The sequence below is a fragment of the Scomber japonicus genome, chromosome 10, assembly GCF_027409825.1.
Source record: "Scomber japonicus isolate fScoJap1 chromosome 10, fScoJap1.pri, whole genome shotgun sequence".
Taxonomy (NCBI): Eukaryota; Metazoa; Chordata; class Actinopteri; order Scombriformes; family Scombridae; genus Scomber; species Scomber japonicus.
The window spans coordinates 7,879,875-7,942,861 of record NC_070587.1 but is presented as its reverse complement, the minus strand read 5'-3'; the positions used below and the strand labels follow the sequence as shown (position 1 = coordinate 7,942,861).

At 43.5% G+C, this 62,987-nt stretch overlaps 1 protein-coding gene across 1 annotated transcript; it reads left to right on the top strand.

The window, feature by feature from the left end:
- The first annotated feature begins 23,627 nt into the window (after positions 1 to 23,627).
- Positions 23,628 to 60,926, top strand: pou2f2a (POU class 2 homeobox 2a). The gene is made up of 16 exons (XM_053326427.1): positions 23,628 to 23,727; positions 52,869 to 52,934; positions 53,093 to 53,127; positions 53,829 to 53,879; positions 54,594 to 54,713; positions 54,932 to 55,078; positions 55,196 to 55,285; positions 55,654 to 55,783; positions 55,870 to 55,963; positions 56,077 to 56,257; positions 56,346 to 56,487; positions 56,613 to 56,761; positions 56,914 to 57,111; positions 57,253 to 57,449; positions 58,714 to 58,787; positions 60,453 to 60,926. The coding sequence occupies exons 1-16, from the start codon at positions 23,628 to 23,630 to the stop codon at positions 60,776 to 60,778; spliced, it is 2,100 nt and encodes a 699-aa protein (XP_053182402.1). The 3' UTR covers positions 60,779 to 60,926.
- The last annotated feature ends 2,061 nt before the right edge of the window (positions 60,927 to 62,987 follow it).

Genomic DNA, 62,987 nt, shown 5'->3' with positions numbered 1-62,987 from the left:
CCCCCACCATACAGGCCTGATCAAGGTCCACAAACCACAGCTGAAGGGTCGTTTTCAGTCACTCAGTCACTGCGGACCCCAGAAGCCAACATTTTCTCCCTGGCCTGAGCTGTTACTGACCCTCAGAGCCCACACCCAATCACCCCCCCCCCCCCCAATCACCCCCCACATCCCCATCCCCTCCTCTGCAGCCTCAGCACAGCAGCAGCATTCAGCCAATAGGCTCCCCTGATGCCTCGCTGATCTACATCCAGGTCAAGGATTCCACAGACGGGGTCAAAGATCCCGTTGCTATGGTGATGGTGATGGAGCTGGGGCAGGACAGTGGCAGTCATGAGCTGGTGGTGAAGCAGTGTGGGCTGGGGACCAAACAAGAGAACCGATGATGGAGCCAGTATTGCATGTAAAAAAACTATATTGTTTTTTATTTTTAATGAATCGATCAATTTCAACATGTGTTTTCACTTTCCATTATCTGCCGCGGGGAATAACTTCGAGTAAAATATATGAAGCCTTATTTATTTTTTAACACCGTAGCACACTGTGAACATTTGGTGGAGTGAATGTTCATAGAGACATCATCAGAGGTGGTTTTTGTGTTTCGCGGTGCAAATTGTATAGGGGTGCAGAAGCTAATGAAATATTGGGTTGTGTGGAAGAATACTGGTCATCATCCTCCTGTCGACTTTATTCCACTGTCCTCAGGTGTTCCTCGCACCTCGTTGATTGGATGGAGACTCAAGTCATCTCGTTGTATCTCAGGCCTAAATCAGTCTCCTATCGAAACGTGTCATCTAAAGCTGATAGACACTATAAGCGTCAGCCGGCCCACTGGGGCTGCCATTATTGTATGTACAGTATATCACCTGCAGCATATGGTAGATCCCCCAGATGGAGGAAATTCAACAGCTGTTATTGAGATGAGAAAATTAAATTAGACGATCTTCCAAAGGGGGTTTGGGGAGGACGGGAGGGGGCGGGGGGGCAGCCATTTTTATTTTTTTACTGGCAACACATGAGCACATTTTTCCACATCATTTGATTTGAGGTGGCCTGTTTGTTCAATGTAATTCGTTTTTTATGGGAATATACATATAGGCTATGTATTTCTATTTTAGTTTCTGTACAACTTGCTTCATTAAGTTAAGTCAGACCTACTTTAAATACAAAGTAAGTTTACAAAGGAGTCAATGTGTCAACTAGTGTGTGATCAGGAGCTGCTTTCTCCTCTCATGTAAAGCAGGGAGGACTGTGTTTCCCGTGGCCTGCAGATGGCAGCATCTAGATGAATCACCAATTTGAGGAGGCCTCATATTCATAACAGTGGACCCCCTGCTGAATATCCACTCCATCCATCCGCTGTGTCATGTCAGGTTAAAGAGCTTCAAGCAAAACCTCCACAGAACACGTAATGGTCTTAAATCTAAACTTTAAAATGCGTTACTGGTTGTCTATACATACTTAATGTTATTATTAAGTAGGCCTAAGCCTCTCAGCTGCTTGTGCACACTGGGCCCTGTCTCGCACCTGCAAAGTAAATCAGCACCGTGAACATCACACCGGTATCCTGAAGAGGACATGTCCCGAGGTTTGTACAGCGTGTATTTAATCCTCTAAATGCTTTTGATTGCTAATTACTTAAGGTCTGTCATCATCCCCTCCATCCTGACCGTCGCGCCTCGCCCGTTGCTCCCTCCTTCCTTCTCTCATGCACGCGCTTTTTTCTCCTCCTCCTCCTCCTCAGCAGCAGCACCACAGCCACCGGGTCGCCATGGAAACCGCTGAGAGACACATGAGGGTGAGAGATGGAGAGAGAAAGAGGGACAACGATGGACACGGAGAGAGAGAGAGAGAGAGAGAGAGAGAGAGAGAGAGAGAGAGAGAGAGAGAGAGAGAAGGGGGACATGAAAGGTTAGGGTGTTACCATATGCCCCCTCCCCAACCCTACTCACCTCTAACCCCCCCACCACCCCACCCCCCACCCCTCAGTTTAATTCTGAACCCCCCACACCCCAACACACACACACACACACACACACACACACACACACACACACACACACTGGCCCCCCTTACACGCACCTCTGCCTCCCCCGTACCCTCTCCCCCCATCTTTTGCTCTCCATCCCTCTCTTGTCCAGACAGGCTGCTCGCATGGCGGGGATGGAGACGTTCACCGATGGAAGCACTGGTAAATTTTCACATCCACAAACAAAACAACAAAACAAGAAAATGATTCTAGGGGCGGAGGGGAGGGGGGTGACTCAGAGGTGGCTCAGATATGCATCATGCAGTCTTAACTTCTTTTACTCCATGTGTGTCTTTCCACCTTTCCTCTTCTCAGCTGTACTACTATACCTACACTCCCCTTTTTTCCCTTTTCAAATCACAATCTTTCAAAAGACGAACGATTGTAGTCCACTCGCAAGGGAGCCCGACTTTCCCCGTGGCAGAGTCCAGGGGAGAGGCGGCGGAGAGAGGAGATAGGGGTTGAGAAATATTGGCCCTAATGATTTTTTTTTGTGCGGGGCTGGGCTTTTTCTTTTTTATTGATTAGAAAGAAATTAATTCACGGGGGCAACCCTCGTTTTTGGACTCTCTCTCTCTCTCTCCCTCTCTCACTTTCTCTCTCGGCCACTCTCTCTCTCTCTCTCTCTCCTACCCTCCCTTGCTCCTTTGCTCCTTGGACGAATAGCGTTGTGTCTCCTTGCCTGCTCTGCATGTTGTATTATCGCGGGAATATTTGATTCGGAAATCTGCTCTGTGTTATGCATATACGGAAGTCACGCTGCAGCTCTGCACCTGTAATGCTTTCTCTCATCATCTGTGAATACCATGCACATTACTTGCCTCATATAGCTAAACGACGTGAGTGAATGTCTGGTTGTTGTGGTCCCCTTGCTGGATGGAGTGTTTTTATTGTGCGCGTAATGCCGCTCAAATTTGAATTCATGCACATCTGGCGCCATGGAGGTTTAGCTTGGAAGGGAGATATGGTGTTTAATTGAGACAGCTGTAGCGATTTACAGTATTTAGGGTGTATTGTCGCGATGCATCCTCTTCAGTCGCTATCTTCTTTGTTGTTTGATTTGTAATTGTGAAAGGCCACGGACGATTTGAGAGCTCTTTATGCACAGGTGGGCGGGCAGGCCGGTGTCTTAATAGGCAACCTGCGTCTTAATGTGTGCATAATGTAACCTGTAACCTGGCACTTCACGGCCAAATTCATTCGCCCAGTGAGGGTTTTAATCAATGTGGTCGATATTTTCTCGTCGGTTTCCTGATGCCCGCAGATAGCACCTCAGCACGGTGAGAGCTGATACGCCGCCGAAGGGAAATCGATGGACAGACTGAGTTAATTATGAGAAAATCAATTAAAAGGAGGGGATCTGCGGGCTTTATAAGGCCGAGCCGGGAGCTCGATTCGGCAGAGGAGAGGAGAGGAGGAGAGCGGGCAGTAGACACCTCCCTGTCGGTGCTTAGCCTACTTCTCTGGCCGGCCGCTGCGCTCCCACAGTCCGCTGCCTGCACACTGCCGGATGATCATTAACAGCTCAGCAGCTACATTCACTAAACCTCGTGGCATCCTAACATTTGCCACCAAAAGGCTGCTTAAACACGTCTGTCGCTATGATGTCTGAGATATCAATCTGATGGTTTGATTTGCACACTTGCACTGATACACACGTATACACACACATACACACAGAGACACACATCAGGGGGTGCATTGGTCCCGAATTATCTTTACCGTGGTTTGGGTCAAATTTGGCATCCAAAATAATTTCTGTCTACGTCTGTTTTACATTATCTCTTCATTAAAGCTTGACACACTGCAAAGTCATGTTTACACTCACTCAATGTAATGCCACCTTAAAACTGAATGTGTTTGAGGTTTGTTCTGACAACATGATCAACATGACAAGGCCCATGAGTGCATCTGTGCTTTTGGGGGGTACATTTTAAATCTGGGGGGGGGGGGGGATTATATGCAGGATTGTTTTGTACCACCAAATGAGCTCGTCAAAGTTAGTATAGAAACAGTAAATGTTGGCTGTTGCGTGTGTGTTACAACTCGTTGTTATATTATCTTGATGAATAAATTGAGTGCCTTGTATGAATATGTTTTAGGCAATAAATGCATGGAGTCATAAGCATCAAAAGTTGAAAGTCGTCATATCTGGTGGCCTACAGCTTTCAAACATGTGAAGTATGAACCAGTACACACACACGACTTTAAACCCCCACGAGACTGAAACTCGTTTGTTCAGCACGAAGTCAAGAAAGAAACTAGATGAGTTTAGTTTTTAATGGAAATGTATCGCTCTTGCATTTAGTTAAATTATTATTTTCCGCCGACTTTGTACTTTGAACTGGATTGAGATTGTATGACTTTTATTTAAAGTACGAACTTGGTTGCATATTCACAGCGGCTGCTCTGAGAAACACATTTATCAAGTTGGCGGCAGTGTCCTGAAGTTTCCATCATGAAATAAACGATAATACAATCTAAGCACATTTTTATGAGATCAAATATGTTGTTAATGTGGACACGATGAAAAGATTTGATTACATTTCAGTGGCTACTCTTTGACATGCAGCTTGCGCCCAGTAATAATATGAGTACACTTGATACTGTCAATAATTGATGAGCTAGCTTCTTCACTTCTTCATACTCTTCATTTTACAATCATTCACATCACCTAATTCGAAGTGTGTGTGTGTGTGTGTGTGTGTGTGTGTGTGTGTGTGTGTGTGTGTGTGTGTGTGTGTGTGTGTGTGTGTGTGTGTGTGCGCGTGTGCGTGTGTGTGTGTGCGTGAATTTTATGGAAAATAATCTTTAATCTAATATGTGAATCTGGTTCAAAATTAGATAAACACGCCGAATTAAACGCGTATTGAATTTAAACAGTGTATAGCTGTGCTGTGATCTTTGAACACTGTTGCTTTAGCATATTTAAAGAAAAAAAAAAGGTAATGAAAATATTCCCATATCGGTCCGTTATTAGATGTTTGATAGGAGCATACACAGCTGGACGCAAGATTATTGATCACAAGACTTCTAACCTTTCATTTAGTTTTTTAAATCGACAGCCTAATGTTAGGCTACATGTTGTTAGAGAATATGTAAATAATAATGCATATTTTTGCATAGGCTAAACATTTCAAGAACACGTTTCCGCATGTGTGTTACTGTTTATTACTTATTCTGCAGGCCTTTTTATGCTTAAACGCCTATTTACGAATATGCATATTATTTAAATAAGAACCCATCGTAGGATCTGTTATTTTTCTAGAGTTTCCAGTGTCGTGTGAAGGTAAATTGAGAGAATAATCCACAGCCTATATTTAAAGATTGTTTAAAAATTCGAGATACATTTAGATTTGGTTGGAAATGATTTGCAAAAAAGTTCAGGAATATTAAAACTCCAGTTCCCAAATTTTAAACTGCAGGCCCGTTTTCAACTGCACTGCATTGCATAATTCACGTCTGGTTCTTCTTTGTACTACAAATTAAAATGCTTCTATTTGATTTTGTTAATTTTGTCTGCATGCAAAATCTGTAAAACCCTAAACTGGAAAAGCAGACAGAGTTACAGTTTATTTCCTAAAAAGAATTTAAAAATGAACCAACGTGCACATTATAAAAAATGTGAAGCGTTGGGCAATCTTTACAATATAGAATACACTATTTGAAAAATATTTAGGTGTGTGGAAAACGTTTTATTTTAGTTTCTATTTCGAAAGAAAAATTGTAGAAAGTGAAGATGTGAAAAAATGTCAATTGCAAATTGAATTGATTATAAATTGATTCGAATGACGAGAATTATACTTGTAATACAGCTTCATGAAGATTTAATAATAACGATGCAGCCAAATAAAATACATAGGATGTTGATAAGTTATTAATAACCTGCACATTTAAAAAAGTTTTATAAGCTGGTATTCCGATGTCCTTATAAAATTGTCGTCTCATAATTCTGAAAGGATTTTAAAGCTAGTGTTTTCCGGGAAAATGATTATTAATATTTTATAGATTATCCAAACAGGATTGAGATGGATGTTTACAGTGGAAGCCCACATATGGGCTGGGACTGTCTTTTTTTTTTTGCAGAACTGGCACCCAGACACCCTGTGCTGCACCTTATCAACTTGAAACAGACCACACAGCCGATACATTCAATTTTATGGTTTATGTTAAAATCTATGCACCCTGTCCGAAAGCTCACTTCATAAACGGTTTACTGGCTCAGTTTTGGCAGTTATAAAACGAGGTCGGTCCTGTAGGCTTTGATGTAGGTTTTTCTATACATTTTTGCGACTGGCTACTTCCAGACAGTATCAAGCACTGCAGGCCATCCAAAATTAATCCATTTTCTGCGCACGACTCCCTTCCCAAATGGTGCGGCAGCTCTCCGCGGCCCGGTGCACAATGCGGTAATGACCTGCAGGTCAAAGGTCGCTTGGCCAGTTCCTCAATTAAGGCGGAAAAATTGCAGTTCCACGATACATCTTTTTTGTGACAAGAAGGGGTCAGCAGTGACCGGTAGGCCTGTATGTACGGAATATATTAATATGGGATTTGCCTGAATGGAAAACTTTTACCACAAAATGACCAGCAAAGTGTACTCCACATGGATTTAATTAATTTCTGAAAGTGTGTTAAGTTGTATTTTAGATATATCATGTTTCTTTATGTAGGTTAGTGCAGATGTCAAGAATTGTTTTAATTTATTTTAATGGATATATTTTACAAAGAACACATCACTTAAGACATATTGCTACAAAGAAAACATCAAGTCAGATATATGATCACTGTGGTGTTTGTAATCAATACACTTTCCCATTTGAACCAGTTTGCGGTAGAACAAGATGAAAAGAAATAGTCAAAAATCATTACTTTTATGTGGTGTTAATTTTTAGTTTTTGTGTACGTGTGGGCAGGATCTCTTGTCTGTCCGTCCCATGTAAGAGGTGTTTTTTTCCCCCCAACGTAGTCATGTCTCAGTTGTGGTTATTGAATATAATCATTGGTCAATTCACGATCATCGCTGCATCGATTAGCTGATAAATGGTGGTTGGATTAATCATCCGCAAAGATTCTGTTGTCGATGGTGTTGTCTTTCCTAACCTGACCACTCAGCCAGTGCAGCAGAAGCACAATCGGCGGCTTCACCAACACAGACAGGACTTCAATAAGTGACAAGAGAGAAGTGATAAATTGATCAAAAATGACCACAATGAAACGGGCCTCTTGTGAGGTCACACATGTCCATTATGTGAGTGTGTCTGCGGGTTTGTGGTTGGAATACATCAAGTGTTCAGGGTTCAAAGTTCAGCTTCATCCCAGACTGATGACCCCACAGACTGGCCGACCTTTAGGGAGGTCTAACAGCTGGGGGAGGAGGCTGCGTATACTGGACCGACCAGGGAGAGGTTGGGAAAAGGGGAGAAGATGGAATTAAAGGAAGTGATAATTTAGGACAGAAGGTTGGAAAGAAAGAGCTAAAGGGGAATCTAAAGAGGAAATGGGCAGGGAGAGAGACAGAGGTGTTTACCACGGTGGACCTTGAATACATCCTTGTGGTTTTTGAACAATCTGTTCTGCTGTGGTCTCCCCTGGTTTTGGTGCTTGGCTCTGGTTTGAAGCAGTGAATTAACACCTGACCCCGGCTTCTGACCCTACCCCCTTCATCCAGCTACCCCCTCCAGATTAGCAAATATGTGCTATCTAGCCTGGACACACACACACACACACACACACACACACATACACACACACACACACACACACATACACACACACACACATATACCTCAACACAGTATCACAATCACACATATACACACGTAGCTACTTAATGTATAAAGAGTAAAAAATGAACAATGCAGCGCGTGTACAATGTACACACAACCTTTGCACATCCCATCGTCTGTCCACCATCTAATTCCCCTGAGTGAAGCCTCAATGTGTCACTGCTTGTCACCGTAACGGTCAGTCTGTAATGACTACCTCCCCCCACACAATGACCAGGGAGGCAGACTCTCCCCCACACACTGACCCTCATCCATTTTACCTGCAGGATGTAGCCCAGCATCGGCCCCACCGCCACAGCTTTGGACCCGGGACTCGCTCCCACAGCGCTACACAACTTATGATCTAGCTTTTAACTATACAGCTCAACCTGTTTTGGTTTGTCACTGTTAAAATTAAATGTACCAGTGTGCTTACATGCAGAGCGGTGAGCAGTGGGGCAATTAAAGAATGAGTTGTCCTTTCAGGTTTGATTTGAAGTGTCAGAGGTGGCCGAGAGTCTGGATAGTATTTCTAATTTTACAAGAGAAGCAAACATGTAACAGATTGTAGAAATCCTGGTTGACGGTCACATTGCTGCTAGGGGCGATGGTGCGAGCTTTCATAATCATATCATAGTCGTTAAAAACAACAAAAATAGAAATGTACTGGTACATTCACTGAAACTAATTCACAAATATTAGGCCATAAAAAATGCATTTGTGTCAAAGTAATAACATGAGTAAGTATTTGATATTTAGGACACCAATATACCGCTTTACACTAGTCAGGACTAGTTTCACAGCAACAGCATAAGTCTTCTTTTCAAAGTGTACCAACACCAATTAATTTATTTGAAATGTCATCATTACAAATTGGCAGGTAATGTTTATTTTCATTATTTAGTAATTATTAAACATAATCAATTATTTTATATTGTGTACAAAATATCAAACATAACAACTATGTCCATCACAAGTTGGCAGACTGTAATGTGACGTTACAATTGGTTACTTATTCTGATAATGAAGATTTTACTAAATATAAAAACTTAGATAATTTTTTAAGCTGAAACCAGCAAATATTTGTTGTTTTTATTGTTAAATTATTTAAATGACCACAGATGATTTTGTTCTTTTTTATTTTGTTAAACCAATTTCCTTTATGATCCACAAAGTGTCTCAGCGTGTGTTTATTGTGCAGGTGAAGGTTGTCAGAGTGAATCGACAATGGGAAATACATGACCATTCATATGTGTATTTATCATTTAAGACCTTTATAACTAATATTACGAGATTCCAGATGATTCTTTGAATTGTTTGTTTCTGATGTCAGGCACACATTAATTTTCCTCTCATGACGAGCAGCAAAGTCCTAATTCTTGACAGTGTTAGTAGAATGCGTAAGCTGATAGCATTGCGGGACCACATCCCCTTCCCTCTCATCCCATCTCCCCCGGCTTCCTCCAGATTATTGTGCCGGACTGATAGCCGCTCCGGTCAGATAGGTAAGGGGGATCTGGACTGAGCTGGTCAGCAGAATTTGTAGTGCCCACCCTCCACCTGTGAGTGTCAGCAGAGAGCAGGCGGTGTGTCTGGCTCGATTAGGTTTCCTACCTATCTTCCCACTGTGTCAGACAGAGGAGGAAGGCAGCAGAGAGGGGGAGAGCAGCGGGAAGTTGCCCAGAGGAGAGGGAGGACAACAGAGGAAGCAGGAAAAATACATCTTTTTATCCCTGCTCTCTCCGTCAAAAGCCCTGTACAGTTCCTCTTTCTGTGTCTTTTGCTCTGCTGTTTCCCGCCCGCCTCTCATTTTGTCCTTCTCTCACCCAAACCCCTAATCCTCCTCCTTTTACCCCACACTCATTCCTTAATCCTAAATCTCTTCTTCCCTCTCTACTAGCCCTTTTCAATTGTTCTCCCTGTACCTCTCTGTTACCCACCTCCTCCCTCTTCTCCTTTCTGTCTATCGCATCTGAACATGCCACCTCTCAGCATAACCCTTTTACACACTCCAGATGACTGCAGTACACCTTATTTTCTCTCCTTCATCCCTTGAACCTTTGTTCTGTTTTTCCCCCTGTTGTTTTCTTTGTTATCATCCACACATCCTTTTTTTTTTTTTGCCACTAAACCCCTGACCCAGCATCTCATTTTATTATGAAGTTGTCCACTCATTCAGAACAGTTTAATAAATTCATTAAAATTCCCCAACCTTTTTTTTCTTTCTTTTAGGTGAAGAAGCAATTACCAATCAGCTGTCACAATGCACTTGCCGGTGATTTTTTTTCTTTTTCTGTCCCAAGCCAGCTCGAGCTCACACCAATTTTAGTCACTGCGGCCATTTTGTTGGATGTGATCAATTTTCTGTGATTTGGCCTCAGTGATTTCCAGCCGGTCAGTTTCTCTCCTGCGTGCGGTTTCAGCGCTGTTGCTGTGTAGCTCAACATTTTCAACCTTTCCTAAGGGCTGAACGAGAAATGAAGTTCTGCTTGTTGATATTGGAGCATAATCATGGCTTATATAACACAATTACCTTTTTCCTTTGCAAGAAGATAAATGAAAAACAAAAAAAACAAAACTTAATTGATGTTACAACCGCAGTGACAAATTACTTTTACTTCCATGGGTCAGCTATAATTTCATCCTTGAGTTTAACCACACAATGTTTAACGAATACTGTTTCCATGCCACCTCAGCACCGCTCATATTATTCAGATAACAAGAGAGCCTCTGTCGTGTCCTACAAAATAGGATATGTTTTCTTAATCTGTCAATGGCTCCGGCCCTGAAAGACTTCATTTTGGCTGAGCAATGAAAGGCTCAAAAACATCAATATGGCTCAGCAGGATAAGAAGAAAGAGCCATATTCCAAGCCTGTATCACATTCCCTCCATATCCTTCTATTTGTATGGTGCAGATATTGGGTCTCAAGCGAGAAATCAGGATTGCGTTCTCTCAGAATGGCAGCATCCGTCTGTTGAAGTGGAATAGGAATGTTATACGGAACCAATGCATCCGGGCTTGCCTGGACATCTCAACAATACCACTTCACACTTTCTCTCTCTCTCCCCCTCTATTCCTCGAAGTCTCTCTCTCTCTCTCTCTCAATAAGTTTTTTTCGCTCTCCATCTCCATCACAACCACAACAGTATGGAGGGAAGGGGTGCGGATTAGGCCTAAATGTAGAATCATGTTGGCCAAGCCATGACTGCCTGCCTCTCATGCTGGGTCCACCGCGGAAATAAAGTGTGCGAAGCGAAGGGAAGAAAAAACAACAAAACAAAATCCACTCCACTTCATACGCCTCTCACTTCCATTCTCTTTGTGCGTTCAACGTGTGAAAAAGGATTGCTGAAAGGATGTCAAGAAGCAAGAGGAAACAGATAGGAAAGGACAGACAGTTATCCTTGCTTTGCCTCGCCTGTCACACTACAATGTGCATGGTTGATAACTAATTCAAAAAACATGCATGGGGCTGGGTTTAGCTTTTCAAATAGCTTGTACGTCTGAATGCGATTTAAAGGGTGTTTTTTTATGTAGCTGCCTGTGGCTGATGGCAATGCTGTTCTTCTTGTCATGCTGTGAGAATATCACATTGGTATACAGTAATTCAGCATTGGGCAAAGGGAGTATTTTACATTGTCTGTGGATAAGGTTTGGTTTGCAGAGTGTGATGTATATGGATGGGGTTTGTGGGCTGTATTGTAGTCCGTAACTGTCAGTGCAGAGAAGAGAACAGTCTCAGCACTGCAGACAGTGATTTCACTGATGTACAGTCGCTGCTTTTGCCTCCTGCCTTTTTTCCCCCTCACTCATCCTATTTTCAGCCTTTCATTTTTTACACAAGGGGAAAATGAGGAAGAACAAAACCAACATATGAAAACTAAAACATGACAGAGAAGGGAGGGGAGGGAGGAGGGGGGAAGGAGGAACAGAGGAAGGAGAGGCAATCTCAGAAAACAAGAGGGCTTTCAAAAGTAAGGGATGAAAGCTAGTCAGGCTGTTATTTTTGAAAAATGATCCTTGTGTAGTGCTCCTCTTAAGAGCCAGGTACATATTATTTTATCTTCCTGAGGAGACTCAGCGAGGTGTTTTGGCACCCCCCCCCCCCCCCCCCCCAAAAAAAAAAAAAAACATGCAGCAATGGTTTCTTTTAAGTTGTGCAATTTATTGTCTTTAATGTGATTTTTGACAGTTGTATTTTAAATCACTTCTAAGCTTCTCTGTGAAATATTTTTTTAAGCAGCCAGGTGCGTTATATTAAAACATAACATATGAAATCCTGAGATTTCAGCTTGAAAATGCTTTTAATTAGCACAGTATCTTGCCATTATCCAGGAATGCTCTTTTATTTGTCAAATGTATTCATCAGTCTGGACTGGCACAGTGCCACAATGTTACAAGCAAACACACACTCCGTCCCGCTAACACGTACTCCCTCTTTCCTTAATGGAGGCTGTTGCTGGCTGGCCAGTGGCTGAAACCTGAATTAGAGGGAAGCTGGCGTCCACACAGACTCATTTTGAGTCCCCCCTTTGACCCTTAAAGCCAGGGTCCCACAGAAAAGATGAGGCACGTGATGTGATGCTGGACTGGATGAGAGAGAAAGGCTGAAAAATTCTTAATAGCTCCTTTCTGTGACTGAATGAGAGGACACTGGCGAAGTTGTTGGTCAGTGTATTTGTTAAACATCTTATTACTTTCTTAAGCACACCACCATGAAAGACATTTATAGAAAGAGCACAAAAGAAGACTGTATAGTTTTTAAATAATTAGAATTTGATATGAGATCATTCGTTGGATTAGCGATGAACATTTCTACAATTTAAACAAACATGACAAAATCTTCTAAAAAGCCTTTGAGTGTGTGTTATACATCCAGATCTTGATTTGTCATTACCACAGCACAGACGCTTGTATAGGAATGTGTGTGTGTGTGTGTGTGTGTGTGTGTGTGTGTGTGTGTGTGTGTGTGTGTGTGTGTGTGTGTGTGTGTGTGTCTGCGTGTTTGTGTGTGTGTGTGTCTGTGTGTTCAACATGTGTCTTCCATATCAATAGGTTAATAGCTGAGATGTCAGTTTCAGTGACTGGCTGATTAGTTGTGTGTTCACTAATCCACACTGGGGCGGGGAACTATTGGCTTTCCCATTGATTTTAGCGTGGTGAGCAGGCAGAAGATAGAGAGAGGGGAGATCTATTGATTGACCCCAAATTAGCCCCCCCACCATCCACCAACCCGTTCCCTCGTTCCCGCACTCAACCACAGCATCCTCATTGGGTGCCCAGGCTGACAAACATTCAGTATGATTGGATGCTTTCAACTGGGAGCAAAATGTCTCCTTTTTGATGTCGTTGATTTGAAAGTGTTGGTTCTTTGTGACTTGTTTGTGCGTTGATTGGCTGTCTGGTGAGGATGAGCGCTACACTGTACCGTGTCTGACCATAGGGAGCTGCTGGTTTTGGATGCCTTTGATAAACCAAATAGTGTCGTTTCCAGAGGGAGAGTATTACTCGTCTGTTTTTGATCACAAACCGTAACTGTATTTGTAACCCCCGGCTTTGTTACATGCTTCTTTTTTTTACTGGAGCAAACAACCGATCCAGCATATTCATACAAAAAACTGAAATCTATCCTTAACTTTTCCATTTCTCCTCTGTTGTCCTTCATGACTGTCACTGCATCATATTCTTCATTTTTACTGTTCTTTATCTCCATTCGTGTCCCTCACTCCCTGCCTCTGTCTGCCCCTCCCTCCGATCCCTCTTTCCTTCGGTCTAAGCTTTGAGCTTTCTCTCCTGAGCCTTTCCTTCCCATATATCACTCCATCTCATCCCTCTCTGTCTGCCTCTGATATTCCTCTTTAGGCCTCCGTCACTCTCTCCCTCTCTCCCCTGTGTCTATGTAAGCAAGAGAGAGGAGGTTGTTAAACATTTTTCTTCCCTCTTAATTGTTTTGACTGGGCCGATTGGCATCCCGATTAGGCCCATTGATTTCCTGGCGCTAAGTGCATTGATTTTTAAATTTCTTATTGATCCCCGCTCTAAATCTCCTGCACACTCACTCACACAGTCTTACCGTTCGCAGGGGCAGGAGAAAAGGATTGAGAGGAAGAGAGGAAGCGGGAAAAGGAGTGAGATTGGTGTTAGGTAAATACACTGACCGGTGACAGTGTAGTGAATTAACAGAGTGAGAAAAGAAGAAGAAGAGCAGGAGGTGAGGAAGGAAAACAGAGTTATGAGCTGCGAGGGGAGGTTGGCTGAAAAAGCCTGCCAGCACAGCGCAGGTAGATACATGTTGAGGAGAAGAAACAAAAGAGCAAATAACACTTATACAACAGTTATTTTTACAACACTAAATGCAACATATAAATAATGATTATTAATAATGAATGTTAATATTATGTTGATTTACAGCTTATAATATCTCTGTCTCAGCCAAAAAGCTGTGAAATGTGAAAAGAGTCTTGTAATTATAACAAGCACCAGGAGGTACTGGCAACGAGTTGCCAGCCTGGTAGCCACCCGGATGGAACATGTTCATCTGTGGAGAATAAGTCACTTTATGGGTGAACAGAGGTTTATGAGGGATAGACAGATATTGGAAATGTCAGAGATGGAATGTAGTGTTTTGTCTTGCTATTTCATAGGGTCTGCAGAGCCTACTGTAGTAGACGTGTGTGTGTTATTTCTGGCTTATGACTGTGTTAGACTTTAGAGGTCCGCTGGACTCCAAATCTTACATGCCCACTGGTGTTTCTCTGAAGGTGGTGGACCTAATTGGCTGTATCCGAGTCTGTGCGTGTGTGTGCTTGCATGTCTCTGTGCACGCACGCACACTAGAGAGTGTGCGTGCATGCATGTGAGCTAAACTGTATAGAACTACTGTACGTCTCCTTTTGTGTGTGTGCGCAAGAACATGTATGTGTTTTAACATATGTGTGTATATTTGTGTGTGTGCGTGTGTGTGTGTTTGACCTTTTCTTAGCTTAAGTGTCGAGGTTCAAATTCAGACATTCAGTAGATTTCTTTTCATAGCCTCTGTACTTGACCAAATTGTGCTAACCTTTTCTAAAGTCATTTGCTGCTTTTCTGTCTCAGTGTGAAGTTGAGTGCCTTGCACAACACACAATATATGGACCATATGTAGCATTACTGTGTTGCAATTACAATTTACTCTCCATGGATCCACTTAAGATAAGTGCTTTGAAATGGCAAGCAAGAAGAAGCAACTATTGTCAGCAACATGGGAAGAAAAAATCATCTCTACCCTTGTCAGAAATGATGTAATGTGCTGCAGTGACATCAAATACATTATGTTTTAAAGAGTGCTCTTTAATAGCTGCACTATTATGGTGATGGTAAAGCTGGCAATGACAGTGATTATGATGACACTGACAGAGGAGACTGTTTTGCTTAAGCTTTCAATGTTTACATTGTCTGCTGACAGTTTGCATCGGCAAAATATGTAAAATAACATATTATTTCATAGCAGGCTGTGTGTTGGCTAGACAATGAGAGATAAAGTGTTTAAAATGCATACGCTGGGCCGAGCTGCTGTTTGCTTTGTAGTGATGGGGCCTGTGTTTGCTCTGGTGATAGGGATGGCCTTACAGCATGCACTTTCACACATGCACACACATACACACACACTGGTTTGACAATACTTGGCCAAATGAAGACTGTTTCTTTACTCATGTGAGATTACACGTGTACAAACACACACACACACACACACACACACATGCACAAATGCAGGCACTTGCAGACAATGAGGCTCAAACTGCCTGATGGTCACTCTTACTGCTTTTTTTGATGAGAAGTAGGAACCTGCGGACTCAGCACACACACACACACAACCACATCAGACACAGGCACCCTCTTAGCTTATGCACCCATACACATGATCTAGACACACAAACACACACACACACACACCTATGACAGCAATGCAACAGCGATGCACTCACACCCACACACTGTCCTTGGGCTCACAGACACCTCCCACACACCCACAGAGAGAGACGCACACTTTGTCCAATACACACTCAAAACATGACCTTGACCTGTACTCCCAGGCTGCAGTCTCATACATACTTCATCCGTTCAGTCATCGATGTCACACACATACACACACACACACACAGATACACTTTTGAGCTCATATACGTTACGTGCACACTGAAAAATACAAAGCATATCAATATAGAGATAGATTAGTTAAAGAATGTAGATTTAAAAAAGATCACAACTACACCTCTAAAATACTTGATAGTATAAATTTGATTTATACTATCAAGTAGAGTAGCGGTGGAGTCAGTGGTGTCTTGAATAATATAAATTAAAAACAGGATTTTGGTTATAACTATTGAGCAGACTGGATCTACTTAATTAGGATTCATTAACATCAGGTTTTTTTTCCTTACAAAATGGAACCATGGCTCCTCATACTCATCCAAATGTGTCTATAAAATTAGAGCAGATATAGGCCTACTCAATGATAAATTTCTCTGTCAAAGACAAATTCAAAATAAATCTCTCGCCATGGACTTCCAGCGTGTGTCGCACTCTGATAATTTCCACAATATCCTCTTCAACCCCCAGGGGCAGATTTTTTTCCCTCTTATTTCTCTCCCCACCCTCTCCCGTTTGTTTCTATCCCTGTAAAATGCTGGTTGCTTTGCTGAAATACTGCAGTGCTTTATCTGCCCGCTTTTTCCTCCCTTTAGTCCCCCTCACACTCTTTTTTTTCGCTCTCTGTCTGTCTCCCTTTAGTTGTTGTTGTTGAGGATGGTGGTTGTGGTGGTGGGGTGGGGGGTGGGGGGTAAGGGTGGGTGGACGGGTGAGGCAGAGCGTGGAGGGGGTGGTAGCAGAAGCAGCCGGGACCCAATGACGTGGGTGCGACATGTAACCGTGGCGCAGGAGAGGAAATCAATACATGAAAGGATGAGGAGCACTGGGGTGGATTACCGTCTGGGGCCCTGGCTACTGGAGGGATGGAGGGGGTGTAGATGAGGCCTGGGGGGGTTGGAGAGTGTGTGTGTGTTTATGTGTGTTTGTGTGTGTGTGTGTGTAGGAGGAGGGGTGTGGAGGGCGAGAGGCCAGATTGTCCAGTCCCCTCTCTCCTGCATCCCCTCCCCTGACCAAGCGCTGTTTGAATCTTGACCCCTCCCATCAACCCTCCCTTGGCTTCTAAACACTGCTCAGTGCTGGTAGGCTGCCATAGGTGAACCTTCAGCTCTACACCCACACTCACATACACACACAGGTGCAGTGGACTCTATAATGTTGAGTGAATACAGGTATGGCCACTGTGTGCTAACACTGCTGATAACCCTATCTGTATGGGGAATAATCGCCTTATATTACCAGTGTAAATTAAAGAGCCCCAGAGAGACTGTGTGTATGTGTGTGTTCTCATGTGTATGTCTATGCATTTATGTGTCTGTGCAGTAAGTTTGCTGGCATGTAAGTCTTCAGCAGGGCGCGTCCACAGCACTGCCACAAACCAAGATAATAAATATCTATAATAAATATCATTATTATTGGGCCAATCTCCCCCAATAACAGAGCCTCGGTGAAAGATGGCACGAGGGACTGAGCTGGATATTGGCAATATATCAGCATTGATTATTGAGAGTGCTGACAGAGAGAGGGAGGCAAAGTTAATAAAAACTAATAAAAAAAGACAAGGAATACAGAAAGAACAAGGGCTTTAGCTGGATCAGCTGCTTGTACTCTAAAGAAAAGAGGGAAGGGAATGTGGAGGGATGCAGGGAGTAAAAGGATGGAGTTAGTGTTGTACAGTCATGGTGTGTGTTTGTGAGTGTGTACATCTGTCTGTCTGTCTTGGTTATATTTTGTGTCTCAACATGAGCATCTTTGTGTGTGTGTGTGTGTGCTAGGGTGTGTATCTGAATTTTAGTTTTATCACAGTGTGTGTGCATGAGGGACTTTTTTGTGTGATTGTGAATTGGCACTGACATCTACGCTTACAAAGTGTGAACACACACATGAACACACTGCTCACCGTTTCTTGCCCCCTGCATGTGTGTCTTCTTGGATTGATTGAATCTTGGATGTATCTGAACTCTGCAGTTTGGATCCAAAGCCAGCACAACCTTGTACCTTCCCACACAATGGCACTAACCAAGATGCACAAACAATATTTACCCACTCACCCACTCACCCACAGGCACACAGAGAGACACACACACACACACACAAACACACACACACAAACATATATATATACACACACCAACAAAGACACCAACAAATAAAACTCATAAAAGCCCATGCATCATATCCATATTATCTTGACAAATCTATACATCATGTCAGAGCATGGCTTTATGTGAATATTGCATTTTGCTGTGTGTTATTGGTGTGTGTGTGTAGAGAGGATATGAGAACAGTGCGTTGGCACTTTGCGCTGGTGGTTTTTAGACGGGACGGGGCGACAGTGGAGGGAGCATTGTCCATTCTAAGAGGGCCTTGTTAGGCCGTTGACAGAACCAGTAACGCTACTGTTGGCTGCTATTGATTCCCGACCGAAGCCGTTATTGATGAGTGAGAATTTAATTCAACTAGCTCGTTTGTCAACATGACATCCCCATTTAACTACAACCATGACATGGATGCGAGCAACCATGGATGAGCAGGGTCTCACGCAAACACACACACACACACACACAGAAACACACACACACAAAGTTGTACAAGAAACAACTGCATGAGCGCGCACATGTGTACAGACAGTTTTCACAGAGACAGTCTGATAGGAACACGCCATTCTATGGAGGCAAAATGTATCCATTAGAAATTGCTGTTGCGTTTGTTTCTTCTGCATCATTTACAATAAAAAAATGTTTTCAATATTCAAATCCTTTTTTTTTCAACCAGGCATATCAATCATTCAAAACAAATATCAAGAAAATTACCAAGAGTGCAATAAACTATATGTCTAATGCATGGCCCACATTATGACTAATGTATAGCCTGAAGATGCTTCTGGCTCTTTCTGATTGGATAAATATTTCATGCCACATCCTAACCTACAGCACATGACATGGAAAACGTGCTGAGAAATTGAGCAAATTGCTTTCTATGAATATATTTGTTTGTTACAGCGTATGAGAGGAAAAGCATGTAACTGAACCACCATTCACAATTAGTACTTTTTAACAACAGGGCAACAAACACGTAATCAGAATTATACGAACATTTTACGAATCTCACAGGAAATTTAAACCACAATAAAAATACATAATTTTTTAAAGGGCTAACTTAAAACATTAGGATTGATATTTTGTCTAATTGCATTTTATCATTGCTGAATAACAACCTAAAATAAATAGTTTATAAATGTTTCCATATGCATAGAAAAGCATAGCAAGATTACATCATTTTATTTACATTTCTTATTATAAATTGGTAGAGGAATTGTAATAAATGGCCTGGTAACGAATAAGATTAATTTATATTAAGAAAAGGAAAACTGATTTAAAAAAAGTTTTCCATGATGAACAAAATCATAAAAAATATATTTAAATATAATCTAACTCTAAAGTTTTAAATTTTGCATAAGATGCAAGATTTATGATTTGTGCCAAAGGCAGCCTTAAATTGTAAAAGTGCAAGGTAAATATAATGTAGAAAGAACTAGAAATACAATATGATGACTTTATTAATTTCAATAATCCATATAGTGTGACTATTTAGAGAGAAAATACAGATTTAGAAAGGGCAATCCCATAGAAATGTCATTTCTGTGATTACAAATAGTATATATGGTTCACATGATGTACAATAATCATCCTTAATCCCCGAACTTTGCAGCGAGTATCCAACATCCAATATTACATCCATTACAGTATTTCTCTATCTGAAAAAATAGAAGCAAAGAAAGAGAGAGAGAGACAATTTTGGAAGAGCATTTTTCAATACAGCAGGGGCAAGATACAGCCTAGAAAACAATGGAACCAGCTATATATTTCTGTATGGATTGTGAGGCTTGATAGGGAGGGAGGTGGACAATCAGGACCGTGTGGGCCCCCGAGGAGAACAGTCCAGCAGGGGTTATTGGCTGGAGCGGCCCCCCAGGGGAGCTCTCTCTCTCTCTCTCTCTCTCTCTCTCTGTCTTTCCTTCTTTTTCTGTATCTCTCTCTGTCTCTCTCTCTCTAGGCTGTGGGTCTCACAGGTTCCCTGGGGACTGAAACTGTAGAGACCGACTCGCTGCAGGGGCCCTATAGGCACCAAGCAAAAAGCACACTAAGGGGGGCAGTCCGCTGAATTTAGGTGGTCGCACCCAGACTGAATCAGAGACAGACAGATGGACAGAATCAAAGATAAACAAGATAGATGTCATTGCCGGGAATCATAGCCTTTGTATTTTGTGTGTGTGTGTGTGTGTGTGTGTGTGTATATTTGTGCGTCTGTGTGTGTGCGTGTGTTTTACTTGTCAAACAGTGGAGCACAGTGGTGGAAAATCTGCTTTAATTGGGTTGCAGATCAAAATTCAGTGCATGGCTTTATTTGTGAGAAATAGACAGTGAGAGAAAGAACAAGAGAGTTTGTTTCTACCTTAGAACTTTTTTTAAATGTCTGCTATAGGATAATGTCATCCATGCATCACCTGCCTGGTTCTGAATTCATCAGAAAGTAATCCACAATTGTGTGTTTTTGGTGGTAGTGTGTTTTTACACGTGTGAATACCTAGCTGATGGTTTTCTGTTATGTTGTCTTTTGCGGTCCTGTAAGATAGAGGGAAAAAAGAAGAGTTTGGTGAGAAGAGTGCGTGGAGGACGAAGGGGTGGATGCTGTAGGTGTTAGCATCCCTCCTCCTCACCCCCCCACCCACACACACACACACACACACCCCATCCTCCTCTTCCCCTCCAACACCATCTTATTTTCCCCTCCTTCAATCTCACACACCCTCCCTCCATCCCTCTCTTCCACACACGCACAACCACACTACATTCTACAAGAAATAATTGCTTTTGTCTGGAAGGAGTGTAGGGAGGAGGGAAAGGGGGCGCGCATGGCTCCCTCTATGGAGAGAAGGGGGTCTTTGAAGGACAACTAGTCACTTCTCACTTCCCTCCTTCTTTCTCCTCTCTCCTCTTTTTGCCTCTCCTTCCTTCCTCCCCATCTTTCTCAGTGCTTTCCCACCTTACTCCTCTCCTTAGTCTTCCTCCTTCTGCTTTCCTTCTTTCCTTCTTTCCTCTTCTTCCTCCCTTCCCTTCATCTCTGTTTCTCTTCCTTCCTTCCTTCTCCTCTTCCTCACTTCTCTCTCCTCCTCTTGCTCCCTTCCCCTCCTCTTCCTCATTGGACCTGCGGATGTCATCTGTCATACGTGAAGCGGAGGGAGAAGGACAATAAAACCTGGTTGTCTACTACAGGGGAAGAGACATTTTTCATAATTAAGAATATGCCAGTTTAGTGTGCAGCACACATTGTCTGACAATATGGCTGTCTGTTGGTGACTGAGAAAATGACAAATCTGGTGATGATAGGAAAATCGTTTATTTTATTTTCAGTTTCCATTAAAACGAGCCTAATCACCCGCAGCATTAAGTGAGCAGGTATAAACAGTCCTGCGGGATGGGGCTCTCAGGCCCTATAGTTGCAAGAGCTCGCTCATTCCTATTGATTTGCCCGTATTGACTGCGATGTTTAAGGTATAGATTTTTCTATTTAAAAATCTATATCGACAATAATCTGGTGTGTAAGCGCCCGGCGTTGACTGATGCTGGCCTGTAATTGACAGCGTGTAACATGTCGGTGCTGAGGAGGGAGAGGGCAGGAGACGAGGGGAGAGATGCTAGGGGAGGCCGGCATGCGTTGCCGGGACGGAAGGAATAAGATCCGGGAGCAAGAGGGAGAAGAGGAGGGTGGTGATCATCTCCATCATGAAGGAGCTCATCCCTTGACACCTTTACTCTCTCCCGTATTTTCTATTTAAGCACGTTTTGTGCATTTTAATCAGTTATTTAAATGTCCAATCTAAAAAATGTTCATGCACAAGGCACATGTGTCCTGGAGATACATGAGCCAGGAGTTTAAATATACAACTAAATGTGTTTCCAGGCTGTAAACTACCCTCATTATTTCTCATGCTTAGAACAGCAGTGGTCGCTCTTGTCTTCCTAGATGTGAATAACCTAATGATACAGCCTCGTCCGCTCAGGAGGGCTTATTAAAAGCACTAACTTAATTGCGTGCATGCCCGGTATCCTGGTAAGTATTGGCGTTAAGCACCTATAGGTATCCATGGATTCTCTTATCGGGTCTTCATCCCTTCCCAAGCAGGCCGGCAGTAATGCACTGATCACCATTGGCATCATTATAGCCAGTATTATTAAGAGGGGGGAAAAAATCCAGAAATCAATACAGGATACCTTTTGCAGCGGTAGTGAAAATGAGGGAGATGGGGGGTGGGTGGGAGGAAGGAGGGAGGGAGAGAGGGAGGGGAGGGAGGGAGGGAGAGAGGGATGGAGGGAGGGGAGGTGCGGGGGTGGGGTGGTGATGTGTGAGTAGTAGCGGGTCCTCTCTCGCCTCAATGTTGCGGCCAGCCTAGTGGCAGATCGCTACAATCCTGGAGGGAGCCGGGTCGAATGAGCTATTGGGGTTCCCAAATAATAACGGGGACAAACAGACAGACAAAAAAGACACACAGGCGGATGGACGGAGATAGGCAAGTGTTCCGATAAAACGCGAGACCATAACCGGAGTGTATACGCTTTCTTATTTTCGTTGTTGTGGTTTTTTTATTTTTTATTTATTCGCTTATTTATTTATTTATTTATTTATCTATCGATTGATTGCGTTTTAATTACTGCCTTGTGACAGAGAGCGAGGGAGGAGGAGCGTCAGGGCCAATAAGCGCGCGCGTTGTTTGTGTGTGTGTCCGTGAAGCCTTTTCCACCACTTGTTTATTTATTTGTTGACGATCCCCTTTAATGAGGCTCTTTTAAATGTGCTCGAGACGCGATCCGCTGCTTCGCGCGAGCGTGCGAATGTCTTCTATGTAGCCTTCATGCAAAGGAGAGGGGATATGAGGGAGCGCGTGCAGCTAGAGACCAAATACAATAGATCAAACCAAATACTACCACAGAAATCCAAATAAGACTTTCTAACTCCGCTGGCCTTTTACACGCTGTCTTATGTGTTTCTATGTATCATCATTATTTATCGTGGTGTTAAAAAGCGAATACCAAAGCTAACCCCGACCGGTGATGCTACAGGAGTATAGGCTAACGACTGTTCTCATGCCTTTTCACACCTATAGGAAACATTACTGGTGAAGAGTGAGAGGATAAAATAAGCTCCGGGGGCCTCTATGTTTACTCAAGGAGAACGCTTTAGCAGTGCAAAGGTAACAGATAGACGCAGGTGCATCCACGAAAAGCAGGTGACACACAGCCTTTGATAATAAAGCTACTACAATAGGCCCGTAATTGTAACACAACTTTTCCTGTTGCCTGTAGAAGAGAGGTCTGATCTCCTTTATCCGCCTGTGTGTTAGTCTGGACTGTAAGATAACTGCTGCACTCAAGGGACCACCCTACATATATGTTCTATGCACATTTACACCAAATCTAATGCCGGCCACCAGTCGACATCCACAAATGTAAATAAAAGTGCGCAGCTGGGCTACATGTGTACACATCTAACGGCGAATGTTGTGAGCTCTCCATACCAAATATTTCCCCAAAGCTGTCTACCAAGAAGACGGACGAAGATACCGAAGACTCACAAGAGGACAGAGCTCATTACAGTACTTCTGTTAGATTATTTGCATCAAAACAAGAAGCCGGAGGAAGATCATGTTTGTTCCCTTGCCAGTGCCGTTCGTGTTTCAGAGAACTGCCCCTGACCTCAACGCCTGGCGTCTCAAGTCCCCTCTGGCTCTCCGCTCCAGCTCCGGTAAGACATTTTTCTCTTCTTCCCTGCTACACCTCCTCCATGTCGGCCAGACACAGCCATGCAGACCCGCCCCGCCTTGCTCGGTGCCGATGCACTTACAGCGGTCGGAGAGCTGTCGGAGCACACACCCACTTACACACTCACACACTCCTCCGGCTCCTTTTGACGGCTTAAACAGAGTCCTTTACACTTGTGGGACGGTTGTTAAAAAAACGAAATAAGCTTTTCCGAGCGCGCTGGAATTTCCAGATTGGTTGAAAATTAATTGCGTAAAATGTCCTTTTTTTTGTTGTCCAGTCTGTGGAGCGATGCGCCACTGTTCCACCCGTGTGTTGGTTAATTTCCACGCCGCCTATACGTTTCCTTCTGCGAGTATTTTTTCTCTCCTGCCTCCGTCCTTCCCCTCTCCTCCACTGCCTGCGCCTGAGCCTGAGCCTCCGTCTCTCCCCAACTAGACTCTCGGCAGGCAGGGAATATTCATGCCAACTTATCGATCCTGCGGAGATCGATTCTTGGGCCGGTGGAAGCAGAGAGAGGGGGAGATAGAAGGAGAGAGTAGGTGCTCGGAGTAGTACGAACGAACGAGAGGAGAGGAGAGAGAGAGAGAGAGAAAACACCACTATTTCCTCTTTACATTTCATACTGTTATGGGGTTGTGTTTTATTCATCTAAATATTTGTCAGTGACTCGCCTAAGAGCTTTTTCCGAGCCTCTGTAATTTGTCTCGGTGGCTGCTTTTGCTCTGACTTGCGTGCCGGTTAGGGGACACAACTCGCATCTTTGTAAACACCACTGGAAATAGACTTTCAGTTACTACATCTCTCTGTCCCGTTGCTGCTTGCATGCTGCATGGTTGAGAGCGGAGGAGCAGAGGGAGGGGGGAGGGTGCCGGCTGGGGCGCCGTCTGCGTTTCATCTGTGCTGAAGCGGAATAAAAGGACGCATGGTGGGGAGCAGCCAGGCCGGCTTCAGCGTGTCACTGACTGTCGTTGTGAGAGAGCTCAGTCCAGCTTCGACTGTTTCTCAGACATGCAACAGCTGCTCAGCCCCTTGAAGAGGGAAGATGAGCTGGCACTAACAGTTTTTCTGCCCTACATGCCCGTATGCTCACTGAAAGAGTGCGGTATGAGGAGGTGATGGAAAATGCCACTTGAGGTCAACAGGCAGTTATTTATGGCGTATTTCAGTACTGAAGTTATTCAGTAATGCACATACAGGAACTTGCGTATCAGTGCATAATGGTGCAGCCAGTGTGCACCTTAGCCGGTGGATGGGCTCTTAAAGGGCCAGGCAACCCCCCCTCAAGTACACTGCTCCCCTCTCATTTCCAAATCAGTTCAAGCCCATTTGATTTCAGAGATGCCAGGCTTCACCTTAACTCCACATACTCAGTCAGCAGTGCACAGCGTGTGACAGTGAAGGGATAGGTGAAAGAGGGGGAGAGGGGGGGGGGGAAGAGTGTAAAGGGACGAGGGGGACTTGTTACCCACTATATCTCTAGAGATATACACACAGAAGAGAAGGGAGAGGGATGGAGAGCGGAGAGGACGAGGCGAAGGAGCGGGGACTGGGGAGGAGGAGTTTTCGGTCTGTACGCTGAAAAATGGCGAATGTCAAAATGAGATAAAAAAAAATGTGGAAAGAGAGAGCGGGAGAGAGAGAGAAGCGGGTGAGAGTAAGAGTAGATGACAGAGTGAAAAACGAGGAGGGAAAGGAAAACCCAGTTTGAGCTTGAGAGGTGAGAGTAAACCACGGATGAGCCATTATGTTGCAGCGTCCTGGGCCAGGGCCAGCATCTGAATAAGCAGGCAAACTGATGGGATGTGTACACAGGCTGCTGGATTCCCTAGATGGCGGGATAACAGTGATTCACAATGCTATGCTGATTTTATTCCATTTGATAACAGGGTACAAGTTGCTGTCCTTTTCAAACTCAGAGGGTTTGTCACTAAAAGGGGGCAGGGTCGGTTCAGCATCTCAGGACTGAAACAAGACTGTGCGGTTGGTTCTACAAGAGTTGTGCATCAGCAAACAGCAAGGGACAGAATCACATGGACGTTTTGACTCAGAAATATTGAGATAGAGTCAACACACCACAGAGGGGTTTTCAGTAACTTGTTGTCTAGTTCAGGCACTCTGTCCATGAGCTCTAATCTAATCTGTGTTTCCCCCCCCTCCCACACACACACACACACACACACGCACACACACTCACGCAGGTTTGCTGGGGTGTTGTAGGGCTCTTGACTCGAGCTCTCAGTTAACTTGTCTCTTTTACTGGTGGCAGCTCCTTGACTCTTTTGAGTTGGAGCTCTATGCGGGGTCAGAGGTCGCAGCAGGAGTGTTTGACTCAGCCACACCTGACCCTTCTCTGCCCCCTGTGTTTTCATTCTCTTTCATGTTACAACAGGCCTCAAGCACTCATGCACAACCCCTGTGGGGGCTCACACACACTCATACTAGCACACACACACACACACACACACACATTGCCATGAAAGAGACAGACCATCATATAGCATAAAACAAGCAACTGCTCTAACTGATCCAGGTTTTGTTCTATTTTTAATGGCATTGTGTCTGTGAAGGTACAGGTCAGGGCCGCTGTTATGTGAACTATTTGTGTGTGTGTGTGGTGTGTGGTTTGAGAAGCCATCAGCATTAACTGGTGTATGAAAGTTTAATGGGACATAGAGGAGAAACCACAGGTTTCCCACACAGCACAAGGATAGATATGATATGATATGATATGATGGGACATCAAGGAGACTGGATACTGCTTTTTTTCTCTCTCGCTCTCTCTCTCCTTCTGTCTCTCTCTCGCACACTTACACACACACCTACATTCAGTTCATCTCTGCTATGCACCTTCTGCCACACACCATTAACCACCATCTCCGACCATATAGCGGCTAACTCTCTCTCTCACATACACACATTCACTTATATTCAAACACACCTCAGATTTTAGAGTCTCATAATGTGCTTTATTTCTGTCTCTGCAATTCAGACAGAGAAACATTTAACCATACAGATATTGATATACTTTTTCTTCCAAACCACATTTCCTGATCACAAAGGGCCGATCTGATGTGTTTATTTCACACAGTGTATCATAGTAAAATGTTCAGTCTTGATCTATTAATCACCAGCTCTACAGTTCTATGCCTGTGCTTCCTGGCTACCTTCAAGATATTTCTACATGTGTACAGAGCACTGCTATATGTCTTCGATTTCTACATGATGTGAGACCATGCATGTGCTTACCCATTTGTTCTGTCTGTGTGTGTGAGAAATTGTGTGTGTGTGTGTGTGTGTGTGTGTGTGTGTGTGTGTGTGTGTGTGTGTGTGTATGTATGTGTGCACCAGCATGAGCACACGTGCAAACTGTGTGTGTAGGTATAGATCGGTTTGTGGAGGGGAGCGTGCAAGTCGCAGTGTTAACATGATTGCAAATGACAAAATGTCAACCTGGGTTTGTTAGCAACATAATGGGGAATCAATAGACACGAGAAAGATGTCAATACTACATTCTTTATTGCATTAAGCTACCTCTCTCCTTCTCTGTAGCCCTCTCTCTCCTCTTCTTCTCCCTTTCCCTCCCACTCCCTCCCGCTCTCTGTCACAATACAATTCTCTCTCTCCTCTCCTCTCCCTGTGGTAGTAGAATTAGATTGCAGTATATGAGCCAGCCACAGGGTCCTGAATACGGCAGTCTGATGGCAGAATGCTTCAGGAGCTAATGGGCTATCGGTCCGGCTATTTACGTATATTAGGATCACGTAGATGCCCCCCCGACACAGTTTGACAACGTGACGAGGCCCAAAGGAGTCCTAGCAGTGACGTCTTGTGTTTAACTGATGTGTTTATGTAATAAGACTAACAGCATTTGAAAATCTGCTCCAGAGACCTGCTGCAAGAAAATGATTGAAAGTCATCATCTGGCAACAGAAAAGGCTTGTTTACGACGATTCTAGCACAATTTCTCCTAATTATGCACTTAACGTGACAACATTTTCTTTGAAATTGACATGAAGCATTTTGAAATTAAATCTGTTATGTGGTTCTGGATTAATCCAAACAAATCCAGACTGTAAGTGTATAATAATAACATTAGTACTGCTGTGCTATTTGTGTTACAGCTGGGTTTGAAAATTCCTTTTAATCCTATTAACTGTTTACCTTTTTATGGATTTGCACAGGTGGGCATATGCGTCAGTAGCTTGTATTTATATATAGTATATGGTTGTGTGTGTGTGTGTGTGTGTGTGTGTGTGTGTGTGTGTGCAGAGATATGTGTGTTGGTTGAGACTAATGTAGTATTAATGCTGATGAGGTCCCACAGCTCATTAGCAGCAGTGAGTGGTATTGAGTTTCTCCCGGGGAACAGGACAAACCATGACACACACACACACCCGCATACACACACATACACTACATCCTCATCAACCATTAGCGTATTAATAACCATTACCACACACACGCACACACACACAGGCCCCCAAACAATGACCTTTACACAAATGTTTTTTTAATATGAATGTGCCAACAAAGACACTTACAGCACACACAGCAAAAAAAAAAAAAAAAATCAAATTGTGCAAACATATTCATCTAAAGAGCAGAATGAGTAGCATTTACAGGCTGTCCATTTTTCTTGCACACTATGTCATTGGATTAACACACACACGTACTCCCACTCAGGAATAATTTTGTTCAGTTGGTTGCTGTGTCCAATGAAATACAGCCCAGCATTAGTCCTAATCAGAGGCCGGGTGAGCGGGCCACTTAATCAGACCTATCACCTGGAGAACACACACAGAGAGGGATAAATGGAGTGTGTGTGTGTGTGTGTGTGTGTGTGTGTGTGTGTGTGTGTGTGTGTGTGTGTGTGTGTGTGTGTGTGTGTGTGTGTGTGTGTGTGTGTGTGTGTGTGTATCTGCGGGCAGTTAATCAACACATCAGCAGGAATAAACACATATAGACCACCTGACTCCACTCTGGGTATCGATTTATACCTTTCTTTCTGTGTTTCTCGTCGCTTCTCCTTTTCTCTCCTTCAGTAACATATAGATGATGTACATACAAGGAACTGAAGCATACTTGACCTCCACATGGGGGACATCCTGTTGTACTCTTGAGTGTATGTGGACACTCAGTCACTGGTGGCCTGGCTGTGATCAGGATTGGAGTGGGCTTCACCACATGCCACCAATCACCCACATCACACAACAACACAGTCAAAGCAAGACTTTGAACTCCTGCTGACCATATTGAACACTTGATTAGCTGATTTAGTGCCATTTTTATCTCAAGATTGGCTGATTTATTCATACATCAGTGCAAAAGCTCAGTGACAGACTCTTGGCATTCCCCTGGTCAGAGGACTCAAAGCTTTATGCATTTCTTCATAGCAAAAGTATGCAAGGTCTGGTGAGTCTGTTTGCCGAGATGACTGTGGTCTCGTAAACAGGCCAACAATATGTTTTCACCCGCAGCTGTCTTTTTTTGTTGTTGATTGCTGCAGGCTGTCACCTTTGCCACCCCGCTCATGTACCAGTACATTTAGATAATAAAAAAGACCAATAAAATCCAGGGGTTTGATTGGGTGTCTCCCCTTAGCCCGGCAGAGCGGACAACTAAATCAGGGGTCCTTCTCTCCATTTCATTTAGCTGATAAGATTTATGGTAATGAAGGGGTCCTATTAACCTTTGGGGTTCCACTGCTGTCCTTCAGAGGGAGGGTGGATGAGAGTGCTTACCGATCGCGTTTTGAGGCGGAGGCAGCCAACATGTCTGGTGTAAGCAATGTCACATCAACGCAAATGCACCCTCAGGACTGCACACGCATACACACATACAGCTCACACACATACACACAAAGAGCGGAGACTCTCCAAAAGCAGCTCAGCCCTTTGAGAGAGTTGAATGCATGTTTAATCTCCCTCCTCTCTTTCTCTTCTCGGCATTTTCCCTTTTCTTTATCCCCTCTATCCTTCCTGCTTTCCATCCTTCTCTCGGCAGGAGCGCTCTGTTCTGAAATTAATCTGTTGTACTCCACCACCTCTTCTCCCTCTCATTCCCTTGTGCAATCTCTCTTACTCTGCCGTTCTTTTATAAGTGCATACTCCCAGTCTTTTTCTCATTGCTTATAAAAGCAAGTGGCAGGATATTAAAAATACTTCAGTTAACAAAGAATTACTCGTGTGATACTGACGTCCTGCCGCAGTTATTGATTTTAGATTTGTAAAACATTCCATTTGATTTTTTCCCTGTCAAATTCCTGGTATGTTCCTTGTCTTTGTCTTTTAGCTGATACACCTCCTGTAACACACTGGAGTTGTATCAGCTAAAAGACTTTTTGAATAATGCTAATTTTCCAGCTGGGCTCTTCTTTCTACCTGCATGTATCCATACAATCATATTCCCTGATTGTCTGTGGGGGCCGAGGAAACGGGGGAATGACAGAGGGGGGCGTAAACCCCTCCCTCATCTGTACAAGGGCTGCACCCCTCTGTCCCTTTGTCTGCTTGTAAAGGGGACAAGGGAGGAGGTGCAGAGTAGGGGGTGCCGAAGGAGTGACTAAGTGACCTCTCTCTCCCCTTTCTTTTGACGCTCCCATGTTCTGTCCATTTTGTTGTGTACATCCCTCTCCCTCCCTCCTCTTTCATCCTCTTTCGTTCCCCCTTTTTTCAGCCTGGTTAAGTCGCCATGGCTGTTGGCCTCATATGTCCTGTTCTCCCTCCCTCCCTCCCTTCCTTCTTTCCTCTGTCTCTCTCCTTGCATCTTTGGCAGCAGCAGCCTGGTTGCCAAAGTGTCTGTAGGACACATTAAGGCCCATAAAAGCTTCGTCTGCGGTCGCACTCTTAACCACCAGTCAGAGGTAGTGTACAAAAGTGACTTTAAATGAGTCTGTGATTACCCTGGAACATGGAGAGACACTGAAGTGGCCAAGAGAGTGTGAGACAAGGCCATAGCGTTGGAGAGAGGGGAAGAAAGAGCCGCTTCTTGATGTTTCTCCAGTCTTTTAAGGAAAATTGAACAAAAACGAATATTTGTTTTTATCACTGCTAAGAGATAAAAAGGCTACCTGAGTGGAACAAGCGAATCAAAGTTGTAACCCAAATTTCCTGCCGCCCACCCCCCTCCTCATCGCAACCTGCCCGCCCCTCCCCTCACCATCACCCCTCCTTCTAATTGGCCACATGCTGCCTTGAGTGACAAGTGTAATCATCAGTCAAATTATGATGGGGGAAGGAGGAGGAGGCCAGGAGAGATGGAGGAGGAAGAGAGGAACAGCAGAAGGTGGTTGGGGGCGGGTGGGGGGTTTTGAAAGGAAGTGCTTTGATCAGTGATAGAGAGGGGGTGAGCGGGCAAACAGACAGAACTACACGGAAACCTGCTGTCCACACACCTGCTGCTTCATAGATGGGCAACATTAGCACCCTCAGACCTCAGTGTGCTACTATAGAACATCACAGATGAGCTTTCCAACAGCCCTCTGTAACCCCAGTTAACGGGAAAATGTGTATTGATTGTTGTTACAATGTAAATAGTATTGAACTTGGACTGGTAGCTTTTCCCTTGCTTTTCATTTCAACCTGAATAGCCACAAACCTCCTCTGCTGTCATTACAATTGCAACACAGACCAGAACAATGAAATCACTGGGTGTGGTAGCAGCACAGTCTCTGATTCTCACTTGAACACACCAGGCCAGGTCCGTGTTATATCTGGATGTACTTTGTTAGCGAGAGCAGATGTTAGCTCTCCAGCCAGCTAACGAGGTTTACAGTAATTAGGAGTGCTGATGAAGCGCTTTGATTCTCCGGCTGTGGCGGCCCTCTCATTAGCGGCTAGCTAGCTAGCGCTGCAGCAGGCGCTCCAGTCACATCCTATTAGGCGGCTCGATGTACACTCTGAATTAGGAGCGGGAGATTAAGTGGAGATGAAAACTGTCTGCGTACACACACGGATACAAGCACACGTTCACATTCATGCACATGAATACACACATACGCACACACACATATATGCACATACACTTCTAAATTCAGACTTTAGAAAAAAAAGACCAACAAAGTCTACACACTCGCTGTTTTAATGAGGTTAGTAAAAGAAAATTCCTCCTTTGGCTCCAGCCAAAAAATTGAAAAGATACTAATTAGAGTCGGTGTTGCAATGAACATGAAGTATCCCTCATACTTATACACGTGCCAAGAAAAGTACTTAACTAACATTTTAAAAAGCAGTTTTAGTTTGTGGAAAAGTGTTTATCAGAAGAAAGGGCACGTTCAATAAAGAGAAATAGAGAACAGGGATGATGAGTTTTAAGTTTTAGGCAATGTTTGTTCATGTGTGCTTATTCGTGAATCACTTCGTCTTTAATCCAGGCTATGGAATATTTCCCTGCGTTTCAAACAAATGAAACAGAACCAAAACACAACCTTGAAAATACTCCCGACACCCTGTTTTCCCTTCTTTTCTGCTCCTCACAATTCATCAATACATGCTCTTCTCCGCTCTTCCCCTCTCTCTCTCTTTCTCTCGTCGTCTTTTGTGTGATGGAGTGATTATTGAGGACGTGGCTCCTGTGTTTAACGCTGGTTGATGAAGTCTGCCTTTGTCTGTCTGCGCTAACCTGTCGCAACCGGGACACCGCTTATAGCAAAATCAATACACAGAGTAGAAGAGAGAAAGGCCGGGCAAGGGACATAGAGAAAAGAAAGGAGGAGGGGGGGTTGAAGGTAGATAAATGCAACAAGACAGAGGAGCAAGAGCGAGGATGGAGCAGGAAGTCAGTGGAAAGAAGAAGGAATGAAATTTAAATACTCGACTGAGCTGCTGTTGAAATACAGTATTGTTGAATGGGGCGTGCAGGTGGTCGAGTGGTTAGAGCACATACCATATACGCAGCCGACCCAGGTTCGAATCCTGGCCGGAGGTCCTTTGCTGCATGTCACACCCCCCTCTCTCTCCAATTTTTCCTGTCTGTAATAATAAAGGTCTATGCTGGACATAATCTTTAAAAAAAAGTAATGTTGAATGGTTTGGTTTCATTCATCGTGCCTTAGTGTGCGTCTATATGTTTCTGTAAATCAGAGCATCTATATGTAGATGTTTGTCTTGTTGCCTTGACCGAAGGGTGGTTGTATCACTTGTGGTGTGTGTGCGCAATATGATTGTTTAAGAGCGTGCACACCAGCAGAATGGGACAGCCCCTATCTGTGTGTGACAATCAGCTCTGTGTGTGTGTGTGTGTGTGTGTGTGGGAGCTCCGTTTGCTACCTCTCCCAAGAGTCGAACCCAGTGTGAAGAGGAGAGGGGAGCGACAGAGGGACGTGGAGAAGGATGGAGGAAGAGAGAAGGATAGGACGGGGGAAAAGAGAGGTGTAGGGGGTGAGGGGAGCAGTTGTGTGAGAGAGGCACAGCTGGGAAATGAGAAATGCACCCCCCCTCCTTCTTCTCTGTACTGCCACCTTACACTCACACATACAACACACATACACACACACACACATACAATCCCCATCTCTTTATCCTCCCCTCAGGAAAGAAGGGGTGGAGGTGGTGGTGGTGGTGGAGGGAGGGTGAAGGGAAGAGAGAAGCAGGGGGGATAGGAAGAGATGGAGAAGGGGACAGATAGGGGCATTAAAATTCATGGCCTTTTTTTATTTTCCCTGCTGAAAATCAATAGTGTTTACTATGAATGAGTGGAACAGTGGACAACAGTGGTGCCGGGGGGACAGAGAGAGACAGAGAGGAGGAGGTGGTGGAAGAAAAGAGGGAGGGTGAGCGAGGGAGGGTGAGAGAGGGAGGGAGAGGTAAAGAGGAGGAGGGGTGACTTTATTGCGATAGGCAGAAGCACCAGAGGCCAAGGTTAAAGACCAGCAGGGGCAGTGAGACAGAGAGAGGAGAAGCACTAAGTAAATTCTGTTGTCTTCTAAAACAGACATACTGCCCTGTAAATGTATATATTCCCTATCATAATAATGTAATGTAATGTAAATCATAATCTTCCCTGCTGTAATATCCCCTGCTGTAACATCTACTGTGCAGCTGTCTTTACTTTTCTAACTCTCTATTCCTCATTTGTTGCTTCAGCTGACTCTACCTCTCAAAAAAGCTGCGTGTGTGTGTGTGTGTGTTAATTGGGGGCCCACAGACACCACTGACATGGTCTCTCGCAAAGAAACAGTAGACCCACACTCATGCACACGCAAGCACTCACGCATGCACACACACAAACTCCAGACCAGTTCACACTGAGTTGTTCAGCAACCCTGACCCTTTTTCCTGCTGCTGAAAGCCTAGAAGTTCAGGATGGCTTACCAGTGTTTTGATTAAGCACTGCCTGTGTGTCTCACACTGCTTGATCAAAGAAGACAAACTGTGTTTTTATCTGTTTTTTTCTTCCTTTTTAGGTTTCTTTTTTACTGGATGTAGCTCCTACATGTTTCATAGCAATCAAAGCTTTTAAAGGAGTTATGTCGTTTTCTACCCGTGAAATTCTGACAGTAAATAGGCAATAGATCATTGAAGGTTGCCAAATGTCTAAATTACAGCAAAGTTTTGTTTTTCTTATAGCTTTCTTTCTTTTTTCCTGAGACAAAATAGGTATTTTTTTTCTTGCTGTATTTCTTTCTTTTCTACATGTAAGGTATCAGATTCTCACCATGGAATCTGTGTCTTCAGGTTGTTTTGTGTTCAGCTGTGGTGGACTATGTGCCAGCATGTAGGTGTGCGTAACTGTCTTGTGTGTATGCACACTCTATCCTTGTGCACACACCGGTGTGTTCATGCATTGTTGTGCATGTGGATGTGTGTGTGTGTGAGTGTGAGTGAGCCATTGCAGGGGGTGATATACAGTATATTCAGGCAGCTTATGCATTATGGAGAGTGCAGGTGAGAGCATCTAAATGTGAACTGCTGGTATGTGGAGGGTTCAGGGCCAATCTCACCGAAGCCTTTTGTATTAGCATAGCATCTCCATTTCAAATCGGCCTGTCAAAAGCCAGCAGCATGTTTTATTCAGCAATAGATATTGATCACGTATTATGCATCCATACCAAATCCATACTGCATGCCAAAACTAAGCCTTTGATATGTATATGATGCTGCTTTGCAAATATGCTGCATGCAGAATATAGGTGTTTGTTATGTGCATAAACTCTGCAATGCTTTGTTGATGCAAAACATATATTTTTGGTTTTGTTACAGCTTCAGTTATTTGATGTGTTGATAGTATGCAGTAATGTCGATCAGGCTTTGAAGTTGGGAGCTGGGAATGACTGGTTTCCTGGTCAGAGGAGAAGACAGAGGCAGGCAAAGTGCAGCCATTCAGCCAGTGTGTGTGTGTGTGTGTGTGTATGTGAGTGTGGACATTGCATCGTCTACAGGGATGAGGAGAGTTTGCCGAGGTCAGAATGGCACAGAAGGTCTTTCCTGTGGGTGCGGGCATGTGTGTTTGTTACTCTGATGCCTCAGAAGACCAAAGTGGATGTTGTGTATTAACTTCAGTTTCTCATTCCACTTACTGAGCTTCTAGCTTCTTGGTCTAAAATGACCCTCAAGAACCCATATGCATTAACTGCCAACAATTCACTAGACCAGCTTCTCTTTGTCCATCAACATGTTTTTTCATCAACATTTCTCCATGTGTTAAACTAGAGACCTGAGGCCACCTTTGCCTCTCTATCATGTGCTGGTTTTTACCATCACGCTGCATCGGTGCTGCACTAAATCTCTCCTCTCTAAATGACTGGAGTGGATGAGAGGTCACAGTATATGGGGGAGGAGGACAATGCAGGCTTTAGCCATGATGGAGCTTGCTTTTTTACCCTTTATGAGCAGAGGTGGCCCATTTGCTGAACAGAACGTAAGGAAGTAAAACGCTGGTTTGTTGGGGGATGAACCTTTTTTTCTGATCACATGACTTTGCTTTGTTTTCTTCCTTTTTCTTACTGTTCACTGTTTCTTTAGCTGTCTGTCTTATACCTCTTGATTTTTTTTTCAACCATCTTGTCCACCCCTCTCTCTCTCTCTCCCTCTCTCTCTCTGAGTACTCTGTTCCCTTAGCGACCGTTTCCAAGGTGCCCAGTCCCAAGGGCTGGAGGAGGGGTCCAGTGATGTCATGCATGCATAACTCTACACCTGTAATTCATGTCCTGCTCTCCCTCCTTCTCTGTCTTTGTCACATATTTCTTTCCTTCCTGCTTACTTCTAGTTTGTTCTTTTTTCAGTTTGTATATGTTTCTGTTTTCAACCCCATCTCAAATCATTTTAACATAAAAAAAAAAAAATCTTTCCTCTGTGGCTCAAAGCTGAAACTGTTTTTCCACTGTTTTCCCACAAGTATAAAATTCACATCTTCTCTAGGAATCACTTTGGTTTGTTTCATTTTGATTTAAACTTGTAGTAATGTGAGTGTTTTTATTTTAACAGTATGAAACACTGACGCTTATCTTTTCACTAGCTGTTAAGAGACAGACAGTTGAGCTGCCCTCTGTCCACAGTGTACATGACTCTCTACATCTGCTCCATGTTTAAAAGGTCATTTGTCAAACCTGACATTTTCTGCCCTTACCAAAGGTTTCCTCAATATCCAGCCTGGCTCCCCCATTCAGAGTTTATGTTTTTTTCATTTATTTGTTTGCTTTTGTATAAACCTTTTCTGACAATACGTTCCTCTTTGGTGTCAAAAGACATCAGGAGAGTAGGAGGCTGAATTCTATCATCGTGTAATGTTCAATAAACTAAGGAATGACAGATGCGGTCCCCTGTGTGTGTGTGTGTGTGTGTGTGTGTGTGTGTGTGTGGTGAGTGGTGAGTGGTGTGAGTTCAGGTTGCCTGGGTAATGGGGCCAAGGAGTCCAAGAAATGTAAGTTTCAACCGGAAGTGTAGTGAGTGGGTACTCGCACACACACTCAGTGGGGCCTGATTAGGGATTAATGCGCGTGCGTGTCGGAGTGTGTATCCGCGCGCATGTGTGTGTGCCAGCAGGATGTTTTTACTCAGCACAGGTTGTCACTCTCCTGTTTGCCCCCGTGTGCCTTTTGTTCCACCCTTATTCCACCATTTTGGTTTTTATCCCGGACAAAAAGAGGCCCCACAGCAAGACCCCCTACCTGAGCACCGCCTCCCTCCTGATATTTTCAAAGCTCCCCCAGCTCACACACACACACACACACACACACACACACACACACACACACACACACACACACACACACACACACAGACACACACACATATCTCAAATCCTTTTTCCCTCTCAATTTCAAATTCAAATTTGCTTTACTGGAGTATTAAGGTACAGTACTGCCAAAGCATGTTTTACAGGATTTACAATATAAGTTTAATATAAGAAAAAAGATAACAAATGTTTTACATAATATATAATATGCTATACAACATACACTTCGTATACTACACAAACCACAGCTACATTGCTGTAGCACACAGTATACTGTAATGAAAGAAAACAAGTAGTAATTGAAAGAATGAATACAAAAAAATGTATAGTATAATAAGATAAGATGTAGATTAACTGAATATAATGTTGAGAACTATATGGATGCAACTAGCAATTGTTTAAATAATTGATTAATTTACTAGTTTTGTTTTTAATCTTGCATTAAGTCTGTAAAATGTCAGATCTTTAAACAGCTGCTTTGTTGAACCAACAGTCTAAAACCCATACATATTCAACAACAATATAAAACAGGAAAAACGATCACATCATCATATTTGAGAAGTTATAAATGACTGAATTTGACTTTTTTTTTCTGTCGATCAACTAATCAATAAGTCAACTTGTTATTATTCTAGCTTCAATAAGAATATGCAGGATGTTTTGTAGGCGTAAAGTGCAGTTTTATGTGTTGTTCAGCTGATTTTGTCTAATCTTCTGTAAGTAAGTACTGGATTTATCTTGGTAAAACTCTCAGAGTTTAAGTTAAGTACGTTTAATTTCAGTAAAGAACTTGTTTCTTCTGTCTTTGTTCAGACGGCAGTGTAATAGGACGTATTGCTCTGTCTGCCTCTGACTGGCACTGTCAGTTTTCTCTGGGTTACCAGGTTTGTCAGCGTCCTCCAGTCTCAATGGGCAGATTGTGGTCACTCAGTGTGTATTTAGTTAATGTCTTTCTCAGTTTCTCTTTCTCTCTCTCTGCTTAGCTGTGTGCTGTGGTGATGGGAGGGCATTGGTGGGCTTGTTGAATGAACTCTGTGGTTGTGCTGACAAATCAATGATAAAGAGTAATGACATCAACAATGTATTGTACCTCCTTGTGCTTTCATTGACTCACCCCCCGCCCCCCCCCCTTCTCCCCTCTCACAGTCTATGCCACCTTAGGTCTTTGACTTCGCTTTGCACCATAAACTATGTTTCCATCTCTTTATGTTTGTCATTATATGTATCTTTTATCTCTGTCATTTGTTTCTCTCTATTGGTCTGTCTATTCTCTAACTCCCTCCCTCTCTCTCCCACTCTCTCTCCCACTCTCTCTCTCACTCTCTCTATTGATCCAGTCATAGTTTTCTCAGTCTTCACAGTACTGGGCCGCTCTAATCAATACAGATAATTGTCTGCTCTCTCCCGATGCCAAACATAGTCTCCCCTTCTCCCCTTCTCCCTCCCTTTTTATCAATGAACCCCTCACCCCTCCTCACCCGCCCCGCCCTCCCCTCCCCACCCTCCAGACGGGGATTCCCCCTCCCCTAATGACGGGAGATAACCTGCTTTCTTTACCGATTTTCTCCCACCCACCCTCCCCCCCACACACACATCCCTTCCTCGCCCGCTACCTCCCTTTCCTCCCTCGTTCATCGATTACCGTGAGAGCCAGGGCCCGGCCCGCCCGCCCTACAGATGTAAACACACACAGCGCTCGTGTTGTGGTTTAGTTGCTGTTCGACCGCTCCTCGTGTGCGGGCATTTTGGTTAATCATTGGGATCCAGTGATTTTTGCTTGGTTACCGTGGCTTCCATGATGACTCGGACTTAGGATCATCAGGAGGATGATGTTATACGTTCGCCATCTGGCCTGTGACCTGTCATCGTCAGATTATCATCACTCCTCGCTGTCATTTATGAAATCAAGACAAACTTACTTGACCGATAGGAGGCTCCAATCCATATTCTGGTTGATCCATTTTATTTAGATATCCAGCTGTTTAGATATTGCCTTTAACAGAGCAAGTTAATTTTATTGCTATAGGCCAAAATCCCAAATGTGTCAGAGAGGCCTTAATGATCTGTTCAACTTCTATACTCACACTCTCAATCTTGATGAGGAGTCAGGACTAAAAAGGGATAAATCGCTCTTACATATGCAAAACATTCACACAAAGTAGACAGAAGTAGCAGTGGTAGAAATCTCAGTATGGTGAAACAGAATGATAATATCAAGTAAATAACATATCAAGTAAATATTAAGTGTTCTAAAGTTAAAGGAAATGTAAAAGTGTTTGGAGTGGAGAGACTGGAGTGAACAAGCGAAAGTCCACAGTTGCACCCAGTGCAGCATTCATATTCTGTCTCTACATATGAAATCCTGTGTGTTTAATAATGCATCCACTCATCCAGCCAACAAGGCAGGTTATAGGCCTGCAGGTTATTGTAGTTTGTGTGTGTGCTAGTGTGTGCTAGTGTGTGCCTGCGTGCGTGCACATGGATGTGTGTACATCTATTCTTCTATGAATCAGACGTATAACATCCAGCACTAGTCTCTGATGTATACTCTATCACTGAACTCAATCTGGAGCTGTGCGTAAACCACACAAGCAATATCAATGACAATATATATACAGTATATGTATCCAATGTTTACACAAATATCTCATATCCACTCACATCTGCTGTAGCTGATAGCCGAGGCAATGCCGTGTTTCTGTTTGGTCTTTTCCACAAGAGGAGTAAGTGAGATGGAGTTGGAAACGGGTAGAAACAGTTTCAATCATGATGTAGGTCGAAATAAAATGATTTGTTGTAATATGGGAAAACAGAAGATAGCGAGAGCAAATCATTTGTATTTGAATTGTAAGAGTGTATTGGAGTTTTATGAATATGTTTGTGCATCAGTGAGTGTGTTATCTGTATGATTGCATGTGAATGTGTTTTTTTTGTGTTTGTTTATGAGCAGGCCAGCATGTGTGCACGCATGTGTACATCAGAGACTTTGAGAGAGTCTGGAGGCTAGGCTCAGGTTTACACGTGTGTGATCAGACTAAGCAGGGCTTAAAACGGCCAGCAGCGGGATGGAAGAGAGAAAAGACAAGTGGAGGGGGATATAGCAAAAGGGGTATATTGTCCTGGAGGAGGTTTGGGTGGGGTGGGGGATTGGGGTCGGATGGGAGACAGCAGGGATCCTCTTCTCCCCTTGGGAGTTGAACCTACAACCCCCTAACCTTCCTCTAGCCCTCTGGTCATGGACTTGAACCCTGTAACCCCTTGATGGACAATCTGTTCCTCTCCCCAGCCTCACTGCAGCGCTGTGCATGCGCTTAGCGGATAAATAGGCGGTGTGTGTGTGTGTGTGTGTGTGTGTGCATGGACACTTCCATGTATGAGTCAAGTGTTTGGTCAGTTGGCTTTGACGTTGGGTCTTGCCCCCTTTTCATTTAATGCTTGTCAAACAGAAAAGAAGCCTGAAGCTGGGTGATTTGTTATTTTAACTCCCTGATTTTCGTCCATGCTTTGTGGAGAGTTTTACACTCTAAACCAGTGTGAGAATTTTTACTTTTGATTTAATCTTACTTTGAAATAGTTAAACGTAGCATGTAGTGAGATCCACATGGGCTCTTTCTGTCTCTCAGCGGATCCCAGCTCTCCTCATGTCCCTCTAACAAGGAGAGAAGCAGAGGGGTTTATGCATGCTCGGACCCGACTCATTCTTCACCTGTCAACAAAATCATTCTCACCTCGGAAAAATATGAAGATACATTAGGGAGGAGGACAGAAGGGGGAGGGGGGAGTTAGTGAGAAAGAAAACGAGATGGAAAGATGAGGAAGAAAGAAAGAGGACGGGGCTGATATATTCCTCCTGGCTATTTTTTTTTTGCTCTCCTTTATTTCTCTATTTCTTCCCTTGTTTGTGTTTGTGGGCTCTGCTTATCAGATCCCAGCTCCATTCAGGGCGTCAGTCAAGGGAAGAAGCCAGACGCCTCCATCTCTCTTTCATTCAACCTCTCTGTCTCTCTTTCTCTCTTGCTTTCTCGTGCTCTCCCTCTCCTAACCTTTGAGAATAAGAGCCTTGAATTTGAATTTCAGAGCGAGCTAGCAAGCAAGAGGAGGGTTTGGAGGGAGGAGTGGGGTGGTGGGGGGGGTGGAGGTTAGCAGGAGAGGGGAGGGGAGGCCGGTGGTGGTGGTGGTGGGGGTTGTTGGAGCTGCGGTCGTTGAGAAAGGGCCTGCTCAGCGCGTCCCCCGGCCTCCCCCCTCAGAGGGGCCCCGATCGATACAAACTCGGAGCAATAAAGCTTTCCCCCTGTCATCTCTGCAGAATACAAAGCAGAATAGAGAGAGGGAGAGAGAAAGAGAGGGAGAGAGAGAAAGAGAGAGAGAGAGAGAGGTGAAAAGCTGTTCCGCTAGCCAGACCAATTTCCTAACCCCCCCTCCTCCTTCTCGCTTGCTTCACCACCATCTCCCCAACACACCATCACCATCACCACCACCTCTATCACCCCCTTTCTTACCTCCTTCTTTTTATCTATCGCTCTTTCACCTCTTTCCCCAAATGCAAGATATATCCCCCTGGCTGTGTCGCTGAACAGCTATCTCTCCATAATAAATACAGCATGAATAAAATATACAATAGATTCCCAGTTTCCCCCCCAACTATGTGAAAAGGTAGAAAGGGGGCAAATGAGGGAGGAAAAGTGGCAAAAGGGAGAAAGAAGTCGAACAGGCAGGGAGTAGAATGGATGGAAAACAGGAAGGAAAGGAAAGATAGTTGTAGAGCTGGGGATAAAGTGTGTGTGTGTGTGTGTGTGTGTGTGTGTACAGGGGGGAGAATAGGGATAAGGTAGAGAGAAGGAGGGAGGGTTGGGGGGGCGGGGGGTGGCGGGGCGAGAGGGATTGCACCCAGAAAGATGGATGTAGCCATACAGGTAGGAGGCGGAGGAATATTGATGAGGGGGAGGAGGAGGAGGAGGAAGAGGAGGGGGTTAGGTAGAGGAAGAGGCAATATTGTGGGTGAGGGAGCGAGCAAAAGAGAGAGACAGAGAAAAGAGAGAGAGGTGAGGGGGTCAAACAGCAATCCCTCGAATTGAGAGCCAATTACTGTAATTGTAATCTGGATTCAAAGCATAGACGCAGCAGTGACAGGCTCACACAGGCAGCCACGGACACACACATGCACACACGGCACAGACAAAAGACAACGTGAGGGTGTGTGTGTGTGTTTCTCTATATCTCTACATGCTGTGTTGATTGTTCTGTGACGTGCATGCATTTTGTGTGCATGTGTGTGTGTGTGTGTGTGTGTGTGTGTGTGTGTGTGTGTCCATCCCTGTGTCCATTCTTCTCCACTGAATGGCAGTGCAGGAGTCAGCCTGCCAATCAACTATTGTACTCTTGTCAATTTAATAATATTTCTGAGCGCTGACCTCCACAGCGCTATAGCCATTGCTTTATGTGCGTGTGTGTCTGTGTGTGTGTGTGTTTTCGTGTGTGAGCTTGAGTGTGTTCCTATATATTTCTCTGTCTCTCCCTCTTTCACCTCAGTCTAACCCCCACCCCACCCCTCCTATTCTATCTCCCTCCCTGGTCCCTGTCTCTCATTCTCTCCTTTATTAGAAGAAGATAGTGCAAATCCTTCATCTCTTCTCCACTAATTCTCTCCGTTATTGTCCCTCCGTTCGGCCCTCCATCTCTCTGCACTCCTTCACTTGTGTCCTCCTTTCTTTTCTAGTCGTGATCTATATTGCTTGTTTTTTTTTCTTTTTTCTTTTTTTTTTTACCATGCCCCGGCCTCTTTCCTGTCCTTTCCTGTTATGCTTTTGCTTTTTCTCATTCTTTCTTTCACTCTATCACTTCACTAGGATGTCACATCCCTATTTTTCCTGTTCTCTTTTCTCCCTAAGACCTCATCCTTCCATCACCTTATCTCAACCACCTCACTCTCACCCTCTCTCCCCTTCTCTCCTTCTCTCTATCTATCTGTCTCTGTCCCTTTCTTCCCCTCTGATGTCCCTTTTCCAGGCCAACTCCTCCTGTCTCACTTTCAACATTGTCCCTTTTTGCTTTTTCATCATCATAGGCTCATTTTGTCAACTCTATGTCCCCCTCTCATTCCTCACCCTCCCTCCTTCCATCCTTCCCTCCTTCCTCATCCCTCTCTCCCTCCCTCCACCCTCTTCGTTCCCTGGGGAGGTCAGTAATAATGGTAGTGATGGAGTGAGAGAGGGAGGTGCGATTATTGTCTTGTCGGGAGTCAGAGGAATCGATCGGCCCAGAAATATGAGGCGCGAGAAAGAGCTGCTGTGTCAGATACAATAACCACCCGCTCCCGGGGGCTTACACACAAACACACACACACATATTTAGACGCATATACACGCACAACATACAGACATATACTCGTATTCAACACAAACATACACATTTATTTGGTTCGACACAAGTGCAGACACTGACACGCGCGCAGGCTCGTACCATCTTTCTTTTTCATTAACGCAATGCACACACATTCCTCTTCTTCTGTGGTGGAGGAGAGTGGTGAGGCAGCCCAATCATCTACATGCTTTGATCTGAGATAAAGCATAGAAGTAGATCTGTTCTGATCATTCTTCATGCACAGATAAAGGGCAAGGCAAGGAAAATCGCTCACACACCTTTCACTCACGTAGCTATAAACAGACATAAACACACACAAACACGCGCACGCCACACACACGCTCACACTGAGACCTTTCACTGCTGTTGCCTGGCAACGTGGCCGAATGTCCAATCCGGGCAGAGAACAGTGGCCAGTGATGTCACAGCTGCTGCTGACCAGCAGGTCTGAGAGAGAAAGAGAGACAGCGGAGGAAAGGAGAAAGTTTGAATGAGAGAAAGAAAAGGGGAAGGTCGCATGAAAAAAAAAAAAGACTGAGGTGATGATGAGAGGGTTTGAAGGAAAAGAGGCAGAGCAGGCCAAGAACAGGCTGAGGTGAAAGATGTGATGGGTGGGCTGCAAAAAAGACAGCAGTTCCCGTAACTGAAGTATCCTCCATTTATCTGTTTTTTAATGTGGAAAATATGAAGGCTAATCCAACACCACAGCCTGCTTTGTCAGTGTATTTGAAAAGTTTAGTCTAAAGTGGCATCGTTGCTTCTCAAGCCAGTGATGAAGGCCACTAGTCCCCCCTGGTAGACCTCCACTCTGCTCTTCTGCCAGGAGATGAGGACGAAGATGAGGGGGTTGAGAGGAGTGAAGAGAAAGACTTGAGCTTCAACCTTGGTAGGGCCATGGGAGAGAGCGGTGTCTGTCTAGACAAGCTCGGCTCCCTATGGGGTGTCGAGATGATGTAGAGAGGAGGGGAATGGTGTGAGAGAGGGATGGCGGGGTGGAAGGACCAGAGGAAGAGGAACGATAGAAAGGTATTTGGACAGGAGAGGAATAGGTGTTGTAAAGGTGTAGGAGGCATGTGCCTGTGAGATGGCGCTGGTCCCATGGTAGCCAACAGTGTGTGTGTGTGTTTTAGCCCCTGCTGCTTCTTATACAGAACCTCAACCTCTCTAGTCCCCACACTGCTAGACCCACTGTTTATAATCCTGCAACTCCTCATGGGGCTACACCTGCACACACACACACACACACACACACCTATACACTAGACTGGATTTTAAATCTCTCACCTTGTAGAATAGAGTCTTGCAGTCAGACTGTGTATAGGACTTGGTGGGTCCATCACTGAGCCATGCTCTGTCCCCCCTATAAGAAGAGGAATATGATGGATTATATGAATTAGAGCCAGTGTGTGCTCCAGGCCTGAGGCTGCACTAGATATAGGAGGGCCGAGCCATAGAGGGATACTGAACGGGTTTGGAGACCTCAGAATTGTCCCTGCAATGACCCATTATACACACATTCTCCATCCCTCCATCCTCCTCCCACTGTCGTCACCCAAAGTTAACATCCTATTTCCAATCCTTTTATTCCTGTCTGTTTCTCACCTTCGTTCCCTTCACTCTTTCACTTCTTCTTCACTCCTTTTCTTTACCTTTTTTACTATTCCTCTGTTCCTCTTTTTATCTATCTTAGTAACCCCCATACCCTAACCCTCCCTTCCTCCATCCCTCCCTGCCTCTCCCTCTCCCTCTCACTCTGACAGTGGAGTGATTGATGGCGCTCTAGAGGCTTCAGCCTTCCCCCATCGTCCTCCCTGGGGTCCCACTATCAGATTGTGTGTGTGTGTGTGTGTGTGTGTGTGTGTGTGTGTGTGTGTGTGTGTGTGTGTGCGCGTGTTGTTATGTGTCTTATGAACATACATAACTTTCAGTTGTGACCAAAACGCAATCAGTGTAAATATATCTGATAATTCTCCAAACAAAATAATATACATTATACTTATTTATGTTTTTTTATGTATTCTTTTTCTTACAAATTAATCACAGCTCACATGCAGTATGTGTTAATATGTCATCTTCAATATAGACCATTTGCCCTTGGCCCAATATACTCTAAATGGCAGCGCTGGAGTGTCTAGGTCTGGTCTCCATGGAAACCAAGGCTCAGACCTCCTTGGGGCAGGAAGGCCCCCCATGGCCATGAACTGTACTATACACACACAAACACATAGAGCACGCTTAGATTTACTGGCCACCCATTGGAAACAAATATGCACACAATCACACACACACACACACAGATACACTTTGATAGTTATGAGGGTAGATTGGGGTTTGAACAAAGGTCACGGCCAAAGCCAGGCTGCCCAGACGACCTCTGACCTGGAGTAACGCCTCCTCTCCACCCACAGTCTGTCACTGTCCTTAGACAGGTCCGGCCAATCGGTTTACAAATACACACACCAACAAACACTTTTTTGCTCTCTGCTGATTACATGCAGGTAGACAAACTGCAAATCTGCTCTTCATGCTTTGATGAAGGCCAAAAGGCTCAGACATTATAATGTAAATAATTTGTCCAAATAATTGGAATGAAATTGGAAGATTCGTCTCAGGTCTAAAATGCGTTTGGTCTGCAGCCTTCACTTTCAAGTGTTGAACCGGGATATTAATTGATTGTTTGATTAACACCACGGCAACGAAGAAACTGAGGAAATAAATTAAGCTACGGCTGTAATGATTATTTCCATTGTTGAATAATCTGCCCATTATGTCTCAATAAAATGAAAAAATCAATCAATGACTTTTTTGAATTGTCAGTTGTGAAAAATGCACAGTGGTATCCTCAAATTCTTTGTTTTATCCAATCATCAGGCCAAACACTTTTAGTTTATGTGACAAATAAAAGCAGCAAATCCTCACAAATCAGAGAGTGTGTGGCATTTTTGCTAGAAAAATTACTGAAATAATTATCAATTATCAAAATAGTTGCTGATTAATTTTCTACACATCTGCTGTTGAATAATCTAGTAATACATTCAATTCAAAATCCAGCCTTTACCAAAAAATCCTCCAATTTTGAGCTTTGAGCAAACTCTGCACTCATCTCACCAAAGTTTCAATGCAGATCTGAACCTCATAGTATATATTTACATGTTATATATATATTAGAACAACAGCCTCTGTATGTATTTGATGTCTTACATGTAGGGCAGATGTTAAAAAGAGGCCCTTCAGCTGAAGTACCATATGCACTTCTTAGTGAGCGTCTATCCAGCAGTACATTGGGCTGCAGTAAATCACCACATAAAGTATTTATAAGGTTAAACTTGGGGACTCTGCTGCTGTTAGCTTTTGAATTAGTGAACTCGGACCACGGGAGAAGGAAGAGGAGGGAGAGGGGGGTGATCAGCGGCCTGCCTCCTCGCCTCTTGGAAGCAGGCCGCTGTTTTTTCACCATGATTAGAGAATCAAGAGTGCCACCTTGTGGTTACCTCAGCCTACTGTCGGAGCAGCCACACACTGTCCACACTTTCACTGTTTAAAAAATCTAGGCAGTATTTTTGCTGAAACATGCTTTTCCTCCTCCTTGAGAACATTTCCCACTTGATATGTTCACTTTTTCAGTAGGTTTTTAGTCTGTTAATCCATGTGGGCGGCACTGATAATGGCTCATATCTGCAATGTTCCACTTTCATGCCACATCTACCCGTCACATGTTAAGATTCATGGTGTGGGTTTCTGTGGTGTGTCACTATATGCAGCCCTCAGTGTGGGGTGGTCAGTGGTACAGTACGTACTAACTAACTTTTTCCTTCCGCGCGGGTTAGAGTGGAGCTGTGGCTGAGGATGTCTCACATCTTCTTTTGTTCATGTCGACCTCCCTTGACAGACCACCTCACACCCACAGATACACTTGCTATAGTAGCAACCCCGTCCTAAAACATCAACACAGATATGACCTAGGAGATAGGTTTGTGACTCATGGTTGACAAAATAGTCAAACAAGTCAGCTTTAAAATAGCTGAGAGTTGAGGAAAAAGTCCAAGCAGCTGAGTTTTAAAGAGGTTTTGAAGGCACACTGGGTCATATGCCATACCAATGTATCATTGCTGTTTTTCAGTTGCGTGTGTGAGTGAGCGTGTGTGTGAGTGGCTCTTTCCAGCCGCGCCATCACTTTCCGACGGCACCCGTCATCCCCCTCTTTTTCACCTTGTGTATCTCTTCGATCTCCTCGCTCACTCACTCTCTCCCACTCTCTAACCTCTTGCGTGTCCCCCTTTCTTTCTCTTTTTTTTTGTCTTGTATTTTTCTCTCCTCGGTGCAGGGTTCCTACTCTTTTGAGCTTTTGAGGCTTACTTCCTGTTGTGATGCAGGATGTGGGGAGGAGGTGGGGCTTAGGGGTGTGGACTGTCATGTGCGTGTGTGTGAGAGAGAGAGAGAGAGAGAGAGACAGAGAGAGAGTGATCCTCTCAACCATATGATTTAATACACTCCTCCTTTTTGGTTAGAGAGAAACAGAGAGAGGGAGAGTGAGCGTTTTTCTTTACGTAGCGCGCACACATACTCTCACCCAGACACAGATATGACCAAGACAGCAGCATTTGCAGCAAAGGACTTCTCCAGTATGTGGTTGCCAGGTGAGTGACTGTCTGTGCAGCCTTCTTTCTTCTGGCCTTCATTTACCAACACCAATTAAGCTTTGCGTGAGGGAGAGAGGGCACTGTTTGTGTGTGTGTGTGTGTGTGTGTGTGTGTGTGTGTGTGTGTCTGTATGCGTGTGTGTGAGAAAGTACTGAGCTACACTGTTGATTAATGCCACTGGGTCTAACAAGTTCAGCTAATTAGAGAACATCAAAGAGCGAGAGGTGGTACGAAGAGAAAGATATGGATGGATGGATGGATGAAGGGCTGGAGGGATGGATGGATGGATGGATGGACGCCAGGCAGAGGGAAAGGTCAGACACCTCGCTAGCCCATAGCATGCCTCTGTGTGTGTGTGTGTGTGTGTGTGTGTGTGTGTGTGTGTGTGTGTGTGTGTGTGTTTATGCTGAGTATTGAATCTGAGAAAAGCTTAAGGAAGAAACAGTAAAGTATCTTTTTTAAATGTCTTTTGAATCATTGGTTGCAGCTCACTACTATTTTTCTATATTGTGATTATTTTACATCTGTCATCACAAATGCTTTTTTCTTCTCACGGCCAAGCGCTGTGGCACTGTTACATTTGTGTCATAAATGCTTTTATCTTATGGGGTGTTCTTTTTCCATTCAGCTTTGAAACCGGTGTTTCAAACTTTCTGTTTGCGAGTGTGTGTGTGTGTGCACTGGTGCATGTTGGAGATGTGTGTCTGTGTCTGTTGGGGGGGGTGGGGGGAGTTCTCGCTGATTATTTCTTTTTAATTTGAAGTTTCTGTCAATTAATTAAAAGACACTTTTAAAACACTTGTAAGATACATGTTAAAGACAGAAAATAAAAAAAAGGAAATGCTTAAAATAATTCTGAGTAGTTCTGAGTGTTTAAAAAAAATAAGACATTAAAATAAAGCAGAACAAAATTTGACACTTTCACCAGGCCTTGTTTTGGTAGTCAGGTTCTGGCAGTGAGAAGTGTAGCAGACACAGTCTCAGTTGACCGATAAGGAGTCTCAGAGAATATAAAAGTTATTCATGGGTTAAAAATCACAGGAGTTTCTTAAGCTGACGTGGTCACTGCTGTGAAACTTTGAACCTAACACGCATCCTGAAAATCAAAAAATAACAATACGCTCTTTTAGATGTGTGTGCATAAAAAATTGAGATGAATATTTTATTATCATTGCATGTTAAACACAACAAAAGTTGGTTTGGCAGCATATAAAAAATAAGAGAAATGTAAACACTGACACTTATGACTGTACGTGTGATAGTTCAGACCTTTAATGCAGAGAAGTTCTGAGAAAAATTTGAATAATTAATTTTTCTAAGTTAAAAATGAGGAGACATTTTGTACAATTAATTCCACGTGTTGCTATCTGAGTCATATTAAACTTGATTGAGCAGTTCAGCAGATTTGCAAATTTAAGTTGAATAAAAAGAGAATGAATGGTGACTGTTAAGCTTTTATTTGGCAGTGGTATTTCCTCAAATTGATTTCAAGTAAAGCTTAATATTCTCAGCATGCTTCCATTTATCATCTTATTCATCTGCATCAATTCAATGAGTAAAGAAACGTTTCTTTACTCTGAAAAATTAACATACAGCACCGGTCAAAAGTTTGGACACACTAACTGTTGACTGTTACTGTACGAACTGTTTCTCTGTTTCTCACTGACATCGTCACAGTTTTTAAAAAATGACTTTACTCACTAACTGTAATATCTGTTTATGTCCAAGCAGCATAACAGTGGTACTTGTGAGTGTTTTAAGTAACGTATACTGTATCTTGCATATTGAATGATTGTTTAGTTTTTTTCTTTGTTAAATGATAGTGGAGAAAAATCTTTAAAATCACATCGACAAACAACACGGACTGTAATGACATGTCACTGCTTTGGTGGTCAACCTGCTGCTGTGACAGCTCAAATTTTCCATCAACTCCTTACTGTATTGTACTGTACTGAATTTCCTCTTCAAATCTGTGTGTGACTCTTAAATTCTGCATATTTATCCTAAAACAATTTTTGGTCACTTTAATTTTACTTTTTAAAATGTATTCTCAAATTTAGACTTCAACTTGTTATTCATTCTGGTGCGGATGTGCGTCCATTGACGCTCCATTTTCAATGGAAATGTTTATCATCATATTTGACACCCCTCAAGGCCGCTTGTTTTAAAAAAAAATCGGTAGTTAGTTTGTATGATGACTCCAGTTCCCAGACACCCCCCTTGGTGCTGGGGTTGTGTCCTGAATCAGGAAGTGGGGTGAGGGGTGGTGGTGGGGGATTCGGGGTAGTTGCAGCAGAGTTTCATCTCAGCCAAAATACCCAGAGGAGAATAACAGAAACAGTCCAGACTGAGCACAGACACTGTTGTTCCTTGTTCCTCTCTATTGCATCATTTATTCATGACACAGGATTATACAGCATAAAATTTGGTCTGTTTAAGATACACCAAGTGTGGTCTCGCTGGTATGTTTGTCTCACTGGGTCAAAAAGATAAAACCCTGGCTTTGCTCTAAGATTAATATACACTGTAATGGCTTAATGATGGACAGACTTGACATAGTATTTAAACTTGAAAAGAATGTTTCTTAATACTTCTGTAAATACAATATATATGGCGTAACCATGTAAAAAGACAAGCAAAGAGTCACTATTAGGAGATGCAGCCTCTTAGTCTCATCTACACTAACACTGTACACATATTTCAACATGTTACTCTGCTCTGAGTCAAGTGAAATTAGCGAGCTGTCTGTCTGCGTGTGCGGAAGGAGAGGGAGGTTTTAAAAGACAGAGTGTAAGAAAGAAAGAGAGAGTAAGAGAGAGAGAGAGAGAGAGCAGCCTAATATTAATAGCACCGCTGACAGTAAGTGTTGGGTTTAGCACTCTGCGTTCAACCCTGTACAAGGGGAAGTCGGGAGGGGAAGTGAGAAAGACACAGCATCTTGATATACTGTCCCACCACTGTATTACTGACCACATTATCCACCATGCTACTGTCTGTAGGCCATCTCCAACTATGAATCAATACACACCTTTGTCAGGTGTCCAGTGAGCGTGCAGCAAACTACAAGAAGCAGCACTCCCTCCATACAGGCAGAGCTTCATTACAGCAGTTTTATGATCTGGACAATTTTCTTATTTGATGGATTTGGCTTTAGTTTTGCACACTGCACACACACCAATGATTTGAGCACAAAATAGTCCAGTGTTATAGAAATGACTGTAGTACACTGCTGTATGTTACCTATCAGTGAGGGCTGTCCTGACTGGAAGACTTCCTTACATTTTGTTGCAAATTTAGCAGTTTCTCACGAGAAATTGAGCAACATTGGCAGTTACCGGATCCATTTGCACTCATGTTATATAATAATTTTGGAATAACCACAAATTGAGCCTTAGAATAGATTAACTAGATTTGCATCCACATTTTCGGGTGACTGATTTAGCTTTTTGCAGAAGTCCGTTTATTTAAGGGAAATCCTGTGGTCAGTGTGTGTCTGTACACATGCCTTGACCCTAAGTTATAACCGGTGTGGCAGCATAGTTGATCTTTTCGAGATGATCGCCACTTCCCCCTTCTCCTAAATATACAGCATGTGCCAAAGTCCACTGATCTCACATCTGTTTGACTGAAACGAATGTGTTTCTGCCGCTTGAACGTGTCTCTGATCAGGGAGTGGCTCATCATCTTTAAGTTCTTGTCTTCGTAATGATTGCAAAGAACTGAAGGTTTTGGGTTTTTAAAACTGGCATCAAGTCAGTGATGGTCAGTGGAGTAAGTTTCTCATCTTCTCCATGTGTCACTGCTGCCCCCCAATGGTGAAAACTACACTTGACCACTTGCTTATCAGTGCTGGTCAACTGTGGAAAGACAGTCACATAAGGGTTTCCTCTGTAATAATATGTCACATAGGCCGTAACCTGATGACAAAATTACCATTCGCCTTACTGTCAGAGCTGTCTCATCTGCAACATGAGAAACAACAGGATGAAAAGAGGAGACAGAAAGGGGGAGAGGAGAGGGTGAAAAGGGAGAGAGAAAAAGGAGGAGGGAGACTGAGAGTTTATTATGCAGGTGGCAGATATAATTAGTTGGTCGTTGGGCAGATTTGCATTTTTCACAAAAGGGAAGTAGCTCTCTCTCTCTGTGTGTGTGTGTGTGTGTGTGTGTGTGTGTGTGTGTGTGTGTGTGTGTGTGTGTGTGTGCGCCTGTCAGGGAGAGAGAGAGCAAGAGAGAGAAAAAAAGGTTTCAAATGGACATAACAAAAAGTTCTACAGTTGGTGGTTTTAAAAAAAAAAGCTTATAGTGAAATAATACTTTTGGGTGTTTAACAAAGACAAACTTGTGCGCTCAAAAAAAAAAGTAACATGCACACAACCACACACATAACTCACCTCTAATCATCATTTACATCTTCTCTTCACTTTCTCACACCAACAAACCTAATTCCTTTTTTGATAAATAAGAGAGACTTAAATTTCTTGGGCCTCTCTATTAGATGCTGTTGCCATAGGGACTGTCCCAATACAGTATCAACCAGGAAGTGATGTGGTCTTATAATGAGTGACACACAACATGAGACATTTTCAGGCTCCCACGTAAACACCTTGTAAGTTAAATTTAGAACAAGCAAACACCTTAGGTCAACCTACTCTATGTTAAACCACTAATTGGAAAGAATGAATGAATGTGGGCTGAGTTGTGAATGATTGTTTGGTGTACAGTGTGTAGGCTCACTCTGTGACCTGAAAACACTCAACACTACCCTATCTAAGATCAACGCCCTGGCTATTCTCTTTCCCCTTTCGTCATAGAGATTCTGATCATCTGCTTCGCAAATCTCAATTATTCTGCTTCAGTCTGCTTTTTTTTTTTTTCTTTTTACTGTGACACAGATTTAAGAGTGAGACTGGCTGACAGTGCAGTGAATCTGTTTGTCTTCCTATTACAGATATCAGGATGTCAAAGCCAGTAGAGGTTGAGAAATTAGGGGCTGACTCACCATTGGACAGCACAGGTAAAATACACTTCTGCTGCCAGTAAATGAACACACATTCATATACTGCACATATAAAGTTTTACATACATAATAACAGCATATCGCAGTCATCTGCTTGTGGGTTTGTGCTCTATCACATGACCAATTTCTCACTTTTTCCTTTCCCTCCCACACAGATTCAGAGCGGAATGGACCTGAATCAAATCACCAGGTACATCTCACTCATGTGATTATTACGTTTGTTTCCCACCTCTTTCACCTACATAATCCAATAAGAAAGATAAACCTGACAGATGTTTACAGGGGCTGCAACCAACCATTACTTTTTCATTATCTATTAGATTAGCTATCTTTTTGTATTAATCTTGTGGTCAATGAGATGTCACAAAGGAGGGAAAAAACTATTTTCCAGTTACCAAAGTTACATGTTTGTTTTGTATTCCATAATCCAAAACTTTAAGATATTGAATGTACAAATTACACACAACAGAGGAGTGTTCTCACTTTTTGGACATTTGTCACTGGGTGAATATTTGAGTTGTAAATAAATAATATATAAATTGTGAGTTAGTTATGATTGAATTCATTATTAATTATTATGAGTTAATGGAGAAGCAGCGAGAAAGGGGTAGGAATTTACAATTATATACTTTTCCCTACTCCTTTTCAACCAGTGATATTCTTGTTTTGTTTGTTCTCTTTATCTTTTTATTCTCATGTTTGAAATAAATATATACACATTTAAAATTTGAGAAGCTGGAACTGGTGAATTCTTGGCATATTTGCTTTATTAATCTAAAAATTCATCAATTTTAAAGATTAATGGTCAACCAGCTAGTTGATTCATCAACAATAATAAGAGAAAATAAAATGTGTTATTTAAATTAATTTTGTCTGTTTCTCTTCCACAAGGCTCAGTCAATGAAAGTCAATCCCTTTCCCCTTTCACCAACCCTGAGCAAGGTGAGTGTGATTGATATCATTGCCTGTGCATGTCCGTGCTCATATCCGTGCGTACGTCTGGGCCCATGTTTGTGCATCTTTTGTGTTTTAACGGCACACAATACGTTTATTGACAGTATTAGCTTTGTGTTCATTTCTATGCATTGAATTACTCTTTTGTTGTGTTCAGAGCTGAGGTTCATAATGTGTCGACTCTTCATCCAGTTTTCAGTGTAAATAGATTCACCAAGAGTAGCGAGTGTAGTGGCACTTTGCCCTTTGCATTATGCATTTAGAACTAAAATAAATCTATAAGGCTACAAACTCACCAAAAGGTGAAATCTTCCTAATTTGCATGTGAGTGGAGATATGCAAATCAGTGAGCCTCCTGCTAGTCCAAACATGCCTGATTGTGGGAGAAAGTATCAAACCTTTGTGCAGAGAAAAGAGAGACCAGTGGTCACATTCCCTGAGAAACCTAGAGTCATGTTTCTTATGAGCTGATGACTGAAATTACACATAAAATTGGAATAATCAGCATTGTATAGTGTGATCGCATATAACCAGGTAAGCTTATAGTAGTTGTTTCTAATTGGCCTTTTTAACCAGCTTTAAGATTTCTGTTTTTATCTCTTTCTCTGTTAACATGATATTATAAGTTAGTTGTGGAGACATGTATGTTTTTTTTATTAATGTTCTTCTATCTTTTCTCCTCTCTTCTCTGTGTTTTGCCAGACTAAGATGGAGGAGTGTGGTGAGATGTCCCCGGCCCTTCCTCACTCTCACGGCCCGACCCCTTCACAGACAGCCCTGCAACATACACAGCTCATGCTGACCGGCTCCCAACTAGCAGGGGTAAGACACATGTACAGTAAACACACACAGACACACACTTTGCTTTGCTTTTACCTTGCTTGCTTCTCTGGTTGCTGCTTTTTGAACACTTTTTTTCCTTCTTTGTTTCTCCCTGTCAATTTCCCTCTCAATTTTTTCCTCATCTCTCCTTACCTTTCTTCTCTTGTCTTCTCCTCTCTTCTTCTTTCCTCTCCTCTGTCCCTCCTTCTCGTTGCCAGCTGACCGCTCTGTTGCCAGCACAGCAGCAGTTGTTGTTGCAGCAGGCTCAGGCACAGCTCCTGGCTGCAGCTGTGCAGCAATCCAGTGCAGCCCACGCCGCTCACGCTGCCCACGCAGCCGCCCAAGCCAATCAGCAAGCTCAGGCAGCTGCCGCCGCAGCAAATCAGCAAGCCCAGCAGCAGCAGCAGCAGCAACAGCAGCAGCAGCAGCAGGCGGGACAAACAGGCCAACAGGCCCAGACGCAGTCCCAGGGACAGGGACAGAGCACACAGGAACAGACTGCCCAAAGTGTCCCTATCCCACCTCCTCCACCCCAGCTCACCCTCTCCCAGCCAATCCAGCTCACCGCCCAGGTACTGAGAGTCAATCAAAGCCACTTCCTGATGAGCATCTTGATTGAGGAACAAGTGTCAAGCCATGGAACAATTCTACTTGCATGCCTATCATATATTTCATGATTCACAGTTTCCACCTTGCACGCATTTTCCCTTTCTTTTTCACTGACATTGTACAACAACAGAGTTAACAAAGTTTTTCCTCCTACTGTGTTTTTGTACATCCACAGCTGCTCCTCTCCTCAGGTGCAGATAGAAAAAAAATACCCTTAGATTTTGTTTGTGTGTGTGTCTCAGCCCTCTATGTGTTTTTAGAAATTAGTTTGTTTCGGTTTTTGTTCTGTTTTTATTCTCTCTGATCTCTCCGTTCTCTCCCGATTGAACAGGACATCCAGCAACTGCTGCAGCTTCAACAGTTGGTGTTGGTGCCCGGCCACTCGCTCCCGTCTCCTGCTCAGTTCCTCCTTCCACAGGCACAGCAGGGCCAGCAAGGTAGGCAGGCCTGTTACAGGAATAGTTTTTCATGTTTTTGACTTCTGTTTGTTAGCATACGTTCATCTTTTTTGTAATCATAACAAATATTCTTCTTCTTTTTCTACCAGGACTCCTATCGACACCAAATCTTATTCCGCTACCTCAGCAAAACCAAGGGAGCCTGCTGTCTGCTCCAACTAGAATGGGGCTCCAAGCACAGGTATGAGGAAAATGTCATGCTTATGTTAGTCAGAAGGAGAGCTTGTTTTCTGTAGAAACCAGTGATTAACAGACATTTCAGTCCCTCACTGTGTTTCTTTCTCTTTCTCTCTTACTTTCAATCCTCCACTGTTGTACCTGTTACAGCGAGATAAAAGTGTGGAGGTGAGCGTGGGTGGAGGTGTGACTACAGTGCCGTCTGTGACCTCTCACCCTGAAGAACCCAGTGACCTGGAAGAGCTAGAGCAGTTTGCCCGCACTTTCAAACAGAGACGCATCAAACTGGGCTTCACACAGGTAGGGAGGATACATTAGTATGTGTCTTAGTCATTGCTGTGTTTCCACTTCCTAAAATAATGGTTCCTTCCTTTCTTTATCCATCCAGGGAGATGTCGGTTTGGCCATGGGGAAACTGTACGGCAATGATTTCAGCCAAACCACCATCTCCCGCTTTGAGGCCCTTAACCTGAGCTTTAAGAATATGTGCAAGCTGAAGCCACTGCTGGAGAAGTGGCTCAATGATGCAGGTGAGCTCTTATCCCATCTTTACATTTGCCTACACAAGTTTTACAATCACAAACAATAGATGTCATGAACTGTTTTCAGTTTGGTACTGACTCTGTGTGTGTGCGTGTGTGTGTGTGAATTTCAGAGACCATGTCTATAGACAGTACCCTGCCCAGCCCCAGCTCGCTGTCCTCTCCCTCTATGGGCTTTGACGGGATTCCTGGTCGCCGCAGAAAGAAGAGAACCAGCATTGAGACGAATGTACGCGTGGCCCTGGAGCGCGCTTTCTTGACGGTAAGATCATTGGCAATATGGTAAATAAACAAAATAAAAGATTTAGTTAGAAGTCTGAAAAGGCTGATTAAATTGTAAATGGTAGACTTTCAGGAGAATGATTGTGATTCACTCTAAAATGAATGACTGACTTCCTCTCTCCCTCCCTGCAGAACCAGAAGCCTACCTCAGAAGAGATCCTGCTGATCGCCGAGCAGCTCAACATGGAGAAAGAGGTGATCCGGGTCTGGTTCTGCAACCGCCGGCAGAAAGAGAAACGCATCAATCCAACCAGTGCCACCCCTCCCCTACCCAGCCAGCCCCAGACTGCCCCACCAACGCACAAACCACCCTGCTACAGTCCTCACATGGTACGTGTCTAACATCAACACTTGTTAGTATAATGGACTTCAATACATTACAGTTCTTACAGAATCTCTCCTGTTTTTATTCTAAAGTTATTTTGCTCCAGCTGTTAAAGAAACCTGCGTCTTTCTCTTTCTTTCTGACAGATGTCCAGCCAGCTGTCGCAGGCCGTGACCAGTCTCAGCACAACAGTGACCACCATGTCCCCCGTCTGCCCCCTGACCTCCAGCCTCACCTCCACCCACCCTTCCCTCAGCTCTGCACCCTCCCCAGTGACTCCTCCTCCCCGCAGCACGGCCAGCCCAGCCACTCCCAGCCACAGCACACTCAACCTTAACACAGGGTAAGGCGTCCACGACGCACCGCCTGGGATTCACTGCAGTCATGGTCGGGGTGAATTTAGGGTTTTAAAGGGTTATTTCACTCCAATTACAGAAAATAAAATGAAAATGTACCTTTAGTGATATATAGCCATGCAATTTTAAAAAATTGGTCTAGTTTTTGAGATATCTGGCTCTAAGATTTCTGAAACCATCCCGATACAGTGGAGAAGGATAGGATTTGTTCATGGTGCTCACAGTGAAAAGTTGCATAAAAAATATTGAAAAGCAATATCTCTCTCCAAAAATGTTTTCCTTGTACCAACTTTCCCTCAAAGTCTCTTCAGGTCTTGCAAAGAGATGTTGTCGAGCTAAAATATGTTTTTCAACACTGTGAGCAGCACAGAAGAAATTGCATATTCACCTCTGTTGTATTGTGTTGCATTGTGTTAGCAGCAGAAATATCAGAGATAGATATTTCAGAATCTGAACAAATTATGTATTTGGGTGAACTGACCCTTTAATTATTAGGACCGAGTTTAGTTCTTTTGTTGAAGTAAATCTGAATAATATTAAAAAATAAATCACGGTTTAAACTGAATAAATGAAGGCAAACTTTTACAACCACACATTTCCATAAACACGTTAACCATGAATACAGCACTGCACCATGTTCGGTTCACCTGCAGTTTGTAGTTAAATGGTTGATACACACACACACACACAGCTTGTTTGATCAGACACACTGATATCCCAACAAACCATTGGGATCCACTGCTTTGCCTGTGCAGCAGTGATTCTAACCCTGTGTGTCTTTGTCGGTGTTTGTGTGTGGTTTTTGTGTTCACAGCTTATGGCGTATGGGTAAAAAGAATGGTGACGTGTCTAACTACATCACCGATTTTGCTGCAAACTTGAGGTGAATACGACTGACGCACGTTATACGTCACGTTTTACTCACAACTCATGCAGAAAGTGCAAAATGCTGTTTGTGTATTGAATTACTTCTGTCTTCCATCATTAATGCATATTCAGTGATCGTTTTAGTGATTTATACATATTAAAATGTTCTGTTTCTTTCTGCATTTCTAACCTCTTATTTACATCTGTGCAGTCTAACTGTACAGTGACTTACTGCTCTTTACATGTACAGGACTGAATTTGTCCTCCGCTTGTCCTTGCTGCTAAACCTGCTTCTTTCCCACCTTTTCTCCTCTGCCTGTCTGTGTGCGTATATATACCTGTGTGTGTGTGTGTGTGTGTGTGTGTGTGTGCGTGACACAACAGGAACACTGTGATGGGGGTAAACACAGGGATGAACCAAGCCCTCCTCGGTAACAATCCCCTGGCCACTATCCAAGGTGTGTGTGAGAGAAAGAGACGCTTAAAGGCAAATGAGTTTATTCCAGTGAAGAGGGGGGGGGGAAAGGAGACATCAAGCTTAGCATCAGCACTACTGATCAACAGAATATAATTTAGAGGTCAAGGCTGAGAGAAGAAATCTTTGGGTCACAGAATACATAAAAACACAGAAAAAAGTGTTAATTGCACAGGCAGTACATTTCTTCTTCTAATACAGTTACACAAACATTTGTCTCCTACACACACATAAATACTAAAACATACACAAACACTTGAGAACAGTATATAAAAATACACAAGCATTTCAAAAAATGTACAGTCCCGCAGAATTGATCACCAAACAGCCTCGACCACCGTCAGCAGGGCTGATTTTTAATCATACTTTGCAGTGTGAGGATGTGAAGGGGGGAGAGAGACGTATTAAAAAGAGAAGTATGATGATGAGTAATACAGTGATGCATGGTGGATGAATCAAATCACACTGGCTGACTACAGAGTGGAGACATGGATGAATAGGCAGAGAGACAGGTGTGGGGACCAAGAATGACTTTATCTTTCACATGTTGTCATTAACATCCATGAGTCCATCCCATCAGGTGTCTGTGTGTGAGTGGCATCACATTAATGTGTGGGCTGTGTGTCTGTGTGCATCTGTGCTGACTCACTCATCTTTAGTCTTTCATGCCTGCATTTCATCATTAGTCAAACATGTGGATTATTAAAGGAAAAACTCATTTGAAAAACTCATTTTAATGTCACTAAACCCATTGTTCAGTTTTTTGTTTTTCAATTTATATGTAGGTAAATGTAGCTAGAAAAAACATGAAAACTTTTAACTGTTCACTATGAATGACAGGTTTTGTTGTCAGACCATCAGAGTCTCAGAGCCACTATTTTGATGCTCAGCTCTCATACACCAAGAAATCGATCATGAGGCAGAGATCCACCAAAAGTAGGCTCAACAGACAATAAACCAGTGACCCGCTGGACATTTTTCACTTTGAGCAGTAGGGGTGCCTGATGCTTCTTCTTAAATGAAAAAAAAATCTGTTTTGCTGTTGCTATGCAATCACAATCATTATCAGGCTGCATTCACTTGTAGCATTTGATGTGTGAAAGAAGCGCTGCATGAAACAGACAATCATGCACCTTGTTCCCATAACAACATACCACTCATGTCAGCTTACCTGTTGCAGTGCTGTGTCTGATCACACAGGATTAGCTTGCTACAGATATCAGACAATATACAGTTACTATTATGACACGTTTTCACTTGAACGCATCCCTGAAATGTGATTTATTGTTTTGCTTGTGAAATGTTTTTCAGATTAGAAACTCAAACATTTCCAAAGAAGAGGTGTGCAGCCCTCTGAGTTCCTCATAACCACTCCCTTTCCGTTTTAATGAAGCACTGACGGTTATTCTCCCCCTATTTCTGCTGAATGCAACAAGTTCAGGCACTTACTCTCGTCTGTGTACTGTAGGGAATCATTACCTTTAGAGGTGGTTGGTTGAGGCAGAGTTGGTAGATCGAAAGCTTAAATGAGAACTTCATCACAAAATAGCTCAATAGCGCTAAATATCATTTATTTGTGATAAATATTGTTAAAGTGTCTCTTAGTGAAATATTCCTTTAACTTTTAAACTATTCTTCTCTCCCTCAGCCCTAGCAGCCAGTGGTGGCCAGCTGCCTCTTTCCAGTCTTGAGGGGGGCAGTAAGGTGATGCTGGGGGCCTCTGGAGGCCAGGGGGGGCTCGCCTCCTCCCTCTTCCTCAACCACCCCGCCTTCCTCCACATGGGCCAGAAACCCAGCGCTGGATTGGTCAGCGCTGCCATAGCCAAAGCCTCCCAGGCCTCCCCCTTCCCCTCTGCCAGCAGCATCAGCCCCACCCCCTGCACCCCCTCCCCTTGCTCAAGCCCCGCCTCTTCCTGCTCCTCCAGCGAAATGGCACACAGCCCAACCTCTCTGGGCGGGGCCAAGATCGAGTGACCGCGCCAAGGGCCAATCAGAGAGGAGGAGGAAGGAGGAAACGAGAACCTCGCCTTTCACACCAAAGCTATCTCTTTCTCTCTCTTGCGCTCTTCTTCCGTTATTTTTTCGCAATGGCTCTCTCCCTCTTTCTCTCCCAGTCTTTCAATGCCAAAAATACACAGAATGAAAGAGGAGAGAGGGAGGGAAAGAAGTGAAAGAGGGGAGAAGGGGGGGGGAAGGGGAAGATTGAAACCAAAAATCTTTATCTATTCAAACAGATGGAGAGGAGGCAACGTGGGACCTTTTTGTCAATAACGTGTGATATCGATATGGCACCACTCCACTCTTTTTCTCTAAAGGAAAACAAACCAATGACTCTTAAACAAAGAGGCAGAAGAGACGGCAGAGATGCATGTCAAAGTGCATAAACCAAAAATGACAAACGATAATAACTTGACTATGTGACAAAGGAATGGCGGCAAGGACAAAAAAAAAAAAAAAATAGAGAGGAGGACTGTGCTTACGTTTTCCTTTACTTTTATAATTTCGAAAAGCTGCGGGTCTGAAGGAAGAGGAGTAGGGAGGATAAGTTTAAACCAAAAATTTACCTGAGGAGGAGGCGGAGAAGGAACACACAATGACAAAAAAGAAAAAGAAAAAAAAAACGATAACCATACCAAAATCCCAAATACCAAAAACCAAAAATACGGAGAGAAAAGCTTTATTCAAAGGACGTGTAAATACTGAAGCTATCCAGGACCAGGACTCTACTGCTACTGCTACTCACACACGAACACACACACACACACACACATACACACACACATACATCAAGAGCCAATCCATCATGCCATCGACTCATCCTGTCTGTATCATTTCATGTGTCTGTCAAAGGTTTTCATGCTGTCAGGATATTTTGTAAAAGATTGTTTCTGTTGCCTGCCAGTAACGACTGTATCGTAACAACTTCATAGGATTTTAGTCTCTTTACCTACCTCTGGTTTTAAGAGCATAGAATAGCTTTCCACTGTCTTTTTTTTTTTTAATTTTAGATTTCCTTGACAAAAGTTTTTTATTCAGTATCTATTTTTTACACTTTGAAAGTAACTGTTGGGATTTGTTTTTATTATTTATTAGTGTTATAATACAATCCAGCTCCTATTTATTGTTGCAGTTTTCTAGTGTTAGCTTTTTTTGGGGTTTGAATCATCATCAGTGTCATCATCATTGTCTTCATCTTACACATTTGTGTGATTAGCGTGCATTGTTTTTGTTTTTGTTTGTTTGTTTGTTTTATTAATGTGACTATTCTGCAGGAACAAAGGTGCCACGGTTCCCAAATCGAGCCGGCGCACTGCGAGTTGATTTCAAGGTGTGAATGAATTTATTTAGACGTAAACATGTGATATTTTGTGCTCTTACTCGCACCGGTCTTTCCTCACTCTTAAAAAAAATAACCTATTATCAATGACTCCATGGCTAAATGAACATGCCCTGGAAACTTCACACACTGAAATGCTGTTTGTTAAGAGTGGTGACCATTTTGAAAGTATGAAATAGGGCTGTGATTGGAGATTTAAAGTAATAATCATTGAGACTGAAGGCTAAATAAGTCAATAAAGCCAAGTTTAGTCACAGCTGGCTCTCATTCCTGCCTCGTCAATCAGCATACACACCCCGACACCTGTCTGTCTAGACATGTTTACTGATATTTGTCTGTTTTCATCATCACTCCATCAATCACATTTCACTGTCATTTTCCACCTCAGACTGCCATTAATTCTCAAATGGAAACCAAAGCATTCTCAAGGCTGGGCTCTTCTTAAAGAGCCTCATCCAAGACATTTGAACACAATAAAGACACAAGGGGGGGCATTTGGGGGTGATGTGCTGAGAACACGACCCGATGTTACCACTGGATGCCCCTGGTGTAATCCCCTCCACCTGACCCATCCAAAAACTCTTGGGGGAAGCTTTATTTAGGGAACTGATCCTTACTCCGAACCCCCAGAGAAAAAGGGGTGTGCTGGGACAGGCAATGGAGGGACACACTGTAGTGAGGGGGAGCAGGCGTCACACTTTTTGTAAGAGGATACCAAAAATAAACCCAAACCAAAAAAAAACCAAACAACCCAAGGAATGACAGAAGCAAACCAAAAAGAACCCTAACCAAATGTGGCTGGAGAGAGGAGGGGAGGAGGACGACAAAGTGCAGGTGTTGAAAAAA

Bases quoted from the DNA above. Each gene is read 5' to 3' on its own strand.
- pou2f2a (XM_053326427.1), top strand. From the start codon at position 23,628: ATGTTTGTTCCCTTGCCAGTGCCGTTCGTGTTTCAGAGAACTGCCCCT. The intron at 55,079-55,195 runs GCTGCCGCCGCA...GGACAGGGACAG, and splicing joins CCAATCAGCAAGCTCAGGCA to AGCACACAGGAACAGACTGC. The intron at 56,258-56,345 runs GTAGGGAGGATA...TTATCCATCCAG, and splicing joins TCAAACTGGGCTTCACACAG to GGAGATGTCGGTTTGGCCAT.